Genomic DNA, 72089 nt, shown 5'->3' on the forward strand with positions numbered 1-72089 from the left:
AAGGGAAGAAACTTAGTGGAGTTATGGACATCAATAATCTTATACTGTTGTCCAATGATGTGTTGTTCAGGAGGCACTAGGTTTTCAGTCACCAAAGTGAAACTGGCACCTGTGTCCCTGTAGGCCAAGGCCTCAACACCATTTATTGCAACTGTCTGCCTGTACTTATCCATTGTAAGGGGACAAGCAGCCAGTGTGGCAAGGCCAGTGCCACTAGGTGTGACAGAAACTGTCTTGGGACTGATTACATCAGTTTCCACTATGGACCCATAAGTGAACCCAACTACACCCTTTGCTTGACTGTTGCCAGCAGTCCCACCACTAGTACCACTACTGCTAGGGGCACTAGAGCTTGATGTATTAGTGGTGGTAGGCTCAGGGGGTTTACCTGGACAGGACTTATCCCCTGGCCTATGCCCTCTATTTTTACACACAAAGCACCAAGGCTTTTTAATGTGTGCAGGTTGGGAAGAAGAGGAAGAATTTGTTTTATCCCCACCCTCTGAAGAGTGTTTAAGATTTGAAGTGGGATCTTTGGTTTTACCCTTATCCCCATGCTTATCTTGAGATTTTTCACCATCTTTCTTCTTATTGCCGTCTTTGTCACCCCCTGTATGAACTTTTCTGTTCACCCTTGTTCTGACCCATTTGTCTGCCTTCTTTCCCAATTCTTGGGGAGAGGTCAGATCAGAGTCTACCAGGTACTGGTGCAACAAATCAGACACACAATTATTAAGTATATGCTCTCTCAGGATTGTGTTATACAGGCTTTCATAATCAGTAACTTTACTGCCATGTAACCACCCCTCCAAGGCCTTCACTGAATGGTCAATGAAATCAACCCAGTCTTGTGAAGACTCCTTTTTGGTCTCTCTGAACTTTATCCTGTACTGTTCAGTGGTTAAGCCATAACCATCCAGGAGTGCATTCTTAAGAACTGTAAAATTATTGGCATCATTTTCTTTCACTGTAAGGAGCCTATCCCTACCTTTTCCACTAAATGATAGCCATAGGATAGCAGCCCACTGCTTTTGAGGGACATCCTGTACAGCACAGGCCCTCTCAAGTGCAGCAAACCACTTGTTAATGTCATCCCCCTCCTTATAAGGGGGAACTATCTTGTGCAGATTCCTGGAATCATGCTCTTTTGCAGGATGACTATGGGGAATACTGCTGCTGCCACCATGGGTATCTAAACCCAACTTCTGTCTTTCCCTCTCTATTTCTAAAGACTGTCTATCCAAATCCAGCTGTTGCTTCTTGAGCTTCAGTCTGGTTTGTTCCACTCTCAATCTAATGAGCTCCCTTTCTAACAATCTGTCATCAGGGTGGGTGGGAGGGACATTTCTAGATACAGAGGTATGATGGGAATGAACAGAAGGAGACCTGTCCCTTACCAAGGGCACCCTAACAGCTTGGCTACCAGCATAATGTGAGAGCACATCATCAGTATGATGTGATTCAACCTCTGTACCAACTATGCTAGACTGTCTAGTAATGGGCAGGCTAGGAAGTTTCTTTCCTGAATCTTTTCCTGGGGGAGTCCCTGAATCAGATTGAGAACTATTAGGTACTTTTTCAACAGATGGGGCACCTATGGCCTTATCCTGTTCTCTAAGCATGTTAACTAACAGTTCCAAGGAAGTATTCTTCCCTACACTCAAACCTCTCTCTATACAGAGACTCCTTGCTCTTTTCCAGCTAAGGTTGTCATATGCAAGTTTGGACAGATCAACACTTTGGCCTGTGCCAGACATTTTTTAGAGAGAGTTAAAGTGATAGAAAAAGAGAAAAAAGTTTTCAGAACTTTTTTGGAAAGACAGAAAAAAACTTTTTAAACTTTTAAGAACTTTTTGAAAGTTTAGAGGTACTTTTCAGCACTTAGAAAAGAGTGAAAAGAGGAAATGCAAAACTTTTTGGCTATGTGTATATACACTGACCTTGTTTTGTATATTTTTCTCTTCTGAAAAGTACAATGACAAGAGTGGTAAGTAGTCTCAAGCACTTATCCCACCACTGCACAACCAATGTAGGAGGCTGGACTGGCTTGTAGTGAGTACCAAGGGGTACTTGCACCTTGCACCAGGCCCAGTTATCCCTTATTAGTGTATAGGGTGTCTAGCAGCTTAGGCTGATAGATAATGGTAGCTTAGCAGAGCAGCTCAGGCTGAACTAGGAGACGTGTGAAGCTACTACAGTACCACTTAGTGTCATATGCACAATATCATAAGAAAACACAATACACAGTTATACTAAAAATAAAGGTACTTTATTTTTATGACAATATGCCAAAGTATCTTAGAGTGTACCCTCAGTGAGAGGATAGGAAATATACACAAGATATATATACACAATAGCAAAAATATGCAGTATAGTCTTAGAAAACAGTGCAAACAATGTATAGTTACAATAGGATGCAATGGGGAAACATAGGGATAGGGGCAACCCAAACCATATACTCCAAAAGTGGAATGCGAACCACGAATGGACCCCAAACCTATGTGACCTTGTAGAGGGTCGCTGGGACTATTAGAAAATAGTGAGAGTTAGAAAAATAACCCTCCCCAAGACCCTGAAAAGTGAGTGCAAAGTGCACTAAAGTTCCCCTAAGGACAAAGTAGTCGTGTTAGAGGAATAATGCAGGAAAGACAAAAACCAGCAATGCAACAACTGTGGATTTCCAATCTAGGGTACCTGTGGAACAAGGGGACCAAGTCCAAAAGTCACAAGCAAGTCGGAGATGGGCAGATGCCCAGGAAATGCCAGCTGCGGGTGCAAAGAAGCTTCAACTGGACAGAAGAAGCTGAGGTTTCTGCAGGAACGAAAAGGGCTAGAGACTTCCCCTTTCGTGGACAAATCTTTCTCCCCTTGGAAAGTCGTGCAGAAGTGTTTTCCCGCCAGAAGGACGCCAACAAGCCTTGCTAGACGCAAATCGTGCTTTTGGCGTTTTTGGACGCTGTTGGGGCCCAGGAGGGACCAGGAGGTCGCAAATTGGACCTGAAGAGAGAGGGGACGTCGAGCAAGACAAAGAGCCCTCACTGAAGCAGGTAGCACCCGGAGAAGTGCCAGAAACAGGCACTACAAAGATGCGTGAAACGGTGCTCACCGAAGTTGCACAAAGGAGTCCCACGTCGCCGGAGACCAACTTAGAAAGTCGTGCAATGCAGGTTAGAGTGCCGTGGACCCAGGCTTGGCTGTGCACAAAGGATTTCTGCCGGAAGTGCACAGGGGCCGGAGTAGCTGCAAAGTCGCGGTTCCCAGCAATGCAGCCCAGCGAGGTGAGGCAAGGACTTACCTCCACCAAACTTGGGCTGAAGAGTCACTGGACTGTGGGGGTCACTTGGACAGAGTCGCTGGATTCGAGGGACCTCGCTCGTCGTGCTGAGAGGAGACCCAAGGGACCAGTGATGCAGCTTTTTGGTGCCTGCGGTTGCAGGGGGAAGATTCCGTCGACCCACGGGAGATTTCTTCTGAGCTTCTGGTGCAGAGAGGAGGCAGGCTACCCCCACAGCATGCACAAGCAGGAAAACAGTCGAGAAGGCGGCAGGATCAACGTTACAGAGTTGCAGTAGTCGTCTTTGCTACTATGTTGCAGGTTTGCAGGCTTCCAGCGCGGTCAGCGGTCGTTTCCTTATCAGAAGGTGAAGAGGGAGATGCAGAGGAACTCGGATGAGCTCTTGCATTCGTTATCTAAAGTTTCCCCAGAGACAGAGACCCTAAATAGCCAGAAAAGAGGGTTTGGCTACCTAGGAGAGAGTATAGGCTACTAACACCTGAAGGAGCCTATCAGCAGGAGTCTCTGACGTCACCTGGTGGCACTGGCCACTCAGAGCAGTCCAGTGTGCCAGCAGCACCTCTGTTTCCAAGATGGCAGAGGTCTGGAGCACACTGGAGGAGCTCTGGACACCTCCCAAGGGAGGTGCAGGTCAGGGGAGTGGTCACTCCCCTTTCCTTTGTCCAGTTTCACGCCAGAGCAGGGGCTAAGGGGTCCCTGAACCGGTGTAGACTGGCTTATGCAGAATTGGGCACCTCTGTGCCCAACAAAGCATTTCCAGAGGCTGGGGGAGGCTACTCCTCCCCTGCCTTCACACCATTTTCCAAAGGGAGAGGGTGTCACACCCTCTCTCAGAGGAAGTTCTTTGTTCTGCCATCCTGGGCCAGGCCTGGCTGGACCCCAGGAGGGCAGCTGCCTGTCTGAGGGGTTGGCAGCAGCTGCAGTGAAACCCCAGGAAGGGCAGTTTGGCAGTACCAGGGTCTGTGCTACAGACCACTGGGATCATGGGATTGTGCCAACTATGCCAGGATGGTATAGAGGGGGCAATTCCATGATCATAGACATGTTACATGGCCATATTCGGAGTTACCATGGTGAAGCTACATATAGGTAGTGACCTATATGTAGTGCACGCGTCTAATGGTGTCCCCGCACTCACAAAGTTCAGGGAATTGGCTCTGAACAATGTGGGGGCACCTTGGCTAGTGCCAGGGTGCCCTCACACTAAGTAACTTTGCACCTAACCTTTACCAGGTAAAGGTTAGACATATAGGTGACTTATAAGTTACTTAAGGGCAGTGTAAAATGGCTGTGAAATAACGTGGACGTTATTTCACTCAGGCTGCAGTGGCAGGCCTGTGTAAGAATTGTCAGAGCTCCTTATTGGTGGCAAAAGAAATGCTGCAGCCCATAGGGATCTCCTGGAACCCCAATACCCTGGGTACCTCAGTACCATATACTAGGGAATTATAAGGGTGTTCCAGTAAGCCAATGTAAATTGGTAAAAATGGTCACTAGCCTGTCAGTGACAATTTGGAAAGAAATGAGAGAGCATAACCACTGAGGTTCTAATTAGCAGAGCCTCAGTGAGACAGTTAGTCACTACACAGGTAACACATTCAGGCACACTTATGAGCACTGGGGCCCTGGGTTACCAGGGTCCCAGTGACACATACAACTAAAACAACATATATACAGTGAAAAATGGGGGTAACATGCCAGGCAAGATGGTACATTCCTACACCAGGTAAGCGCCTCAGCCACTGAGTCCATGGGCCCAGTAGTCTCCACTCCCACTCATGGTGGGAAAAGATCCAGGGCACTTGTCCAGAGGTTGAAGGAGTCTGCACCAGGCAGCCACAAGGAAAAGGTGCCTTCCCCAGCTGCAGGCCACAAGACCAAGGAGCCAGCACATGCTGTGGCCAGGAGGGGCAAGGAGTCAGCCCCAGCTGCTGCCAGGAAGGGCAAGGAGCCAGCCCCAGCTGCTGCCAGGAAGGGTAACGAGCCAGCACCAGCAGGCAGGAAGGACAAGGGGCCTGGTGCAGGGACTCAGACGGAGACCCCACGACCAACCATGGTTGTGCAGCTGTCTGAGCTTCCCCCTACCACCACCAGCAGCATGGGCTGGAGCTTCCCCCCACCAGCAGCAGCACCACCAGTGGGAAGCCATCCGAGGCTGCAGGGGATGGGCTGGAGCTTCCCCCCACCACCACCAGCAGCACCATTACCACCACTGAGCAGCCGTTACCTCCGACGGACGGTATAAAGTCCTGCGTCCATGGGCTGCTGTACAGCCTGCCCCCTGCAAATCCAGTGGGTATGACACCCACATAAGAGACTGACCTTCCACTCCCCAGGATCAAGAGCACAGGGCACAATGCCCCCTCCAGAACCAGTGGGTAAGACACACACCTACCCCAGCCTCCCCTGGATCAAGAGCCCAGGGCATGATGCCCCCTACAGAACCAGTGGGCAAGTCACCCAACTGAGAGACTGTGGCCATGCACTCCCCAGGACAGAGCACAAGGAATGTTGCCCCCTCCAGAGCCAGTGGGCAAGTCACCCACTTGAGAGACTGTGGCCTTGCACTCCCCAGGACAGAGCACAGGGAATGTTGCCCCCTTCAGAGCCAGTGGTCTTCCGTCATATACCGGCTGAGGTGCCCCCCGTTCCCCCTGAGGTGCCTGCCTATTTTCCAACTGATGCCCCTGCAATGTTCTCTCTATGTTGCTGCAGGTGACAGGTGGGGCCTTGGACTTTGGCATGTGGCCCACGCACAATGAGGACTGGCCAGTGTCCCTTGAACTGTACATATGTATATACTAGTTGCATTGCATTTTCGTATTTCTACTGTATTTATATTATTACACACACTTTATCACATTCCTGTTGTCCTTGCATTATTCCTCAGGGGTATGGGGTAAATATGTTTTATTACTGCATCTGATTGTGTGTATGATGTTGGGGGTGGGGTGTGTGTGTGTGTCTCTCTCTCCCCCCCCTCCGTGTGCTAGACGGCTGTTCTCACTGTGGTTGTCTTCACCGTCGTTGGTGTTTGTGGTGGAGCAGGACATACAAGATCATTGGAAATATTTGCACCTCGGGCTCCATGGCAGCGTGGTTCTTCCCTGTCTCTCCAAAGGTGAGTCCTTTCCCTTCTGAGGTCTGTTTCTGCCAGGCTTTTGATGCCGTTGGTACCACCCCGGAAAAGGTGGCGGATTGGCATGTCATTATATGGTGGGCGGACATTGACTTCTGCCTGGCTGTAGGCGGCTACAGCAATGGTGCCTGTTGTTTCCGCTCTTGTGGTCGGTGTGGTAAAGTGGCTGTATATCTGGATTCTCACCGCCATGGTCATAATTCGGCGGTACTTACCACCAGCCTGTTAGTGGTATTACCGCCACTTTATCACTGACTGCCAGGGTTGTAATGAGGGCCATAGTCTGTGTGCGAAGCTCACTGACACTGCATGCAATACATGTACATCACCTCTACAGCAAGTCTTCAGCCCTAAGGCAGGGTGCATTATATTACATGTGTGGAGATATCTGCAGGCATAGATATGCCCCTGCTATGTTCTTGCCAATTCTTGGACATAGAAAGTGACCTGGGAAGCCATTTTTAAATATATGAGCGGCACACTATTCAAAACAAGTTCCCCAGCTACATGATGGCTTCACTGAAATCAAGGATGTTTGGTATCAAACATCTTGTATTAATAAACCCACACTGATTGCAGTGATTGCATTATTAATACATGCACCCAGTGGGTACCTTAGAGGTACCCCTGAAAAACTTACAACTGCTAGTGTGCTCACTGACTGGTTCTAAACAGCCTGCCACCATAGACAAGTTTCTGACCCCCAGAGGTGAGAGCCCATGCTCTTGGGCAGTCAGGAACAAAGCCTGTTACGGCAAAGGGTATCAAGCACCCCTTCCACATGATGACCCCCAAATTAGCATTCAAAGCAAGGAGCTTCCAAGAGCTGACTGCTTTTGGTATGTGAATCTGGTTTCCCTCAGAGGTGAGGGGACACCAACCCTGCTGACCAGGGCCCATTTGGGGCCTGGACAAGAGGGAAAATTAGTTGTCAGAGAGGAGTGTCCACCTTCAGGATAGTTCCACCCCTAAGGTGGGCTACCTGATATGGACATGAAATGTAAAAATCTGTCATCTTGGTGATGGCATAACTAGGAACTCTGGGACAGGGTTATGCCCAAGTTCCACATGAAGTGGTCTTATAGGGGGAGTAGTGATCCCAGTTGTAAGTAGCCCATTGACTACTACCCTACACTCCTCTAATGCCCCCAAATCTAATATTGTGGGGACCGTTGGCACCAGAAAATCAGAACCTGCCAACCTGAAGGAAGAAGGCAGACACTGAAGAGTTGCAAAAGCAAGAACCAGCAACTGACTCGGAGACAACCCAACCAGCCTGTTATTATCCCCAACAATTGTACCTTAGAAGACCCATCCTGAGGCTGCCTGCACCTCCAAGATCCTGAAAGGACTGCCAGTCTTCACTTCAGACCCAGGACTCCTGTGGAGTAGCAGTGCTGCTCCCCTGCATCCTGCAGGCACCCCAGAAGAACTGCATTGACTCCAGACTGCCAAAAACCCAACACCAGAAAGCACCCTAGCTCGAGTTGAAGTGAGCCAATTGTATCAATGTGGTCCTCAAAGCCTCCGGAGTTGAAGTCCACCTAGGGTTTGCCAACTGTGGAATTCTCAATGCCACATACAGCCCCCCTACCATGAAAGACCCAGTGACAAAGACCCACCACCACTGGACATCTCAGAACGGCACTAGATATCTCTGCACCTGGCTGCCCTGTCCTGAGGAGAAGAAGACCAAAGGTGTCCCTACATTCCTGAGCCTCGTGAGACCTGAGCCACTTGTTGGTTGAGCCGGACTGGATTCTCAGTCCTCACCTCTTTATACAGGTCCCCTCTACCTCGAGTGCCCCAGTGACAGAATTCAGATGGCTCAGGACACCTCTGCACCTGGCTGCCTAGGCCCAAGGAGAAGAGGATCAAAGGTGTTCCCCCGTCCCCAAGCATCATGAGACCTGACCCTCATCGTTGGTTCAGCCAGACTGCCCCCATCCCAGCTTGTAGCCTCTTTCTAACGTACAGACCCCCATTTAACCCCCAGAGCACCTGATGCTGAATTGCAACTCTGCACCCGGCTGCCCCAGTGCTGCCCGAAGTAACCTGTTGTTTTTGCTTGGAATCCTGCCCCGTAGTCACATTAAGTCTGGAGAATTGGTCCTGTAAGTCTCTGTAAAGTATCTGTATGCAGTATATGCTTTTTATCCATAGGATAACATTACCGCTTCAGAAACTGTGTTGACTTTTTAAACCTGTAAGAATTTGTAATTCAAATTGTACTTACATGATCATAATGAATTTGGTGGCTAAAATCTCATAAAATTAAGTGTTATTTTTATAAATTGGTGTGGATCTTGAAGGAGGCTGGCCTGGTTTGTAGTGGGTACCAGAGGTACTTACACCTTGTGCCAGGTCCAGTTATCCCTTATTAGTGTAGAAGAAGTGTTTTTAGCAGCTTAGGCTGATAGAAGGTAGCTATTGCAGAGCAGCTTAGGCTGAACTAGGAGACATGCAAAGCTCCTACTATACCACTGGTGTCATATGCACAATATCATAAGAAAACACAATACACAGAGTTACTAAAAATAAAGGTACTTTATTTTTATGACAATATGCCAAAATGATCTCAGTGAGTACCCTCAGTATGAGGATGCCAAATATACACAAGATATTTGTACACAATACCAAAAATATGCAGTAATAGCAAAAGGAAGTAATGCAAGCAGTGTAAAGTTACAATAGATTGCAATAGGAGCACATAGGTATAGGGGCAACACAAACCATATACTCCAAAAGTGGAATGCGAACCACGATTGTGCCCCAAACCTATGTGAGATTGTAGAGGGTTGCGGGGACTGTAAGAAAACAGTGAGGGTTTGAAAAATAGCCCACCCCAAGACCCTGTAAGGTAGCTATAAAGTGCACCTACATCCCCCTACAACACCCAGAGAGCACAGAAGTCGTGATAGGGGGATTCTGCCAAGAAGACCAACACCAGCAATGCAACAACAGTGGATTTCCGGACCTGAGTACCTGTAAGACAAGGGGACCAAGTCCAAGAGTCGCGACAGTGTCGAGAGTGGGCAGATGCCCAGGAAATACCAGCTGAGGATGCAAGGAAGCTGCCACCGGGTGGAAGAAGCTTGGTGTTCTGCAAGAACGAAGAGGACTAGGAACTTCCCCTTTGGAGGATGGATGGCCCAAATCGTGAAGAAGCTTGCAGAGGTGTTCCCACGCAAAAAGACCGCAAACAAGCCTTGCTAGCTGCAAGGGTCGTGGTTAGGGTTTTTGGATGCTGCTGTGGCCCAGGAGGGACCAGGGTGTCGCCACTTGGATGAGAAGGAAGAGGGGACACCCAGCAAGTCAGGGAGCCCTCACAGAAGCAGGCAGCACCTGCAGAAGTACCGGAACAGGCACTTAGAAGAGGAGTGAACCGGAGTCCACCCGAAGTCAGAAAAGGGAGTCCCACCACGCTGACAACTCAGAAGGTTGTGCACTGCAGGTTAGAGTGTCCGGGACCCAGGCTTGGCTGTGCACGAAGTGGAGTGAACCGGAGCTCACCCGAAGTTGCACAAGAGGGTCCCACGAAGCTGGAGGACAACTCAGGAGGTCATGCAATGCAGGTTAGAGTGTCCGGGACCCAGGCTTGGCTGTGCACGAAGGAAATCCTGGAAGAGTGCACAGGAGCCGGAGCAGCTGCAAATCACGTGGTACCCAGCAATGCAGTCTAGCGTGGGGAGGCAAGGACTTACCTCCACCAAACTTGGACTGAAGAGTCACTGGACTGTGGGAGTCACTTGGACAGAGTTGCTGAGTTCCAGGGACCACGCTCGTCGTGCTGAGAGGGGACCCAGAGGACCGGTGATGCAGTCTTTTGTTGCCTGCGGTTGCAGGGGGAAGATTCCGTCGACCCACAGGAGATTTCTTCAGAGCTCCTGGTGCAAGAAGGAGGCAGGCTACCCCCAGAGCATGCACCACCAGGAAACAGGCGAGAAAGCCGGCAGGATGAAGCGATACAAGGTTGCTAGTGTAGGAAAGTACCATCTTGCCTGGCATGTTACCCCCATATTTCACTGTATATATGTTGTTTTAGTTGTATGTGTCAGTGGGACCCTGCCAGCCAGGGCCCCAGTGCTCATAAGTGTGCCCTGTATGTGTTACCTGTGTTATGACTAACTGTCTCACTGAGGCTCTGCTATCCAGAACCTCAGTGGTTATGCTCTCTCATTCTCTTTCCAAATTGTCACTATCAGGCTAGTGACCAATTTCACCAATTTACATTGGCATACTGGAACACCCTTATAATTCCCTAGTATATGGTACTGAGGTACCCAGGGTATAGGGGTTCCAGAAGAATCCCTATGGGCTGCAGCATTTCTTGTGCCACCCATAGGGAGATCTGACAATTCTTACACAGGCCTGCCAGTGCAGCCTGAGTGAAATAACGTCCACGTTATTTCACAGCCATTTACCACTACACTTAAGTAACTTATAAGTCACCTATATGTCTACCCTTTACCTGGTAAAGGTTGGGTGCTAAGTTACTTAGTGTGTGGGCACCCTGGCACTAGCCAAGGTGCTCCCACATTGTTCAGGGCAAATTCCCTGGACTTTGTGAGTGCGGGTAGACCATTACACGCGTGCACTATACATATGTCACGACATATGTATAGTATCACAATGGTAACTCCGAACATGGCCATGTAACATGTCTAAGATCATGGAATTGCCACCCCAATGCCATCCTGGCATTGGGGAGACAATTCAATGATCCCCTGAGTCTCTAGCTCAGACCCAGGTACTGCCAAACTGCCTTTCCCGGGGTTTCACTGCAGCTGCTGCTGCTGCCAACCCCTCAAACAGGTTTCTGCCCTCCTGGGGTCCAGCCAGGCCTGGCCCAGGAAGGCAGAACAAAGGACTTCCTCAGAGAGAGGGTGTTACACCCTCTCCCTTTGGAAAAAGGTGTCAGGGCTGGGGAGGAGTAGCCTCCCCCAGCCTCTGGAAATGCTTTGATGGGCACAGATGGTGCCCATCTCTGCATAAGCCAGTCTGCACCGGTTCAGGGATCCCTCAGCCCTGCTCTGGCGTGAAACTGGACAAAGAAAAGGGGAGTGACCACTTCCCTGACCTGCACCTCCCCTGGGAGGTGCCCAGAGATCCTCCAGTGTGCTGCAGACCTCTGCCATCTTGGAAACAGTGGTGCTGCTGGCACACTGGACTGCTCTGAGTGGCCAGTGCCAGCAGATGACGTCAGAGACTCCTTCTGATAGGCTCCTTCAGGTGTTGCTAGCCTATCCTCTCTCCTAGGTAGCCAAACCTCCTATTTAGGGTCTCTGCTTTGGGGAATTCCTTAGATAACAAATGCAAGAGCTCATCAGAGTTCCTCTGCATCTCTCTCTTCACCTTCTGCCAAGGAATCGACTGCTGACCGCCTGCAAAACTGCAACAAAGTAGCAAAGACGACTACTGCGACCTTGTAACGCTGATCCTGCCGCCTTCTCGACTGTTTTCCTGGTGGTGCATGCTGTGGGGGTAGTCTGCCTCCTCTCTGCACTAGAAGCTCCAAAGAAATCTCCCTTGAGTCGACAGAATCTTCCCCCTGCAATCGCAGGCACCAAAGAACTGCATCACCGGTCCTCTGGGTCTCCTCTCAGCATGACGAGCGAGGTCCCTTGAACTCAGCAACTCTGTCCACTTGACTCCCACAGGCCAGTGACTCTTAAGTCCAAGTTTGGTGGAGGTAAGTCCTTGCCTCCCCACGCTAGACTGCATTGCTGGGAACCACATGTTTTGCAGCTACTCCGGCTCCTGTGCACTCTTCCAGGATTTCCTTTGTGCACAGCCAAGCCTGTGTCCCCGGCACTCTAACCTGCATTGCACGATCTCCTGAGTTGTCCTCCGGCTTTGTGGGACCCTCTTGTGCAACTTCAGGTGAGCTCTGGTTCACTCCACTTTGTAGTGCCTGTTCCGGCACTTCTGTGGGTGCTGCTTGCTTCTGAGTGTGCTCTTTGTCTTGCTGGATGCCCCCTCTGTCTCCTCATGCAATTGGCGACATCCTGGTCCCTCCTGGGCCACAGCAGCATCCAAAAACCCTAACCGCGACCCTTGCAGGTAGCAAGGCTTTTTTGCTGTCTTTCTGCACGAAAATACTTCTGCACGACTCTTCACGACATGTGACTTACATCCTCCAAAGGGGAAGTTTCTAGCCCTTGTCATTCTTGCAGAATCCATAGCTTCTACCATCCGGTGGCAGCTTCTTTGCACCCACAGCTGGCATTTCCTGGGCATCTGCCCACTCCCGACTTGATCATGACTTTTGGACTTGGTCCCCTTATTCCACATGTACTCTCGTCTGGAAATCCATTGTTGTTTCATTGCTGGTGTTGGTCTTTCCTGCAGAATTCCCCTATCACAACTTCTGTGCTCTTTTGGGAACTTAGGTGCCCTTTTCACCCACTTTTCAGGGTCTTGGGGCGGGCTATTTTTCTAACCCTCACTGTTTCTTTACAGTCCCAGCGACCCTCTACAAGGTCACATAGGTTTGGGGTCCATTCATGGTTCGCATTCCACTTCTAGAGTATATGGTTTGTGTTGCCCCTATCCCTATGTGCCCCCATTGCATTCTATTGTGACTATATATTGTTTGCACTGTTTTCTATTGCTATTACTGCATATTTTGGTATTGTGTACATATATCTTGTGTATATTTGCTATCCTCATACTGAGGGTACTCACTGAGATACTTTGGCATATTGTCATAAAAATAAAGTACCTTTATTTTTAGTATATCTGTGTATTGTGTTTTCTTATGATATTGTGCATATGACACTAGTGGTACTGTAGGAGCTTCACTCGTCTCCTAGTTCAGCCTAAGCTGCTCTGCTAAGCTACCTTTTCTATCAGCCTAAGCTGCTAGACACCCCTCTACACTAATAAGGAATAACTGGGCCTGGTGCAAGGTGTAAGTACCCCTTGGTACTCACTACAAGCCAGTCCAGCCTCCTACAGCTAGTAGTCGTCTGGCTACTTTGTTGCGGTTCTGCAGGCGTCCTGAGCAGTCAGCGGTCGATCCTTTGGCAGAAGGTGAAGAGGGAGATGCAGAGGAACTCTGGTGAGCTCTTGCATTTGTTATCTGAAGAATTCCCCAAAGCACAGATCCTAAATAGCCAGAAAAGGAGGTTTGGCTACCTAGGAAGGAGGATAGGCTAGTAAGAAAGGTAAGAGCCTATCAGAAGGAGACTCTGACGTCACCTGCTGGCCCTGGCCACTCAGAGCAGTTCAGTGTGCCAGCACACCTCTGAGTCCAAGATGCCAGAGGTCTGGGTCACGCTGGAGGAGCTCTGGCACCTCCCCTGGGAGGTGAAGGTCAGGGGAGTGGTCACTCCCCTTTCCTTTGTCCAGTTGCGTGCCAGAGCACGGCTTGGGGATCCCTGGAACCGGTGTAGACTGGCTTATGCAGAGATGGCCACCATCTGTGCCCATCAAAGCATTTCCAGAGGCTGGGGGAGGTTACTCCTCCCCAGCCCTGACACCTATTTCCAAAGGGAGAGGGTGTAACACCCTCTGTCTGAGGAAGTCCTTTGTTCTTCCTTCCTGGGCCAGGCCTGGCTGGACCCCAGGAGGGCAGAAACCTGTCTGAGGGGTTGGCAGCAGCAGCAGCTGCAGTGAAAACCCCGGAAAGGCAGTTTGGCAGTACCCGGGTTCTGTGCTAGAGACCTGGGGGATCATGGAATTGTCCCCCCAATGCCAGAATGGCACTGGGGTGACAGTTCCATGATCCTAGACATATTACATGGCCATGTTCGGAGTTACCATTGTGACGCTGTACATAGGTAGTGACCTATGTACAGTGCACACGTGTAATGGTGTCCCCGCACTCACAAAGTCCAGGGAATTTGCCCTGAACAATGTGGGGGCACCTTGGCTAGTGCCAGGGTGCCCACACACTAAGTAACTTTGCACCCAACCTTCACCAGGTGAAGGTTAGACATATAGGTGACTTTTAAGTTACTTATGTGCAGTGGTAAATAATAACGTGGACGTTATTTCACTCAGGCTGTACTGGCAGGCCTGTGTAAGAATTGTCAGATCTCCCTATGGGTGGCAAAAGAAATGCTGCAGCCCATAGGGATCTCCTGGAACCCCAATACCCTGGGTACCTCAGTACCATATACTAGGGAATTATAAGGGTGTTCCAGTATGCCAATGTGAATTGGTGAAATTGGTCACTAGCCTGTTAGTGACAATTTATAAAGCAGAGAGAGCATAACCACTGAGGTTCTGGTTAGCAGAGCCTCAGTGAGACAGTTAGTTATCACACAGGGAACACATACAGGGCACATACTTATGAGCAGTGGGGCCCTGCCTGGCAGGGTCCCAGTGACACATAGACTAAAACAACATATATACAGTGAAATATGGGCGTAACATGCCAGGCAAGATGGTACTTTCCTTCAGATCTCCTTATTGAGTCATATGTGTCAATTAATGACTGTGTGCATGCAGCAGATTTTTAACATTTCTCTCTGATAGCCTAAGGCTTCTCAACCACACTACTCCCAAGAGGGCACCTTTAGATTGCCAAAGAAAGCCCCTGCCCACTAATAAGTGATTCCTAGACTCTATGCAAAATATACCTCTTGTTGCTATACTATATAATGAGCCAGCTTCTTATATCCACCAATAAACTTTGACACCCATATTTAAAAACACTTGCACACATAGGTTTGCAGCAAAATGGTGTGCCTGCCTGAGGCTAGTGTGACAGGGAAAATATCTTTATTTTCTATTTGCTATGTGTCAAGGGATAATTTTTGTCCAGGAAGGTATCCTGACCACAATGCAAGCACTCTTTTGCCATAAACTGAAGGTGCCTGCTTCGGGGCCAGTCATCTGTAAGTGCACTTACACTAGAAGGAGAATAACTTTGCCATATCTTTGAAAATATGAAGTAATGTGGACACCACTGATGAAAGGGTTCACAGAGTATTCCAAGAAGGCCAGAGATTGGAGCTTGCATGAGACCCTGTTTGCAAATAAATTGCTTTAAGAATTAGACATATTTCAAATGCAGCCAAAGTTAAAACTGGAACACGTAGAAAAATGCTAAAAAAGAAGAATGTATTTTAACAGCAATCTTCTGGACACATCACAATCCAGATTCCACACCAACCACAGCAACAAAAACCACCCTGATTGCAGTCACAGATGACATCAGGTACCTACTCAACCATGAAAAAACTGTGGCTTTGATCCTCCTCTACCTCTTAGCAGTGTTCTACACAGTATCACACCACATTCTGATCAAAAGGCTCCACAACATTTGAATCCACTGAGACACTGTGAGAAGGTAGCCTCCTTCTAGCCTTGTTACCCCCACTTTTGGCCTGTTTGTGAGTGTATGTCAGGGTGTTTGTCACTGTTTTCACTGTCTCACTGGGATCCTGATAGCCAGGCCTCAGTGCTCATAGTGAAGACACCATGTTTTCAGTATGGTTGTTATGTGTCACTGGGATCCTGCTAGTCAGGACCCCAGTGCTCATAGGTTTGTGGCCTATATGTATGTGTCACTAGGACCCTGTCACACAGGGCCCCAGTGCTCATAGGTGTGCATGTATATGTTCCCTGTGTGGTGCCTAACTGTCTCACTGAGGCTCTGCTAACCAGAACCTCAGTGGTTATGCTCTCTCATTACTTTCAAATTGTCACTAACAGGCTAGTGACCAATTTTACCAATTTACATTGGCTTACTGGAACACCCTTATAATTCCCTAGTATATGGTACTGAAGTACCCAGGGTATTGGGGTTCCAGGAGATCCCTATGGGCTGCAGCATTTCTTTTGCCACCCATAGGGAGCTCTGACAATTCTTACACAGGCCTGCCACTGCAGCCTGAGTGAAATAACGTCCACGTTATTTCACAGCCATTTTACACTGCACTTAAGTAACTTATAAGTCACCTATATGTCTAACCTTTACCTGGTAAAGGTTAGGTGCAAAGTTACTTAGTGTGAGGGCACCCTGGCACTAGCCAAGGTGACCCCACATTGTTCAGAGCCAATTCACTGAACTTTGTGAGTGCGGGGACACCATTACACGCGTGCACTACATATAGGTCACTACCTATATGTAGCTTCACCATGGTAACTCCGAATATGGCCATGTAACATGTCTATGATCATGGAATTGCCCCCTCTATGCCATCCTGGCATTGTTGGTACAATTCCATGATCCCAGTGGTCTGTAGCACAGACCCTGGTACTGCCAGACTGCCCTTCCTGGGGTTTCACTGCAGCTGCTGCTGCTGCCAACCCCTCAGACAGGCAGCTGCCCTCCTGGGGTCCAGCCAGGCCTGGCCCAGGATGGCAGAACAAAGAACTTCCTCTGAGAGAGGGTGTGACACCCTCTCCCTTTGGAAAATGGTGTGAAGGCAGGGGAGGAGTAGCCTCCCCCAGCCTCTGGAAATGCTTTGTTGGGCACAGATGTGCCCAATTCTGCATAAGCCAGTCTACACCGGTTCAGGGACCCCTTAGCCCCTGCTCTGGCGCGAAACTGGACAAAGGAAAGGGGAGTGACCACTCCCCTGACCTGCACCTCCCCTGGGAGGTGTCCAGAGCTCCTCCAGTGTGCTCCAGACCTCTGCCATCTTGGAAACAGAGGTGCTGCTGGCACACTGGACTGCTCTGAGTGGCCAGTGCCACTAGGTGACGTCAGAGACTCCTTGTGATAGGCTCCTTCAGGTGTTAGTAGCCTTTCCTCTCTCCTAGGTAGCCAAACCCTCTTTTCTGGCTATTTAGGGTCTCTGTCTCTGGGGAAACTTCAGATAACGAATGCATGAGCTCAGCCGAGTTCCTCTGCATCTCCCTCTTCACCTTCTGATAAGGAATCGACCGCTGACCGCGCTGGAAGCCTGCAAACCTGCAACATAGTAGCAAAGACGACTACTGCAACTCTGTAACGCTGATCCTGCCGCCTTCTCGACTGTTTTCCTGCTTGTGCATGCTGTGGGGGTAGTCTGCCTCCTCTCTGCACCAGAAGCTCCGAAGAAATCTCCCGTGGGTCGACGGAATCTTCCCCCTGCAACCGCAGGCACCAAAAAGCTGCATTACCGGTCCCTTGGGTCTCCTCTCAGCACGACGAGCGAGGTCCCTCGAATCCAGCGACACCGTCCAAGTGACCTCCACAGTCCAGTGACTCTTCAGCCCAAGTTTGGTGGAGGTAAGTCCTTGCCTCACCTCGCTGGGCTGCATTGCTGGGAACCGCGACTTTGCAAGCTACTCCGGCCCCTGTGCACTTCCGGCGGAAATCCTTCGTGCACAGCCAAGCCTGGGTCCACGGCACTCTAACCTGCATTGCACGACTTTCTAAGTTGGTCTCCGGCGACGTGGGACTCCTTTGTGCAACTTCGGCGAGCACTGTTTCACGCATCCTTGTAGTGCCTGTTTCTGGCACTTCTCCGGGTGCTACCTGCTTCAGTGAGGGCTCCTTTTCTTGCTCGACGTCCCCTCTCTCTGAAGGTCCAATTTGCGACCTCCTGGTCCCTCCTGGGCCCCAGCAGCATCCAAAAACGCCAAACGCACGATTTGCGTGTAGGAAGGCTTGTTGGCGTCCATCCGGCGGGAAATCACTTCTGCACAACTCTCCAAGGCGTGGGGGATCCATCCTCCAAAGGGGAAGTCTCTAGCCCTTGTCGTTCCTGCAGTATTCACAGTTCTTCAGCCTAGTAAGAGCTTCTTTGCACCAACCGCTGGCATTTCTTGGGCATCTGCCCATCTCCGAGTTGCTTGTGACTTATGGACTTGGTCCCCTTGTTCCACAGGTACCCTCAGTCAGGAATCCATCGTTGTTGCATTGCTGATTTGTGTTTTCCTTGCATTTTCCCTCTAACACGACTATTTTGTCCTTAGGGGAACTTTAGTGCACTTTGCACTCACTTTCCAGGGTCTTGGGGAGGGTTATTTTGCTAACTCTCACTATTTTCTAATAGTCCCAGCGACCCTCTACAAGGTCACATAGGTTTGGGGTCCATTCGTGGTTCGCATTCCACTTCTGGAGTATATGGTTTGTGTTGCCCCGATCCCTATGTTTCCCCATTGCATCCTATTGTAACTATACATTGTTTGCACTGTTTTCTAAGACTATACTGCATATTTTTGCTATTGTGTATATATATCTTGTGTATATTTCCTATCCTCTCACTGAGGGTACACTCTAAGATACTTTGGCATATTGTCATAAAAATAAAGTACCTTTATTTTTAGTATAACTGTGTATTGTGTTTTCTTATGATATTGTGCATATGACACTAAGTGATACTGTAGTAGCTTCACACGTCTCCTAGTTCAGCCTGAGCTGCTTTGCTAAGCTACCATTATCTATCAGCCTAAGCTGCTAGACACCCTATACACTAATAAGGGATAACTGGGCCTGGTGCAAGGTGCAAGTACCCCTTGGTACTCACTACAAGCCAGTCCAGCCTCCTACAGACACCCTCAAAACCCCAGAGAATCCACCTCCCCCACCTACCTCCGAACCCAAAAACACCATCTGCGGCATCTCTCAAGGTTTGTCCCTCAGCCCTACCATGTTGAACACCTACATGACCTCCTTGGACAATATCATCAGATCACAAGGACTAAACATCATACCCTATGCCGATGACACCTAGCTCATCCTCAAGCTATCAGGAACCCCTTCACCACGCTGACCTCCTTCCACAGGTGCCTGACAAGCACTGCCGACTGGATGAGAGACAGCTGCCTAAAACAACACAGACAAGAGAGAAGTCTTGATCTTTGGGAACAACAACTCATCATTGAACAACGCTTAGTGGTTCCCTTAATTAGGACCCTCACCCACTTTCACTGACTAAACCGACAACCTTGGCACCATACTGAACAGTAAGCTCACCATTAAAAGACAGATCAACTCCGTTTTGTCTATATGCTTCCTCACCCTTTGCATGATCCGCAAGATCTTCAAGTTGCTCCCCATTGACACCAGACGGACCATCACACAAGTTCTTGTCACCAGCTGACTGGACTACAGCAATGCACTCTACATAGGTATCACATCACACCTCCTCAGGAGACAGCAAACTATGCAGAGTTTACCAGCCAAACTCATCCTATACCTCCCTAGATGGAACCACATCAGCCTCCACCTAAAGAAGCTCCATTGGCTTTTCATTTAAAAGAGATACCAGTTTAGGATTTTGATCCTCACTTTCAAAGTCCCTCGCAACCTGGGACCAGCTTACATCATTCACCGACTGAACTTTCCCCTTCCCTACAGACACCTCCTCTGTGCCTCCCTCTGCTTCGCCCACACCCCCTTCATCCACTGCAGCAATAGCCGTGGACTATCTTTCTCTTATCTTGCTGTGAAGTCCTGAAATAACCTCCTACCTCACCTACAGACCTCATTCTCTCTGCTGGAATTCAGAAAAGGACTCAAGACCTGGCTGTTCAGTTGCCGTGGGCAAATATATTTTGCTGCATCGGAATCAATAGCAATGTTTTATTAATTTGCGCTATGTCCAAGAAAATACTTTACCCTTAAAATGGAGGGCCTCACTTACACAGCCAGGTTGAGTCAAATCTCCTTAATCCAGCAGAACATGTTTTAGGTCAGTTGTTCTTATTCGGAAGGATGTGAGATTTACTGTTCATTCAAAGAAGAAAATCGATTCCAGTTGTGCATATTTTTTTTAATGAAGATAATGGCAAATGATTATGTTACTGAAAGGCACATATTGCCATTGAATAAGAAAAGGGATATGAAAACCCACTAAAGGAGGTTTGTTGTCTGTAGTTTGCGTAGAAGATTTTCATTCAGTCCAGGGCCAACCTCTTCCCATTTCTGAAGTCATGTGACTGGAATCTTGCGATACAATGTGTCAAGGTGTATTGTCGGAATTTGCCCTGCTTTGTGATACCATTCACTGCTTTGCGTGTCTTTAACCAAGAGTATCATCCCAATAACCAGAAATTACCTTGGTAAAATAAGAAATGCTATTTCATATAGTTCTACAGATGATATGTACTTGCTTGTTTCTGTGTTCTTTGAGTGTTTTCTCAGTGCTCAATACTACCACTCTTGCTGCATTATGTTTAAAATAGGTATATGAACAATTGCTAACACTTCACAACACTGTACATGTTTAACATCTTCATACACAAGCTCTGGAGTTGAATTACTGCTCTATGCCAAAGAGAAGCCAATTCATTGTTGAGTGGTGAGGGTATGTTTAGTGAGTCCAAATAATTAGAAGGAACATTCAGTTACATGCATCAGCACATATCTTTATTTATCCCTGCTGGCACTGTCTTTTTTTAGAAAGACACAACAAAACCATCTGACTATATATTGCTGAGTCCTTAATGCTCATTTTAATGATTCTTAATGTGTTTTTTTCATTATTTTCTTTGGACAGGCAGGTTCCACTCATAGATGCTTTTTCAGCATTTTTTCTATGTCCCAGTGGGAGTCTGATTTGAATCAGTAGCTTCTGAGGAGTAGTACAGGTGGGAAGATTAGTTCTTCAATCAATAGAAGGATTAAGATGTCCTGGTGGAGATAAACAAGGAAGAAAAAAACACATTATTTGCAAAGAGTCTCTTCCACTTTCTCATGTCTCAAACTCCTTACCTGAGTAATCCAATAAGTCTTTTACAAACAGGTGGAAAATGCCCGTTGTTTGTAAAATCTCTGTGATGTTCTGGCTGACAGTACAGTGGTACAGTGGTGATGACCATATTGCACGTTCCTGGGAGGCACCTGCTTCTTCAAGCACCTGCTTTTGGTATAAATAGGGACCCAGGAATGGACCTTTTCACAGACCTTTGATTGTTCAGCAGTTCTGAAAAAGGCTCAAAGACCAGTCCTACAGCAAACATGAAGTTAACTATTTCCCTCCTCTTCATGGCTCTCAGTGGCTGCTTGGGTAAGTAAGAGCTAATTGAAATAAGGGCCCATATGGCATAATCAGTCATATTTTGAGAGAGGGACTTTTGTGTTTGGGAATGTGCACTGTGCATTTTTATTATGTTTCATTTTCCAAATCATTGCAGTAAATACCATTTTCATTAGAATGCAGTTGATTGAATATAATAGACTGGACCAATGCCTGCTTCTGTTTGTCTTTGCATGTGTGAGATGAATGTAACTGAGAGAAAAGGTTGAGCCAACAGTTGTCACACTGTGTAGAAATGGACTCAGTTCTCCACAAGCTGGTGAGGCTGCCTCCCAAATCCAGCAATCTCATTGGTACAATGAGAGATAACATGACATGGAGCCACCAGCGTTTGGTCAGACACTGAATTATGGATCTCCCTGAGTATCTGTGTCTCACTACGTGCTAAAGGCACCCCATTACTATATAGAGTGATGTTCGTGGCATTGGGGATTTCCTCCTCAGTTAGGTAGGTAGCACTTATTTTAGACTGAAGGTTGTTCAAGTTTGAACCTTAAAATGATGGTGTCCTTATCTCTGAACCAGTACATTTGACATAGCAATCTCACAACGGGTGGTAATTGCAGTACATTTGAGGCCATTCAACTTACTAATCATTTATTAAATAATGGCCATACAGCCCCGGGTGGTGCTGTTACATTTGTGGTTGAGCTCATACAGCTTATAGAACTGATATTGTTTATTATTGGGTCCATTTTCAAGCAGTTGATGGGAACACTAATACATTTCATCATTCTACACATGCAAATGCATCTGTACAATGCAGACAATATACACACATAGAGATACCTCTATCTTTTCAAGACCACCAGAACTGGCTTGATGGTGACTTACCCCATACATCTTTACATGTTAGGCTAGGTCCGCTGAGTAATGATGGTCCTAACTGGCTTCAATCGGCCACATACACACCACATCCAGAAGCAGACCACTGAGGGGCAGCTGAGGTTCACTGCTTATATCTTGAACTTGTAGCAATATATAGATTCAGTACAATTTGTAATGCAAACATTAAATACAAATCTAGCACATGCTGCTCCAGCACTACCATCTGCAGTCACACCAGTCGTTAACCCTGCAATGGTGCATTCTATCATGGAAAAAGTATCTGCCAAACACGAAGAAATGCCGTTTTGTTTAGCTCAAAAAAATAAACGCACTGGAAGCAGTGTTTCCCCATCTGGAATGCCAAGATAAACACAAAATTCTCATGATGTGCTCGCCATTTTGAATGGTTCCCGTAGTGGATAACGGCAACACTTGGAGCATGGTATTTGCTACCCTGTACACTGCAGAGCAGGGTACAACAACACTTGCCAATCCTCCCGAGGTGCTAAATCAAATTCAAGATGAATATGGGGCTGCCCTGGCCCTAGACTTGAGGATGCAATTAATGGTCAAGTTTGCTACAGTGCTCTCTAAAATTCTCAGCACCAACCCAGAAACTGGAACACAAATATCTAAAGAGCCAATCAAATGAATTGAATACATTTCCCATGATGATAAACCAGCTGGTAATACAAAACATTTCCAGTTATTTTCTTGGGTGATCTTTTATTTGAGGATATATCACTCGGTCTTGAAGAGATCTACTAGTAATTAATGAGTTTTTTTGACAGTCTCACATAAACAATCAATGAACTGTCAGGTACTTCTGCTCTAGTCATTTGAACACACTTCCGAGGGTCGTGTGGGTAAAAAAGCAGGGACTGAAACTGAGGACTTTCATCTCAGGCTTGTTTTCAATAAATGATTGTGAATGGTAAGCAAATGGATCGGATATTTTTTGTCTGTTAAGGTATTCATTCCATGTGTTTTTTTCTGCGTGACTGGCCTCTCTATTCTTATTCCTCTCGGCATTTCTCCCTGGCTCAATATTTCTTTACATAAGGAGTACATAGCATGTTCCATGGTGGATTATGATTGTTGCTTGTACTGTAAAGACGCCGTCACTAAACAAAACCTTTGAAAATAATCTGCATTTGTTTCCTGGAATATCAGAGTTAAAATCAAAACGGCAGGCTAAATGTTTGTGACTTTTCATTCAGCTAATTTTTCCTTTGATGATTTAAACAGTGATGTCAGTAACACCCTTAGATTAAGCTTTTTAATTATTTAAACAATATTTCAAATTACTAAATGGTTCGATCCAGAAAGTGCCAGGATCAGAGATGCAAATGTGTAGCGATTTTTGTTGATAAGAATAGAGAATTAACCTTCTGCATTTTCCATAATCGTGAAAAAGTATCCCACGGAGACTGTTTATATTTTAACTTGTGTTCATAAATCCAGCACTGTGTTGCTTTTTGACCAAATGCAGTGGTGGTGCTCTATTTTTGACTTCAGGAAACATGTTCTGTGAAAGATGTGAAAGAACCCTGGTTTCGTTCAGGTCGCAGTTTTAACATATCTATCTTTCACAGCAATCTCTTCTGACTACAGCCTGCAGCAGCAATCATCTAGCATGAAGGTATGTAGATGTTTGCAAAGAGGTTCTGTGTCAATAGGCTATAACAGCTAGCTATGAAGATCTTAAGGTCATCAGCTGTCTGCACTCCTGATACCTTAGCAATAAGCACCTGCAAGAGTTGAGGTAGCTCCATGCCCATGGCTACACATCTAAGGGAAATATATACATAACTTTTTTGCTTAAAATGTAAACACCCCAAGCTAGAGATTCTATTAATTCATAGTCATTAAATGAGTCATTGAGCTTTGAACTATAGTGAAACATCTTATTCCATGTTTATCCTTGTGCAAATGACATTTAGCACAAGCAATTATATTTATTGTGGAAAATATCGCTTTCTACAGAAACGCAACATAAATAATTCACTAGTTTGCAAGATGATTACATTCTGAAGCCCTTCCTTCTATCGCATATCGAGCACTGGGTCAGATTAGAATCTTTTTACATTCCTTTTATTTTTTTTAACTAATTGGCTCCTTTCTGTGATTGTCTTTCAGCAAGAAGATGCCTATTACTTCACACGATGCGTAAAGAGCAACGTGAAGAATTACCAGAGGATCATGGTAAAACTACACTTCTCATTTCTTATCTTTGCCGAACGTCAGGGTGAAAAGGGCAGTTCTCTTGAGGAGCCAGTCAAGCAGGAGGGCCTTTGCAGCACCGGCACGGGTGGTCGGCATGCCCACGAAGTGAATTTGTGCATTACTGCCTTGGTCTTGATGAGTCCAACAGCGTCTTTTATTATTCAAAGGTAGAATTAGAGCGCAGGTCACTAAAGTTATACTGGCACGTTTGTGAGAGATTATATTTATTGTCAGAATTGCACAGGCACATGATTCAACTCTGAGGCTAGGTATCCACTTAAAGCGCTTTCAGTATTAGTCCACAATGGTGTAGTGTGTGTGAAATGTGTGAGCACACTCAAGGGGTGAAAGCTGAGCGATCCAGGGCCAGATTTCACTGGCAAAGTTAAGAACTTAAAATGTGTAAGTAGTCCTACGCTCTCTTCGGATCCCTTGCAATAAAGTATATGCTCAAAGATTTATTCCACACAAGGGCAATATTAACGGCCATATGTACAAACCATTTGTACTGGAGCAAACACTCATATTCAGTGTTGGCAAATATAAAAAGTTTTAAAATGGGATGGCGTCCCCATATCAATTTGGTATTTGGAAGGGGCATGTTGTAGGTGTCCCTTCCAATTGCTGTCGTCTCACAATTTAAGATTCAAATTGTAGCTCATAGGGTGTGCCAACGGCGAACACCAGGAGAGGTGTAGTCCTGATATGGACTTTGCTGCTACCTGACTGGAAGTGTCACTTTTTCTGGTTAGGTAAATTTGCATGACTAGACTGAAACACTATTTTAAGAATAACAGACAAGCGTTGCCATTTCAAAGCGTTCTTTAAAGAATGAATAGGCAGATTACAATAAACATGCTATTAAAGAGTTTAGAAGCAACGCACACGAATCATATTTACAAATAACTCTGTGCAGTTCTAAGTGAATTTCAGCATAGATTCACCTTCTAAACGTGGGAAAGGGAGATCTTCTGATTAAAGAAATCCAGTTATTGGGATTTAGGCAAGGATTTTCATACACTCTGTGGGAATACATGAATCTCAGGATTTGCACCAATAGGGAGTAAGCTAAAAGAAACATTTTACTATGGAATACATTTGAAGATTCTCTCATAACTGCAAGACATTGAGATGTAGTCATTCTCATAGTCTTAGCTGAACAGATGAACAGAGACCTTTTGTTAGCATGACCCTGGGACAGTTGAAAATGTCCTTGGTTCAGTACATTGAACAAATACTTTTGAGAACACTCTCTACTTAGTCTTGTGGACACTAGTGAAACTTTATTTAAAATAGAAAAAAGCAATAGTCACCACGTGGTATATTGTGACATTGAGGCAAGATGGAGGACAATGTAAGCACAATCTAACGTTGGCATAAGATCAGTCTGTAATTCTCTTTATTGACAGAAAATCAACTTTCACACTGCTGAATTGGTATGGTATGTATCAATGTTGAGAGACTAAAATCTGGATGCAAAACCATTAAAAAAATACTGACTCCCATGTTGGGTGGTAATTCACCTGCAAAAAGCAAAGGTTTCCCTTTGTGAAATAAACACAAGTGTTTAGTGCATAGTAGGTAACAGTCTAGGGAACTACTGGTAACTATCAAACATTTTTCTAATACAAAAAAATATTCTTTTTTATACACAGACCCAGGTCCTTTAAGGAAAGAGGACCAAAGACGTGGTTGTCCCTCTGTGATGGTCACCATTCAAAGTGAGCTGCAATTTACAACCTACTTTATTAATATCCTCAGGTTAGGTCAGCTGGTGACCCACTCCAAATCAAGATGTATCTAACTGACCTTTAACAGTTCATTACATTTGTTATTGGATGCAAATATACTGGTCACAATTTGTGACCTTCTTTTTCCAACCAGTAATTAGTATATCAGACCTAATCCCATTGAAAGAGATAAAAGGTAAGGGGTGAAATCTAATGATTGGTAGGAATGTATTGAAAGGATTATATTCACTGACAAAACTGTGTCCCACCAGGAGGAAAAAAAGCTGCCTTTTCATAAAGAGAATGCAATTTCACTATGTACAATTGTACAACACTTAAAGTTGTGTATGTGAGAATGCCTCTGCACTGGAAAGCTAGGATAACATAAATGGTTCCCAGGAACAAACTGGTGAAGTCTGACATTGGTGCAGATTTTAATGAGTACTGCTAGACACTTTTGTGTTTTTCAGATAGTTGTAACCAATACCAATTTGATGATCTAGGCTCGGGGGAGCAGAATCACAAATCTCTTTGTGAACTGAAGATTACAACCCACAGATCACAAATCCATTGCCCAAGCTATAAATCATTGTGATACACTTCTTTCATAATATGTCCAATGAAACACATTCCCTGAAGTTCTACTAGATGTCGTACATGTGACATTTTTTAAGAAGCTTGTGGTTCTGTTCATGACTCCACATTTTTTTACATACTAAATCAATCACCTATGTTCTCTATCTCCCCACTATGGTTTGTATGCACACCAAACATGAAACTGCACTCCACAGACCACCAACCAAACAATATGAAAAGTCATCCAGGGTCTGCACACAATCAGCCAGCCTCAATGGTGAATCAGTGGACTGGGGAAACACATTTCATTGTGACGACTTACGTCCTGCTTTACCCTGGAGTCTGCAAAACGAGTGCCGTGGATCCTGTTCTTGAATGTTCGGCCTTGGCCCAAGTAGGGGTGACTCTTTCTGGTAGCCACTGTGCTGCAGGCAATGGGTACGCCAAGAGCAGGCCGTGTCCCTCAGAGGTAGTGCCAGAGGGAAAAAAAATCCTGAAAGGAGAAAAAACCTCCAAAAAGATAGGTTCCTGCAACAGGAACAAAAAGAATAGGTAACAGCAGGAGCAAAATACAGAAAAATACACTGGAACCGACGAGAACCAGCACAGGAATACAAGGAAGCAGGAGCGAAGACACCATCCAAACAGAAAGTGTTGCAGCGCAAGGAAAGAAAGAATCACAGCTCTTAAATTCCAACAAACAGAAAACGACCAACAGGAAGTAAAAGGACACCATCTTAGATAGGGAAAAGCACATAGAACAGACTGGACTAGGAGCCATAGAGAGTAGGGAACAAGGAATGCTGGGAAGAGAAGGGTAATATGGGAAAGGGAGAAAAAACATATAGGAAGGCACAACCAGATGTCCAGAAAAAAAAGATAAGAAAAGAACAGGTGAGTGGGGGGTCAGACCTGCCTAGAAGCACGGTGCGCTAAAAAAGAACGAGGCCCCATGCCCAATTTGGGGCCTCGTAAGGTACAGAGCAGGCTGGGGACGCGGCACGTCTTTAGACTGCGTGCTGCGGCCCAACATTCATAACTTGTAGGCAATGTCAATGACAAGAAGACCTGGGATGGAGGAAACTTTCAGAGGGAACATATGCCTAATGGGGAGAACTCTACAAGAAAGTCCCAAGGCGCATCCTACATGCCCCAGCAGGTCTCATCAGGGCCTGACAGAATAAGTTCACATCACCCCATACTGAAAGAACTCCACTGGCTCCTCTTCCAAGACTGCACCACTTGTAATACCAGCTGAACCATTTACAAAGCCATCACAACCAGCATCCCCACTTATCTAGAAGGCTAGCTCACAACCTGAGATGGTCCTCAGCAGACTTACTGCCAGGACAATATCAGACTGCAGACATAGAAGTATAACAAACAAAACAGACAGTTGTTGTTTTCCATTTCGGCACCCACAAACTCGAACAACATCACCATACCCATTAGGAGCAACCCAACACTGCTCCAATTTAGGTATGAACTGAAGACTCACCTCTTTGAAGAATACTACACCACAGTACATTAACTATCCACAACACAGTTTCCTCTCCTATTACCTACAGATTATAAGCTTGCCATTGACCATGTACATTGCTCCACTGCCTTTTGGCTAGGATAGCACTATAGAAATGACATATACATACATAAAAACATATTTACATACATACATACATGCACCCATACATACATACATAAACATAAAAAACTAACTCAGATCCTGAGTATCATCTGCAGGTGATTGCTGTTTACAGTCTGCTTTTCAGTACATACATCTCCTTTTCCCATTACATTGGTCAGGAGTGAATGGCATTTATTGAGGTGCAGAACTCTGAAATTTAGACTCACACATGAGAGTCTGAGTCTGAGTTCTAAAAATACTTCACTTCCAAACCTGGAGAATATAGTTGGTCAGAATTTCAATTCATATTCCTACAACTGTACAGTGTAACCTGGAAAGCAATGACATATTTTTACCAGTGCAAGTCACCCAATGTTAGCAATAATCTGTCCCTAACTCTTTACAGTGAGACAAGTAGTACAGTGACAGCTCCTTTCTTCAAAGTCTCTCAGTTAGAACAAAAGTAGTTCTGTAATGTTCTATTCTGCTTGCTGGCATTCTCGAGACTGGAATGTAGTGAGATCAGGGTGGAGGATGTTGTCATTTGAGAATGAAGGATCATTAGAAGTAGTTGGAGAGGATGCAAGTGCTGTACAGACCTGTTGTATCTTTGTGGCAGCTCCTTATACCTATGTACTGCAAATGAACAGGGTTTACTAAAACGTGTCCGGATCCTTCTTCCAATGATTTTCCTCGTTACCACACCTTTCTTGGCAACTAGTTCAGAGGAGCTGCCCCTGTGCTCAGGATCAGCTGTACCCAAGACTCTGCAAACTTGCAGATGAATCCCAATTGACCTCCAAGACAGACAGACAGTGAAGGTGGCACTGCAACTCGTTGAAGCAAACCAATCTGTTTCCTTATATTGTTGGGCTTCAGTGGAGGTGTGCAGCTTTACAACTGTACACATGCATTCCCCTGGCCTCTTGAGGGCTTCTGGAAAGTGTCAACAGTGATGAGAATGTCCACATTAGTAGCACGTTTAGATCATTGGGCCCTAATGTTGAGCACCCTCTAGTGGACCAAAGGTCAGTTGCATCCACAGTGTTTTCAGCTGTTGAAACACAACTCTTCTGTAGGCATATCAGGTACTATGACCATGTTTTGCTTGTTTAATCCTTCCATATAGTGCATATTGAGGAAGCACATCCGTCTACTGTGACGTTCACACCTTAAAGATTTAATTAGAGTGTCACCAACACAAAAGGAGTAACAGGCAGTGACACACACACCTCTTTCTAATTTGCACTCAGCTGTTGCTGGGACTTGGTGCTCAATTCAGAGGGGACTCCACCTATAGCAACATACACTGATGATGACGCGCACAGCATGTTAAAAACTGTAACAATATGTCACAACTAAGGATCATTCACTAACATATTATTCATACAATCTCCTATATATCTCAGGTGAAAAATCTCCAACGGTGATACTAATACCAGCTTTACTATACTTACAGTGTGTCACGCCTCAAAATAGCCTTTTTACTGGTATTCACATCTAGGATCCACATTTTGTAGACTAATACTACCTGCAGTAATGTATAAACTCTGAGTAACCTACCTTTTCTTTTTAGATATAGTACATTACATTGTTCAAAGGGGGTTCCTTCCAAGTGTAATTGCACATAGTGGGTCAGTCGCGTACACCTAGACATTTTGATATTCTGATACTTTACATTGTAGTGCCTAGTGTTCACTATGCAGTCCATAAATCCAACTTCATTTTTGGAGGTAGCTAATGAGCTGCCTATAAGGTGCAACTCTTGGTTTGATGTGTTCTTCAAGTATTATCTGGGTGCTATTAGGGCATCCAGGTTTAGACCAGAAAGAGAGAAATGTTTACTGCTGCATGCTCCAGGGCTTGAAAGTCTTACTGTTTTTAAGCACCTTACCGAAGCTCAAGTGAATGAGGGAGAGGTGATGTATAAGCATAAGGAGGCAGTGAAGAAACTCCCGAAAATAATTTGATGTATAGCATAGTTTAGTTGTGCTATGTCACCAATTTTTCTTGAGAAAACAGCTACCTGGTAAGACGTAGATTATTTTGTGTCCACATTAACGAGGTTGGTGCCTGAGTGGCAATTGGAAAATGTTACCCATCAGTTTGCGTGTGATCAGTTCACTGAACATTGTTCAGATGGGCCTACCCAGCAGAATTTGTTGTTTTGTGGTAATCCATCTTGAAAGGACACTCTGCAGATTTCCAAGAGCATTGAAACTTTCCAACTTTCAATAAAGGAAGTAGATAATCGCATAGAAGGGATAAATGTTGTCCAACATATGGAAGCAAAAACTACCAGAGAAAGTAAGAGGGGTCCAAACAGATTAGAAGTTTTTTTAGTAAATCCCATATCGGTTTCAGATACAGAAACTTTCCACATTCCAAGGGGGTAAGGACATATCTAAGAATGTGTCTTGCAAGAATTGTGGGAAAATGGTCAATTTCATCAAAGTGTGTCAAGGGCAGAAAAGAAAGAATTACAAAGTTGCTAATGTAGTCACTGATAGGTCAGATAAACAGACTAAGAAATATCTCAGCAGCATAGAGAATGATCTCAGGGATATGGCTTTGGTTGGCAGGGTCAGTGACGTGACCACAGGAAATTCCGCTAGCAGTGTTGATCCCTCTGTCAACATTACAGTTGGGTGTAAGGTTGTAAAGCTTCTTGTGGATTCTGGTGCAAGAATAACTATGATCACTCAGGAGTTTTTGCCAGGTAGGGGGTTAGAGCTCCCAGACTGTGCTCCAGTGTTTTAGGAGGGAAGGTTGTTTGGTGGTAGGGAGATCTTTGGCCAAATTTATATAGCGAACAAGGGTCTTTGTATTTTGGAGTGGTTTCACCAGGAGCTTTTCAAGATTATATTGAGACCAGGGACTTAGGAACATGTGTCTGCTGTGAGCAAAAACATTGCTAAAGTGCTCAGGAACAAGTTCCTTTCTGTCTTCATGGGTAATCTGGGTACCTTCAAGGGGTTCCAGCACATATTAAAATTAAAGAAGGAGCTATTCCCATCCCATGAAGAATAAATGGTGTGATGAGCCTTTTTTGGTCAGGGATAATTAGGAAAAAAACCTGAAGCCTTTATGTGAGAAAGGTATAATTGAGCCTATAGATCCATGTAGCTGTCACCATTGGTTCATGCCTGAAGTGTGGATGTGTTTTAAGAGTCTGTGTTGACTTGAGAAATCTTAGAAAAGCCATTTGAGTGGATTCACTCCTCATACCCAAAATACCAAAGTTGTTGGGACAAATCAGTGGGGCTAAATTCTTTAGTAATTTGTATTTAGCTTCTGCTTACTGTCAAGTTGTGTTGGAACTTAGCTCCAGACACCTTACTACATTTGTTTCTACCATGGAAACTTTCTAATACTTCAGACTTGCTTCCGCCCCTTCGGTGTTTCAAAGGATCATGCACCAGATGTTTAATGTGATGAAGGGCACCGCAGCTTTTCAGGATGACGTTCTCCTCTTTCCATCCCCAAAAAGAATAACATAGGGGGTCATTATGACCCTGGAGGTGTTTTGACCACTACTGTTAATGGGGCAGTATTACCCCCAACAGGCTGGCGGTAATTACCGCCAAATTATGACCATGGCGGTGCCCCCTCCCATAGACAGCCAATGTACCACCCCAACCGCCAATGCGTTAACACCACTGACCACAGCGGTAGCCACCTACAGCCAGGTGGTACACAAGGATACGCCCACCATATTATGACATTGGATAGCGCCAGGATTTCCGTGGCATTAGCAATGCCACGAAAAGTCTGGCAGAAACACATCATATAAAAAATGAGACACTCACCTCCAGGGACACAGAGGAATCCGCGGCCGCCATGAAACCTAAACTGCAAGTCTTCCTGATGCTGTACCATGCCATGGCCGTCCTGGAGCACCAACACCGATGAAGATGATGACGGTCAGAACTGCCGCCTAGCACATAAGGGATGGAGGGAGGGAAGAGTGGCACACAAACTCACAACACACACCATACACACACACCACAAACCCAGAACCAACTGCAGAGTTAATCGACAGTAACAGAACCCAGGAACAAAGAAAGCCATGACTCTGTTCCAACCACTGTAATAAGGTGTCAATAGTGACCTCATAATAAAAATGCCAAGCTATATACATTGAAATGTACACAGTGGGCCATTGCCCAGTCCAAAGTTCAAAATGGGCACATGGCCACAGGGCAACATCCAAGGCCCAACTTGACTCCTGACATCTTCTGGACTCCACTGTTCAGGGGCATCATGTTGGAACTGGACAGGCACCTCAGAGGGAAGGAGGGTTGGGGTGTGGTGGTGCCCCACATCTGGATGGGTCTCTTTGCCTACTGGTTCTGGAGGGGGCTTCTTGCCCACTGGTTCTAGAGGGGGCTTCCCACCCACTGTATCTGGAGTGGGTTTTTTGCCCACTGTCTCTGAGGGGGCTTGCTGCCCACTGTCCCTGGAGAGGGGGCTTCCTTCGCACTGGTTCTGGAGGGGGCTTCTTGCCCACTGAATCTGGAGTGGGTTTCCTGCCCACTGGTTCTGGAGGGGGTTTCTTGGCCACTGAGGCACCTTGCCCTCTAATTATTGTGGGTGTTCGCTGTACTCTGGTGGTGGAGGGGCTCCTTGCCCTCTTGTGGTGGAGGGGGCTCCTTGGCCTCAGACTGAGGATGTGACTCCTTTGCCTTACTTTTGAGTTGGGCCTCCTTGGCCTTACCTTTGTGAGGGGTCTCCTTGGCCATTGTCCTGGGAGTGGTCTCGTTGCCCCTAGGTTTTGGACCTGCCTCCATGAAGATGGTTGTCTGTTTGGGAGGGGGCTGCGCTTTATCCCTCTGTTTTGGGGGTGGAGGAGTGTCCTTGGTGGAGAGGGGGGCAGCGTCCCACTCATGTTCCCCTTAGTGGCAGCAGAAGTCTTTGGGGGTGGAAGAGGGCTACTGTGGGTGCTTGCCGGCAGGACCGGTGGACGGGGAGAGAAGAGGTCAAGGTGGGAAAGGAAAAGCCAATGGGAGGGATGTGGGAGGAGGGATGGGAGTGGAGGTAGATTGAGTGGTTGTAGGAGGAGGTGGTGTGCTGGACGTGGGTGCAGGTGCATGGATAGTGTGTGTGTGAGGTGGATGGATGTTGGGGGTCTGAGGGCAAGCATTTATGTGTCTTTAGAGGGGGACAGAGGGTGGGGAAGGTCAAACAGGATGTGTGTATGAATGTTGTGGTGGTGTCTGCAAGTGAGGTGGGTGTGCTGCATGAGGTGGTGATGGCAGTGGTGATGACTGCACATGGGGTGTGTGGGGTGCATGTTTGTGTGTCTGCTGTTTTGGTGGCTGTGGGCAAGGCTGTGCAAGTGGCAGGTTCTGGGACTGCTGATGCAGTGCATGCAGGTGTGAGTACAGATGTGACTGTGAAAAAGAAGGAAGGGGATACAGTGGAGGCAGTGGATGATGTTGTGTGTGCATTTGTGTGCTGGCTGTGTGAGTGCTTGTGGACAGAAGTGTGCTGCCTCTGTTTGTCTGTGAGAGTCTTGTGTGATGTTTTGTGTGCATGCTTGTCTGAATGTGTGCGTGAGATGGGTTTGGGGTGAGGAGACTGCGACTGGGAAGTGGTAGTTGGATGGGGGATGGAAGAAACAGGGACACTGGCTGCCACAGTGAAGAGGCCAGAGCCTGAAGCTATCTCTGTAGGGCCACCAAGCCACTGTGAATGCCCCCCAGGAAGGCTTTGCATTGCTGTATCTGGGATGCCAGCCCCTGGATGGCATTCACTATGGTTGACTGCCCTACAGAAATGGATCTCAGGAGGTCAATAGCCTCCTCACTGAGGGCAGCAGGGCTGACTGGGGAGGGCTTGAGATGCCTGTGGCGAAGGAGATGCCACCCTCCTGGGTGAGTGGGAACGGGCAACTGGGTGGGGGTTACTGGGAGGGCAGTGCTGGTACAGGGTGGCATTAGAACCTGTGGCTGTGGTAGTCAGCAAGGAGCTCCCATCGGAGGAGGTATCAGAGTCAGTGGCATCAGCTCCTGGCCCCGCTGAGGTGCTCCCCTCGCCCTCCACCCACTGGTCCCCTCGGTATCAGTGTACTCTGCCTTCTAGGTCTCGTGGGATGCAGCTTCCTCACTCGCCTGGGCCCCAGCTCCGTCACCAGATAATGCTAATGCACACATGGACAGGATGACAAAAGGAGAGGGGGAGAAAGGGAGCACAGGGTCAATCACAGTACCATCACCACAGATGGCATAAACATCACTATCACACACAGACTGAGAATGACCAGTATGGACCACACTGGCATACCATTGGCTAAGTACCACAGCAGGTAGGAGCTGAACACTGCCATGTGCACACCAACTGGAACCAACTAAGCCCTGTCTGCCATGGAAAGCCAGCGACCTAGCTATCAAAAACAAGTAATTCACCCAATTAACCTAATCTGGACCATGCAGCAATGTCTACGCTGGCATATTGGGACATCCCCTGTCTAGTACCCTCCACCCAAATCCCATGCCAACCAACAGAGATGGGTGTCAAACACACTGTACTGACATTGTGGCTGCTGTGATGCCCTCAAGTGCCCATCCATCTCTGGGTAGGCAACCGCCAGTATGTGGGCCATTAGTGGGGTCAGGCTCCGACTGGCACCCCGCCCCCATTGGGAGGCCATCCGTAGCTGAGTCTCCCTTCTCTTCCGGGTCTAGTGTCTCAGATCCTCCCACTGTTTCCTTCAGTGGGTGCTCCGCCGGCTATACACCCCCAGGGTCTGCACATCCTTGGCGATGGCATGCCCCAACTCCTTCTTTTGATGGGCGCTGACCTTCAGAGGAAACACAAACAGAGGGACACAATGAACCAGACAATCCAGCCTGTCACACGTATGACCTACAAACTGCATTTGCCCATTATCAGGCACACACATGACGTACCTCTGCATTAACACTGCCGCGAGCCATACCCCCACAAATGACACACTGCCAGGACACACACACATTTCCATGCAGCCATGTTGCATGCTATGTACCCATGGTGTACTCACCTGTTGGTCTGGAGACCCATACAGTTGCTCCTACAGGGGTAGGACCCCATCCACTAGGCGCTCCAACACGTCCGAAGTTAAGGCTGGGGTCCTTTCACCTGTTGCACGGGCCCTGGCAGGTTCCATACAAATGTCACAGCACCACACGCAGTGGAGGTGTTGTCCTGTGGAAACTCAGGAATCAAGTGAAGTCATAGTCAGAAAATGGCAGTCACATCCGCGGTGGCGCACACCATCACTGCCGACAGTGATCCTCATTGGTTACTGTACTCCATAGAGCCCCTAATAAGCCAATGAGGAATTGTACGGCAGTGCAGACCCCCTTCTGCCATGACGCCTAACACCAGTGGAGTGAGATCGCTTCCACCTGTCCCTGCATACAGGACAGGCATTGTCATTTTATACTGCTGGTACACATTTACTGAATAAAAACTGTGTCATTGGTGTTGAATATGTCCACCTAAGCATTTCCAGTGTCCAACATACAAACATCCTCTGTGTACACTGATGTGGTGTGTCCATATTTCCTGTTTTCACTCCCTTCTTACTTTTCGGTCCCTTAGGTACCAACCACTGCGGAGAAATAGGAGGAGGAGGCAAGCTCCTGTGTACAGACCCCTTGTGGACTTGGCTGCACTGGAGGACAATGCAAAATGAGTACACTGTCCCTATAGAAGAAAATAGAAAAATGAGCACAGGTTTGCAAAGACAATTCTTAAGTTAGAAGCATGAGCCCTCACACATCCAATGGATGTCATGCTTCATCGTAGGGCCAGCTCCTTGTCAGGCCGGTGCTTCATGCCTGACGGGCACCACAAGGGGGCACTTTACCGGAGATTTTACTCAGGAGTGTGTGCTAGGGTCGGAATGAATTTGAACCTACCCTCAGGAAAGGGCAGGAGAAAAATAAAAGATAAAATTGGCTCTGGGGCCTCTGAACAACTTTTTTAATTGATGTGGAGGCTGTAGGTCAAAATTAAAAACATACAGGAGTGGAGAAGAAATAAAGTTCTGCCACTCTGCTTGCAATACCAAACTAAAAAGAACAGTCTCCCTTCACCTGATTTTTACGGTCATCATGTTTTGCACCCTAAATGCCTCTTGTTAGAAATGGGGTCTTTGGTTGACAGTCAGGTTACCCCCTGTTCAAGCAAGGACCCTCACTCTAGTCAGGGTAAAAGAGAATCACCCTCAGCTAACCCCTGCTTACCCCCTTGGTAGCTTGGCAGAGCAGTAGGCTTAATTTCAGAGCGCTAGGTGTAAAGTATTTGTACCAACACACACACAGTAACTTAAGGAAAACACTACAAAATGACACAACACCAGTTTAGAAAAATAGGAAATATTTATCTTAACAGAACAAGACCAAAACGACAAAAATCCGACATACACAAGTCAAGTTATGAATTTTTAAAGATTAAACTAAAAAATAGCGCTTAGAAAGAAAAATGCGTCGATGAGATGTTAACACAGTGTTGTGACGGAGTCGTTCCCAACAAGCCGACACCAGCGGCGCCGGACACGGAGTCGTGTAGACCCCCAAGTACAGTACCTTTGGTGAAGAGTGAAAACAAGCCGATGTGCGAAGTCGAGGATCGTGGCGTCTGTGCAAAACGTTGAATCCGTGCACTTCGAGCGGCGTCGGTCACGACGTGGTGCGGCGACTTCCACGGAGTCGTGGACTTCAGTGGGGCTGCAGCGGCCTCGGGTCTGTGAAGTGCGTCGCGTTCCGGCGAAGGTCACGGCGTCAGGTGCAGGCGGTGTTACCGGATTCAGCAGCGGTGTCGGTCCGAAGTCGTCCGAAGTCGATTTCCTTGGATTCCACCAGCTTTCCTTTCAAGGGCCCAGGGACTGGATAGGGCACCACTTGTCAGGGCAGGAGTCTCTCCAGAGACTCCAGATGCTGGCAGAGAGAAGTCTTTGCTGTCCCTGAGACTTCAAACAACAGGAGGCAATCTCTAACTCAAGCCCTTGGAGATTTCTTCACAAGATGGGAGGCACACAAAGTCCAGTCTTTGCCCTCTTACTCTGGCAGAAGCAGCACTGCAGGAAAGCTCCACAAAGCACAGTCACAGGCAGGGCAGCACTTCTTCCTCAGCTATCAGCTCTTCTCCAGGCAGAGGTTCCTCTTGGTTCCAGAAGTGTTTCTCTAAAGTCTGTAGATTTGGGTGCCCTTCTTATATCCATTTTAGTCTTTGAAGTCACCTTTCTTCAAAGGGGACTCACACCTACTTGTGATATCCTGCCTTGCCCAGGCAAGGCCTCAGACACACACCAGGGGGTTGGAGACGGCATTGTCAGAGGCAGGCACAGTCCTTTCAGATGAGAGTGACCACTCCACCCCTCCCTCCTAGCAGAGATGGCTAATCAGGAAATGCAGGTTACACCCCAGCCCCCTTTGTGTCACTGTCTAGTGCGAGGTGAAAAACAACCCAACTGTTAAATTGACCCAGACAGGGAATCCACAAACACGGCAGAGTCACAGAATGGTTTAAGCAAGAAAATGCTCACTTTCTAAAAGTGGCATTTTCAAACGCACAATCTTAAAATCAACTTTACTAAAAGATGTATTTTTTAATTGTGAGTTCAGGGACCCCAAACTCCATATGTCCATCTACTCTCTAGGGGAATCTACACTTTAATCATATTTAAAGGTAGCCCCCATATTATCCTATGAGAGAGACAGGCCTTGCAACAGTGAAAAACGAAGTTGGCAGTATTTCACTGTCAGGACATATAAACCACATTACTATATGTCCTACCTTATCCATACACTGCACCCTGCCCTTGGGACTACCTAGGGCCTACCTCAGTGGTGCCTTACATGTAAGAAAAGGGAAGGTTTAGGCCTGGCAAGTGGGTACACTTGTCAAGTCGAATTTACAGCGTAAAAATACACTTACAGACGCTGCAGTGGCAGGTCTGAGACATGATTACGGGGTTACTTGTGTGGGTGGCACAACCAGTGCTGCAGGCCCACTAGTAACATTTGATTTACAGGCCCTGGGCACCTCTAGTGCACCTTACTAGGGACTTACTAGTAAATCAAATATGCCAATCATGGATAAACCAATCAACCATACAATTTACACAGAGAGCATATGCACTTTAGCACTGGTTAGCAGTGGTAAAGTGCTCAGAGTTCAAAAGCCAACAGCAACAGGTCAGAAGAGATAGGAGGCAGGAGGCAAAAAGATTGGGGATGACCCTGCATAAGCAGAAAAGTCCAACACCTCTACAGATCGTGCAGTGCTTCATCAGGACCCAAAGATAACTCCTAAGCTACAGTATGCACCCTAATAAGGTTTGGAGAAAGAATTACTCATATAGCACGCTACACTACTTCCAGCCTAAGTAGGTGAACCTGTGCAGGAAAAATAAACAATGTAGTTGAACACAATATAATGTAACAACATTTATTAAAAACACCCAATAGTGTAGTGACACTCTGTTTATGTTGTGCTGCCATGCAAAAGACGTGAGATAAATCAACATACAAAATGCTCCTTACCCTCCCATATTAGGGATCAGGTTCCTCGAGACAAAGCAGACCTTTGGACTAATGACACTCTATATAGGTCACAAAGACATCACAAGTTTGTACATAAACAGATCTACACATATGTATATACAATTAATCTCCCTTTTGAATCAGAAGACAATGATTAAAAGACACTTTTTGACAACTTGAGGTCACAAAAATTGACAGCCTCACTAACAAGGGAGTGGCTTGTAGATATAGCTAGTACTAACACTACCCTGTATCATGTTTGCCCGATATTAATATGCATTGCCCAGTTGATAAAGACAAATGGAAATGTATGTTTGGACTCAAATGCCAAAAACGAGTCCTGCCACACATTTAGGCAGTCCCTTGAATATCCAAATGAGCCAAGGCTGGAAAGCATCATGATTATAAGACGCTGTGGGTATCGGCCGCCCGTATCACTGCAATGTATGCCGGGGCAGCACTCATAAAATGATTAAGTATAGCGGTGTAAACACCATGGATCTAGTCAAAATGGTCTATTTAAAATGATTAAATATAACGGTGTAAACGCCGCGATTTAAATCAAACTAACAAAGCGCTAACATATTTAGTGAGGTCCCTCATCAAAGACCTTCCCGACGGCTGCAGTCTCGAATGAAGAAAGGGAACGGCAGCAATGTCAGATGAGGGTCCGTGCGTGCAGAGGGACCAATCAACTAGATGTATGTTGATTAGGGCAAAGAAAGTACTAATGAAACAATTAAATAGGCGGTGTAAAAGACCACCGAACAAGTCAGAATGAATGTATTCAAACCACTTGAGTATAGCGGTGTGAACCCTGCAAGTCAGGTCTACTAAAAAAATGAAATTACATGTTAAGTGTGGTCCCTCGCCGAAGCCCTACCCAACGGCCGCCGTACCGGAAGTGGAGTGGGAATGGCGGCAGCAGCAGATAAAGGTCCTTGTGTGCGAAAGGTCCAATCAGATAACTGTATAGTAATTGAGGCAAGGAAAGGGAAGAAAGGAGCTTAGAATGAGCCTCGCCCATCTGGGAAAGAGGAGCACCTGGCTTGTGCATCTTGAGGACAGGCACATCATACTCACCTATTGACTGGACAGGGCCACAATCACAGAGTTGTGTGCACAATTGGAGCCTGATCTGGTACCTGCTGTCCGTTGCACCACAGTAATCCCCCTCTTGTGCAGGTACTATCTGTGCTCCATTTCCTGGCAGCAGGCTCTTTCTAAGTGACAGTGGGCTTGGCTGCAGGAATGTCACAGCCAATGTTCTCTATTGTGCTGGCAAGGGTTTTGGCAGCCTTGCTCAAACACATGTGCAGCTACATCGCATTCCCCCAAGTAGATGATTTGCCCACTGTGAAGGGTGGATTCTAAGCAATGGGGCATATGCCACATGTTATTTGGGCCATTGATGGTCCCCATATTGCCTTAATTCTCCCCCCGGGACAATGAACAGGTGTACAGGAATAGGAAGAGTTTCCACTCACTCAGTGTCCAGATGGTTTGCCTTGCTGACAAGTACATCTCCCATGTCACTGCCAAGTATCCTGGGTCAGTGCATGACACCTTTGTCCTGAGGAATAGCAGTGTCCCACAGCTGATGGCACAACTACAGAGGCCCAGAGTGTGGATTATCGGTGAGCCTGAGTCCCCACCCAATGTATGTCAGTGTATGCCTTCAGGAGTCATATCCCTGCGATTGTGCGGGGCTAATGTCTGCACCTCACTTCTTCCAGGTAACCCCAGCTACTGAAACCTTTCCTGGCTCTTGACCCCTGTTAGGAATCTGAGTACAGGGGCACAGAATAAGTACAATGATGCTCATGGGCATACCAGGAGGAATGTTGAAAGGACCTTCGGTCTCCTGAAGGCCAGGTTCAAGTGCCTCCATTTGACAGGTGGATCCCTATGCTACTCCCCTGAGAAGGTCTGCTAGAATGTTATTGTGTGCTGCATGTTGCACAACTTGGCCCTCAGATGACATGTGCCCTATCTGCAGGAGGAGAGAGGTGACAATGCACCCATGGCAGTAGTGGACACTGAGGACAGTGAGGAAGAGGAAGAGAAGGAGGATGTGGACAACAGGACACTAATGATACATCAGTACTTCCAATGAGACTCAGGTACGAATGTGTGAAATAACCTGTGCTGTGTGGCTGCAAAATGATGTCAGTCACTACCTTAGCATCCTAACTAACTGTCACCTATTCCTTCCCATTTTGCAGATGTTGGTGTGGTCACAACTGTGTACTGATGTGATGACTACATACGGCTTAAAATCATTTGTTGGATGGATTCACACATTACAAGACATTTGCACAGGATGTTACAGTTACAATACATTGCACATTTTTGTCTCATAAAGCGCTATTACTCCAATTGTGTTCAAGGGTTTTTATTGAAGTGACAAAAATGAAGGGATAGTGCAATGAAGTGGGGTGATGGTTGAGAAAAGTCCAGTGTAGTGGGCCAGTCTGTTTGTTGCACAGGTCCAATGTACAAGGGGCCACAGGAAGGAGAGCAGTGGCAGTTCAAAGTGGACAAGGTGATGCAGTGGAACACAATGGGGACATCCTGGAGGGGCTCATTTCCTGGTGGTGGTCTTGGCAAGTGTCTCTGGTGCCTGTCAGGGTCACAGGGAAAGTTTGCAGGGAGGTTCACCTTCTGCAGGAGGAGGGGTGCTGGTGGCCTGTGGGTCCTGTGACAGGGCCTCCTGTTCACTAGCTGCAGCTGATGTTGATGGCTGCTGGGTGGAGTGGCTAGTGGAAGTGGCCCTCTGATTTGCTCTGACCAACTGCAATGTGTTGCCCATGTCACCTAGCACCCCTACAATGGAGGCCATGTTGGCATTTAGGTCCTGCAACTGCTGCATGACCTCCTGGTGGTGCACCTTGTGCAGCCACTGGTTCTCCTGCGTGATGTTGATCACCTGGGCCATCATGTTCTGGGATTGTTGGTAAGACCCAAGGACATTTGTGAGTGCCTCCTGGGCAGTTGGTTCCCTGGGCATGTCTTCCCCTGGCACACAGCTGTTATCCGTGTGTTCCCAGCCCCCTTTCCTGTGTCTCCTGAATGGTGTGCCCACTCACACTGACCCCAGGATCCTCATTGTCTTGCCTGTGCAGTGTGAACTCGGGTCCCTGTACAGGTGGACACACTAGTGATTGACGTGTCCTGGGGACAGAGGTCTGGGGGTGTTGGCTGGCTGCTGTGGTGTTGAATTCTGAGTGGGGGGGCTCTGTGGTGGCCTGGCTGTGGGATCACATAGCCAACTGACCAGTGGTCCCAGGTGGCCCAGGGAGTTGATCCAGATCCAGAGCTCAAGAGTTACTGTCATCACTGGGGGCATCTTCGTGGGGGCTGGGTAGCCGTGGCACCTCCTCGCCTCTGACATTGGCTGGAGCACCTGTGGGGATGTAAGTGTTGAATTATGATACATGTCTGTGACATATTCCACATTACTATCTTTCCCAATGTTATTGGTGTTGTCCTGCCACCTTTGGTTGTGTGTGGAGATGGATTGTGGGACTGTTAGTTCTCCCTTCTGTTGCTGTGCATGCATTGGTGGTGGGTGTGCATGCAGGGCTGGAAGGGATGTACATGTATTGGGTATGACATGCAGGGGTTGCCATTTTGGTGTGGTAATTGGGGTGGTGCACTGTGTGAGATGGTATGGGGTGAGGGTAAGGGGTAGTGGTGGCATGTAGGTATGGGGGTGACAGGTAGGAAATGTTGACTCACCAGTGTCAAGTCCTCCCGCTACTCCAGTGGGTCTGTCAGGATGCAGTATTGCCAAGACTTGGTCCTTCCATGCTGTCAGTTGTGGGGGAGGAGATGGGGCGTCCACCTCCAGTCCTGCGGATGGCCATCTGGTGACCTGCTGCAATGGAACACACCTTCCTCCGTAGGTTGATCCACCTCTTTTGAATGTCATCCCCTGTGTGTGGATATGGTCCCACGACGTTCACGCTGTCCACGATCCTCCACCATAGCGCCATCTTCCTGGCAATGGATATCTGCAGCACCTGTGCACCAAACAGCTTTCTCTCTACCCTGACAATTTCCTCCACCTTGACCTGCAACTCCTCATCAGTGAACCTGGAGAGGCTTTGTGGGGACATGGGTGTTGAGTAGCGTGTGCTGTGTAGAGGGTGATGTGTGAAGTGTTGGGGGGGTGTTGTGTGATGCGTGAGGCATGTGTAGGTAGATGTGGTGTGTATGGGCAGTTCTGTGTATGAGTGGCATGGCAAAGTGAATCGGTCTTTGGGTGTTTGCAAAGGATTGTGGGTGATGTGGGTGTGTGTTTTGTAGTGCTGTTGGTGGGCGTGTGTGGTGTGTGTATTAGTGTCAGGTGTGGGTTTTTGGTACTGCCCAATGTTGTGATGTTTTGTATTTGAGTGGCCATTTCTGCAGCAGGGATGTGCACCGCCAATGATTTACCTCTGTTGAATGTCCGCTGTGGTGATTCGTGGGTCATAATTTGGAGGGCGTTGTTTGGTTAGCTTAACAGTATGGGTGTTAGTACCAACAGTTTATCATCTTTCTTTGGTCTGTCAGATTTGTGGTTGTGGCAGTAATCTGTCGGTTTTGTGCGTGTGTGTCATTATCTGGCAGACAGATGTTCACCTCCGCAGCGGTATGTTGGTGGCAGTCACTGTGGCGGTAAGCGGTATTTAGCGCCAATGTCATAATGACCCCCATAATACCATATTTGAGTGGATGTTCATTATAGTACAAGAAAGGGGTGTGGCTCTTAAAATTGACAAATGTGAGTTTTTCAAAATCAAAGTAGAGTATCTGGGCCACTTGGTTTTGGGTGATGGCATGGAAACTAGGTTGGGGTTGTTGGAGGCCATTATTGATGCTCCAGCGCCCAGGGATAAAGTGGTCCTGAAATCTTTCACGGGATTGTGTGAATTGTATTCATGCTTCATAATAGACTTTGCTTCACATATTCAGACTCTCACTGCATTGCTGAAGAAAGACATAACTTTTGTTTGCAATGTCCTCTGTCAAGGATCTATTGAGTGGGTAAAAAAAGCAGCTGGTGGCTTCAGAAATATTGAAACTTTTCAACCTTAGTTTGTCATGTCAATGCCAGCATTGGGGTCTAGGTGCTGTCCACACTCAAAAGGGTGGCAGTGTTGAGCACACTATCAGTTATACATCAAGAGCTCTCAGGGGTTCTGAAGTAAATTTTTTACGTATTGTTGGCATGTTGGTGGGCAAATTCAATCTTCGGTATGGGGGAACTAAGTTCATGGTCAAATCAATCACAAGCCATTAATGTCATGTCTGAGTGAGGAGAGAATTAATTATCATATTCCCCTCGTTGTCAAGCTTTCTACCAAGTTTTTCCAATTTCATTGTGAGTGGTGCACATACAGGGTGCAAAAAATGTCAGAGCTTACTGTCTGCCCAGATTTCCCATTAGTTCTGTGACTGGTGATGAGAGTGATGAGTCGAGAGATGAAAGTTGCTTGATCGCTCCTGTGGACATAAAAGAAATGAGTGCTGTCTCTGAGGATGAGTGGATGGGGAGTTGTTTCTTGATGAAACTCTCAAACAAGTTATGTGGTACATGAAGAATGACTGGCTGATAGAAAAAGGTGTTGTGTTTTTATGTCAGCCATTTTTTAACCTTATCGATCAGTTGTCAGTGGAGGATGGATTGTTGATGAGAGGAGAGACAGTCCCACTTGCTGGGGTAAGGCACAGGATCATCAGGACTGTCCATGAAGTGGCATTTGGGGTGCACAGTTGTCAAATTACAGATAAGAAAAACATTCTGATGGTCTGTTATGGACATATACATGGACATAGAGGTTGACCAGTTTGTTGGAGAGTGTGTGATCTGTTAGTCATCAGAAAAAAAAACGTGATTTCTAGCCCATTGAGTGTACGAGAAAGGCTTGGGGAAAAAGTAGGTATTGATTTGATGGGGCCTTTTAATATTTTACCTGCATGCTCACATTTTGCACTGGTTTCAATAGACTATTATTCTAAATCGACAGATATTAAGTTTATACCTGAAGCCTAGGCCAAGCCATTTACTGAATTCCTGAAGGATGTCTGTCTTTGTGAAGGATTTCCCCAGTGTCCTGTATCTGACATTGGGGTTCAGTTTGTGAATGAGGAAGTCAAGACATTTCTGAGATCTGGGAATAATAAACACTTTAAAACTTCCTTATATCACCCCCAGGCCAATGGGCAGGTTGAACACATGATTCATGTTTTGCTACAGTGTGTACGATAGGCAGTTGTGAACAGGTGCACTGTGAGCAAGTCAATATGCAGCATTCTGTGGTTCTATCGTACCAGCCCTCATTCCTCAACCCAGAAGTCTCCAATGGTTCTCTTAAGGGGGAGGATCCCTTCAATGGAGGTCTGCCCTGGTTTGGTGGGTAGGTCGGTCATGCAGGATGTGTCATTGAGAGAGATGGATATAGTGGTGAGGGCTAAAGAAACTGAAGCTACAGATAAACAGAAGGATGATTATACAAACACAACTGTGTACATCATCAGGACTTTAAGGTGGGTGTTGTGATTTTTAATAAAAATGTGGCTTCGTCCGGAAAGGGGTGAAGCAGTTTTGTGATCTGGTAGTCTTTGGCAAGGGTAATGGTAATGCCATCCATGTCAGTGGGAGTCATTGGTGAAATGATGAAAGCATGGTGAGGTGCAAGGAGGAGCCAGGCTCAGACTAAGGTTCTGAGTAAAAGTTCACATCCGGCACCAGGTCTGCTGGTACCAGTGTGAGCACAAGTCAAATGGAAGGTAATGCAGGTGTTTCCCAGCACACACACAGAAATGATCACCCCAGACATTCATTTCAGATAAACGTAAAGAATCGTCCCTCTACAAATATGATTTTGTTTATGTTCACATCACTATTTTAGATTGAATATGTCACTCAGTTATTAAGAAAAATGTTTCTCAAAGCAAATAAAACAAAATATTGGTGTTAGTAGGCCTACAGCGTAACTGGAGCCATAAAGGAAAAATGTATCTTGTTAGACTCCATTGATGACTGGAAACGCTTAGTTTCTCTGAAATTAGCACTTTCACCACAGCTTTCTCTTTCTTTTTCAGCAAAGTACATCAAAGGACAGGGAATTTAAAATCAAATGCAGCCTGCACAACCTTCTCACTGTTTTGGTAAAATAGATACTTTATCATGTTTTTTAATGTTTTGAATACCTGTGAATATAAAAGATTATTTGTTTGACTCAGTAGACCAGTTTAATATGTGATCTGTCTGTCAGTGAATAAATGTATCTTGCTGTCTCTCCAAAGGTATGCATGTCTCTCTTTGGTTTAATACATAATATATATACTCCCTGCTTGTGCCATTCTATATTTGTTACTGTGTGTGAAGAGTTAAATGTATTTACAAAAAATAGTGCAAGGGTGGCATTCTCATGAAGAATTCACATATTCACACCTTCCGTTGCAGACATAAACTTTATATATAACCCTGCTGCAAACACTGGTATAGAGGAGGAGTGAAGAGCTGATTTCTGATGATTAATAGCACTGTAGACTTCTAAAGATCAATTCGTGGATGAGATGCATTTGGGTAATTTACTGAAACATGACTGAGCTGAATTTACGCAATTAGATATGACACATTCTTCAAAAAAGGTCAAATAATTAGGAACATATACTCATTTGCATATTTTGCATTACTTTTCTCACTAAAATATTTATAAATTAGATGTTGTGAACCTTTGTTCTTTAGGAAGAACTGTCTGATGACTTGGGATGTTCTGTTGAAGATGTGATGCGGCAGATGGTATGATAACCATTCACATTTATTTACTGATCAGTAAGTAATGTAAATGTTAGTTGCAGAGTGTGCAACCTACTGCCCTTTATCTCAGTGAGTCTTTCAGCTACTGTTAATTTAGGAGATTTACATCATAACAGTAGTCATTGTACTTTACACCTGTCTGTTGAATTCTCTGCAAAATTGTCCCAAAATAAAAAACATGTTGGAGAGTGCATTTTATCCATGATTCCAGGGCTTCATCTGTGGCCAGATCTAATATGTGGCAATTATAATCCTGCTGTATTTAAGACATTATTTTAGAGACAGGGTTATATGTTCATGTTTCACAGCTCTCTAATTACACGATCTCAGGATTCTGGTGCAAAAACACTATATCACTGTCCATTTTCTACACAGCTTTAATGTACTAGCACTCACTTCTCATGACATCATCACAGATTGACCTTTTGGGTAAGCAAGAAACAGAGCAGAGATGATTTCCCTCCTGATTCCAGTTGAGATAGTACCCATGAAGTACTGATGCCTGTAGGAGTTTTTCAAGGTTCTCAGTTTTCTACAGGGTCCTCAAACCCTTAAACCTCCTTAGCAGAATAGTTGGTGCTTCCTAAATTCATTTCACATTTCACAGTGAGGTATGTTGTTGTTATTCATTTAGGAAGCACCTTCACTTTTTACTTCTTTCAATTTATGTATTTGAACAAATTGTTCATTTGTTCCTAAAGCAGCTTAAAATACCTCCGTTGTCCCACAGTCATTGATGATGTCAAATCTCTACTTTAGCTTCTGCTGAACTTGTAAAAATGGGTGAAGTTGTGTCCTGTGATGGATTTACCGTATAGAAGTATGGTCAATTAATATTATAATGTCAATTAAGAATATAATGGACAACAAGCAAAACTGACAACGAAGAAAATCTTTTAACATCATAAAACATGCTTATGTTGTTCACCCTGTCCCATAATCAGTCCACCATGTCCTTTAAGAAATGCATTACTTCTCCTTGACCTACATACCTACTCACGGCATCTTGTAGTACCTCCACCCTATCATAATGTTTTTGTACTTGCAAATAAACTCTCTCTCACTGCAATTATAGCATATCACAGTACTGTTGGCAGACATTCATTGTTACTTTCATTCTCACCCTTTATAATGTGTCAAGTAACAATAGGTATAACAATGTGACAAGATTCAAAATAATTAAAGCTGCGTTAAATTATATTGTAGGTCTGATAGATTCCAAAGACAAATGACAAAACTGCCCTGTTGCAATGATGCAATCTGCAAACATCTCAACCTTAAAGATTGCTGAGCTGTGGCATGCTTCCTGTTCTGTGTAATTTTCACTACGTTATGACCTAGCTATGGGGGTGGATTGTCAAATGGGTCACCCAGAGCATGTGTGGAACCCTTTCACAACAGGAAATGAAGAGCTGTTGGCTGTGCCTTTCTAGCTCCTAATAGCCCTTAATTTGTAACTGCCAATATATTGTTCTCTTTTCAATGATATGCTCTGTTCAGCCTAATATTGCTACTCTCAGCCACTAACACTTACTTATTTTGCTACTCCCTTCCAATAGTTCTACATTTCAAAAAGCCTCTTATTTTGCATCTCCACTTCTATGTTATCCAAGTGGTTAGTTTAGATAACAAACATAAGTCCATGTTTTGTACAGCTGCACATATCACCACCATATATGTCGTATTACTGTGTCCTTATGTTTCACACTGTGAGGTCAGCCGTGAACAAATCACAATAAACATGTCAATAAAATAAAAAGTATGGCAAACACTAAAATGGCATTTAACACTATACTTACAATATACATTAAAATAGAACTTGGAAAATAGTTAAGAAACCTAGATGTCTGTGATGTATTTAGAGTGAGTCTCATCTCAAGAGATAGCTGACAAGATCGCTAGAGAGTCAAGTGCCCTTTTACGTGACTCTTGGGCTGAATATTGTATTAGTGGAAATCTAAGCAGTCAAGGCACCATTGTTTCATGCAAAAGATACAACACACTGTGAGTTAGCATTTTGTCGTCTTCTCTGTTTTCATTCCATAAAAAGAGCACCTCATCCTTACTTTTTAAACTCCTTTCCAGGGTTATTCCCAGATGCAGATCCAAGAAATGCGGGCAATAATACAGGTAAAGCAAAAACATGACCTGAAAATTCCTCAAATCATCTGTCAGTTATATTCTCAACAATGGATGGACTAACTGCATTTTAAATGAATTGCAATTTTACAAATAAAATTCCCACTGTCATTCCTTTGCCTCCAAAATATCATCAGTATGAAACTATACAACCTCTTGACTTGTAATAGTATAAAATCATGCCTTTTTATCTTTCTTTGTGGTTTGATGGTTTTGTTGATCCAGATGGCTATTTTCTGGTTACTCTACAGAATTTTACAGACAAACAACTTTCTAGGGGAACCTAACTTAGATCAGAAAGACTACCAGCTTTACCCTACTGTGTTGCAATATGACTGCTTACAGCTTGGATCACTCTTCTGAGGAGTATTTCCTTCTCTGCAATATAACTAATCAAAAATACTCAAACTTTCCACCTTGTTACTTAAACATAGTTTTTGGGATACTGTTGTATCCTAGATGCACTCCTCTTATAGACACACTTTCAAGTAATCACTATAAAAAACATGCTACATGATTCTGCCTCAAATTTCGAATTTGGCAGATTAAGGTGATCCACACAAAACCGGCAAATTTCCTGTCTTCTGTTTCCTTTGTTCAGTTCCCATATTTTACCAAACTCTAAATCCCACCATTTTGTGTGTTGCTGCACCCAAATAAAGAACACAGATTGCATACCTTTTTACTTTAACGCTATCATTGTATTCATAGCTACTGGCACAGGATGTTTATGTACATGGTTTATCATAGAAAGCATTAACTCTTATTTAAACATTAGCAGTCCTAGTGCTGCCACTCCTAAACATCTCCAGGTCTAAATTTGCCACACTTAAAAAATGCAACGATACAATTATAATATTCCTGGACTCCAAAGAACAATGCCAATTGAAGAATCATGCACGACCATAGGACTATGCTCTGGAAAACAAACATGAGACCTTAAATGGATTCTAACATTTTCTCCTTTCTTTTAGGGTTCTGGGTCTGTTGAAAACATTGATCCCAAGAAATGTGAAAATCTTCTTGACAACATGTTGACTGGAGTCCTCGGACTAGTGGTGAAACACCCTCTCTGATTTACATTTTATGGTGGTGATATGTAATATTGTTTAGCAATGCATATTTCGCATTATTGCATGGCTGTGGGTTTTTCTTCATGAATAAACTGTTCTGATCATATGTTGTCAATATTAACAAAGATGAAAATTACGGTATTAACTGATTTCTCATTTTTATATGTGTTCATTGATCTCGTTTACATGCAGAAAAATCTTCTAGGACCTCTTCTTGGCACATTATCCGGAGTGCTGGTAAATATTATTTTTTTCCTTTTCGAAATTACTCTAAAGCTAAGACGTGACCAGAAACAAACACAGGTAGACAAATTAAATAGTCATCGGCAACATTCTGATTAGACAACATTTGCGTTGCTTATAGATAGGATTAATCACACCTCGATTTGGAAAATATGATTATCAAGAAAAGCAGTTAATTAAGAAAGAGCAGGAAGTACTTTTTAACTAAGGAAAGTGAAACTTACAAGTTGTGATATGTAAAAAAAAAAAAAGTACTTTAAACAATTACCATATGATAAACGTTTAAATACGCTTTCAAAATGTTATTCTGACAAGTCCTCCAAATTCAATTGCTCATTAAGGGTGGAGTTACGCTTTAAATGAAAATTCATCTTCGCTAATACATTTAGGGCCAGATGTAGCAAAGACTTTGCGACTCGCAAACGGCGAAAATCGCCGTTTGCGACTCGCAAATGCGTCTTTGCTATGTAGAAATGCATTTTGCGAGTCGGCACCGACTCGCAAAATGCATTTCCGAGTCGCAAATAGGAAGGGGTGTTCCCTTCCTATTTGCGAGTCGCAATGGTATGCAATTCCATTTGCGATCGCGAAAGCGGTCGCAAATGGACTCGCAGTTACCATCCACTTCAAGTGGATGGTAACCCAGTCGCAAACGGGAAGGGGTCCCCATGGGACCCCTTCCCCTTTGTGACTGGACCAAAAAATATTTTTTTCAGGGCAGGGAGTGGTCCAAGGGACCACTCCCTGCCCTGAAAAAAACCGAAACTAAAGGTTTCGTTTTTTTTGAAGTGCAGCTCGTTTTCCTGTGAGGAAAACGGGCTACACTTAAAAAAAAAAAAACTGCTTTATTTAAAAGCAGGTCGCTAACATGGAGGCCTGCTGACGTCAGCAGGCCTCCATGTTAGGAGTGCCTATACTCGCAATGGGGCCGCAATTTGCGACCCACCTCATGAATATTCATGAGGTGGGTCATTGCGACCCCATTGCGAGTTGCAGTCAGTGTCTGAGACACCGTACTGCATAGCAATTTGCGACTTGCAAATTGCGAGTCGCAGGGACTCGCAATTTGCAAGTCGCAAATTGCCTTTTTCCTACATCTGGCCCTTAGATCGGTGTCAGTAATTAAACGTAAATACAACATTTTTGTACTTGACAGCTACTTAGGGTCTCATGTATGTTCTCTCAGTGAACATCCTCCTTTTCCACCAAATCTGCAGTTTTTCTGTCTCATTTAGAGGTAGGAGAACCGCTGGATTGGCAGAGACTCAGCTGGTTCCATTGTCAGTAACCCCTGACCCAGTGTTCCATACATCAGAGGCCTGGCAGGTCATCGTAGCTGTCACTCCACCATATTGAGCGGGGACTTCTATTAGTTTTATCCCACTCATATCCGCCTTGCAAAGCAGAGTGCACTTGTGCAGAAAAAGTGTAAAATGGCCTTGATTGGCAGGAAGGTATGTTCCCACGCATTGGGGCTATTTGTTTTTGTTTAGCGAAATCAATCTCCTGCTTACTAACAAAATACAAATCTTCGTGAAGAATTTCAACAATAAAATCGAATGTTTTATCAAGAATGTTTTTTCAACTAATTACGCTTTATTGTAATGTTTCATAGAAATATTAAGTGTGAGCTAAATAGGAAAAATGTTGCATAGCAAAACTAACAATTATTTTCAATATAATCTCAAATGTACGGAATATTCTAAAATAAGTTAAAGCCTTGGAACCAACCATTCAAATACTGACTAAATGTATAGCAAACTGGGTTAAATAATACCCACTAATTACAAACTCCTAAATAGATTTCCTTACTGTTATACTAATTTGTAAAACATTTTTAAAACGGTTAGACAGCACATAAAATGTTGGAAAGTTTTTACTTCCCAGCACATCTGACAATTCAGATTCTTTAATATGTGCAAGTAGTGTGTGCAATGAAACGTGAACCATTGGAATACTGAATTGTGTCAAATTTTCTTTACTTATATGATAATGTGCATGGAATGCATAAAAAAACAGCCAAGCGTTGTTTTATGGATTCACCTGCAGTATGGGCCAAAAAGGACGTTTAAACTTGAACGTGACCTCACATATGTGTGCAACGATCTTCGGACAAGTGAGATTGTTATTATTTTCAGAAGCAAACACACAGTGAGGAGGCAGATGATAAAATCTATTTTCAAAGTGAGAATTTAGCAGAAAAGGTAAAGCGACTTTCAGAAAAATCCAATTCAGAAAGGCAACTTTTCATTTCCCCGCACCAGCAGTACCAGGACAGAGTAGTGTAGTACTAATATGCATCCTATATTTAGAGCCTACAGCAGTCTTACAGTGTGTGCACGATAGGCTGGGCTATGAAAAAAGAAAGGGGACGAGACAAGCTATTAATCGCCCTTGTCTGTTTGCTAACGTTACAAATCATCTCTGAAGAATAATACTGTTCGCTCTCTGCACACTTTCCATGTCATCAGCATATGCCTTTGACTTGCAATCTGTTTCATTCACTACTTTCAGTACCTTATCGGAATGTTCTTTTAGATTGATATTATAACTTTACATTCTAATTCTTTTAGCCTGTATTGATGTCATCATATCACCGAGGAAATATTTAAATGTAAAATCTTAAAAGTGAAATAGCATTGCTGATTATTAATAACAAGTTCTTATGGCCAGGGCATGATTTTGGGGCCAAATGGGCTTGTTGGGGGTCTTCTTGGAGGCAACGGTGGGCTGCTTGAAGGCCTACTTGGTGGAGGAGAAAACGGTGGACTTCTTAATGGTCTCCTTGGAGGAGAAAAGGGTGGAGTTGGTGGTCTCCTGGGACGTTAATTAAGGTAAAAATGCCTGTTTTGGAATGCTTGGCAATTTCACTCCCGATCCAAGAAAATTGTTGCGATAATTACAGGCATATTCAGTATCAAGTGTATGACATGAATGAACATATGTTAAACACAAATATTTATCTCTTGCAATGAGTTGTGAACAGTATTTTAACAGAAATGTTGTAGGTTAGTACAGATGCCACCTCTTTTTCTGGTACTATGTACCGTCAAAAGCGCACAAGTTTCTTCCATATAATAGTGTAGGCCAGCACATTGTTTCCGAACATTCCGAACATGTACTCTGTGCAATTGTGTTTTTCAAAAAGATACTTTGTGAACTAAATGGCATTTTCTCAGAAATTCCCTTGTTTGGGATCAGTGCCTGAGCTTGGCTCAATCTGAAATGTGGTGCTTTGCATTTAGACTCGATGTTTTCCCCACAAGTTTGGCAGTCTGCTCGTCTGACCGCCAAACTTCTAATGAGGTCCTTAATCTCTTCAATTTGTGTTTGAGTGGAATAATTTGCGTGGCAATTATTTGAAAACAAATCTACATGTGGCCTGGATGTAAAATGATCCTTTAAACTGGTACTTTTATTGAATACTTTATTTTTGGATAATAAGGGTAGTTTTAAGATCAACAAATGTGTATGGTCACTGCCTGAGTAGAATAACTACTTCTTCATTCAGTCTTTATATGGAAAGGAGCTCCTTAGGAGTGATTGAGTGGACTGATTTTTATGGCAAGGTGTTGAGTGGAATGATGTCGATGGTTGTTATCGAGTGGAGCCATGTCTTTGGTATTCTAGTGAGAAAAATTATATTTTTGGGAAATTAACTTTCTGTTGGTTGATTTCTGATTTCATTTCAAGCATAAGTGGTTTATAATATGTTATGTTCTTCTCTTTCAAAGGATGTAGCATTCTAGTCTTTTTAGTACTAGATGCACCACACAGAGGACTGCTGCCAGCTAATGGGATTATCTTCTTTTCTGCCTTTCCATGCAAGAGATTTCCTTCAATCCAGATTCTCTACAAGATTTTTCATGATTATGATTGTACTTTATGTGACTTCCTAATAAAGTAGCAAAGCATCTCAAAGCATGTCTCATTTTTATTTATAAAGAACACAGAGGACTGTATTATGAATGTTTAACTATAATGTTTAGACCCTTATATTAAAGAAGATAAAATCAAATTCACTTCCTTTCAGATTTTTTCTGTAATATCCATGCAGCAACAGTTTTGTCTGGAAGAAATTAACATTATGAAAGCACAGGATAGAAATACAAATGGCAGACAATTGTCATCTGATCAGCAATATAATTGATCATAAAAAATAGTTAATTTAACAGTTGCACCTTGGGTAACAGAAGTTATACCCAAAAACGGGAGCTTGGCGGGAAAAACTAGCCAAAACAAACTGTGAACTTTGAGACTGAAATAGAGTTTGGCAGGTGGGTACTACTATGTTACAAATGCGGCTGATAGCCTTTTAGCATTATTTCCTAGTGCACTGGTAATCAGGAGGAGAGGATAGGTGGTCAAGACATCCATAAAGTTTGTGAGAGAGTAACCATCCACCAAGCTCTGCATTAGGCCTTTTCTCTGGAAAGTGAGTCCACATGTTAGAAATCATGAGCATAAACAAAACTGTGGGGTAGGATGAATGAATGAAAGCAAATCAATAGGAAAAAAGATGTCACTGGGATGGGGAACATCAAATCAGCTATGCCTTTGTGCATCTACAATAGGCCCTTATATTTCATATAACAAAGTTTTGAGACAAAATATTGTAGAAAAAATATTGTGTCAAGAATATCAAGGAAAATAATACCTTGAAGATAACTTTCTAGAGGTAAGCAAAGTTTTACTGTACAGAACTCCACATATCTGTACCAAGACAATATCTATATATCATTAAGGCACATAGATGTGAAGTTACCTAGTTGAACTTATCTTCTCGATATTTTGGTCCCTGATATTTATGATGTAATATTCTGTCGACCTGGTATTTCTGTTTCTGATATTCTGTCAGTGATCCCAAACTGGTAGGGTCAAGGATAAATCTGATATACTGTAGTTCATTAAATCATGATCTGAACAAAGTTAAGGATTCACTATTATTGTGCTCATTGCATGTTGGCCAGTAACTGGAGGTGGAAAAACTAGGCCCAATTTACTGATTCCAGTCAATATCCCCTACGTTGTTCTGGGCCATTAATGATTGTGATCCAAATTTGGGTAAAAGGTGTGTGACACTGGATTGGCGAGTTTATTACCATATGCAGTTGCCAGACTCTGACCTCTTTTCCACTTACTTATGCATGGGGTTTTGCCAGGAGGGTTACCCTGTGACGATACCCCTCTGTATGACTAGTAAAATAATCTAACTCAATATCGCTTTTCACTCTGTGTGGTAGCTACTACCTGGGCAGTGAGATCTTGCTCATTGCCTGACTGAAGCATAAGAATCCACACATGGCTGGGAATTGGTGGTTTAAGTCAAACAGCGTTTCTAAGTATTCAGTGTAAAACATTAGAATCCAGTTAGTGGCAGGCAAAATGAGAAAAGTGCACTCAGCAAGAAATACTCCAATTAAAAGCCATTGATTATTGATCAAGTAAACAGATAGTAAGCATCAGTGCTAAACTGGGGAAGCAAAATCAGCTCTGGCAAAAATACTTAAATCTACACAAGTGCTTTTCTCTACTCCCACTGTCTCTCTCTTTCCATTCAACTATTCTCTCATTCCCCTTCTCTCCTATCTTTCTTCTTCCACTCTGATCTCTGGCTGTCTCTCCATCTCTTTCTCCCCCTCTTTATTTCTCTCTCTCTTGAGCCCCCTGAGCCTGCTGCAACTAATCTCGAGGAGCTGGAGACAGTGACAGCTGTGCCAGCACCAGCCCGAGGCTTTCAAAACAGACCTCCAAAGGCTGCAGCCCACCCATAAAGTACCCTGAGGCAAAAAAGGCCATTACAACTCTGGCAAGCATAAAACAAGAATTTGAAATGCAACGGGTCTTGCATTTCATCGAGTTAGAGCTATTAGCGTTGTAAACTCCTAACCGGACTTTTCTTGATCGCGCTGCGAAATAAAGAGAAAAAGTAGTCCAGAAACCATATGGAAAACATGGAGCCTCGTATGTTTCCAGTAGTTGGTCGGTGTGCTCAAGGAGGGCTAAACACCAGAAAAGGCTTGACGTGTGCATGCCTTTCACTAATGAAAGCAAGAAAATTTTAAAAGGCAAGTCCCGAACCAATGTAAAGGATTGACGTGACAGGGGAGTTGTTAGAATCCCAAAGAGAGATTGCAGCAGTGGAGGGAGCGCTTTGCGCTTACCCCTAATGACGGTCTTTACATTCCAGGTTCAAGGTGCTTTAAAAGTAGGCACTGATGGGAAAGATGGGAAATACGGCCCATTCAAACAGGGCCAGACAGAGAACTAAATCAGTCCTGGCACATTCTGTCAAATGTACTGCCATACTACGTGAATAAACCAATCGCGGCAAGCAAGTCCACCCAGGACAAGAAGGGTTAACATTTCTTGGGAGGGTCTCTTTGAAAGACATCTTTTGACACAATGGAAAAAAATATCACATTTTTAAACGCATAGTAAATGATAACGAGTCATGGTGGAAAAAGCAAGGAGTTCTCCACTTGTCACCCCTTGCTCTCTTATTCACACTCTCTACTGTATTGCTTAACACGTATTTGGCTCTTGCTGCTTTTCTTCATCACAGTAAATTTCTTTGCTTTCTATTCTATGTTAATTCCTCATTATATGTTTTTTTTCGAATAATTGTCTCATTACATTAGATTATCAACTACTCGACTATCTTTCAATGCCTAACTTTTCTTCTCTTCTGTATCTCCATTGTCTGTCATAAACTGTCCTTTCGATGGCTCTCTTTTTTGTCGCTCTTCAATAGCGCACACATTCCCACGTTCTTTCAATTATTGCTATACCTTATTTGAAATGATTTCACTATTTCATGACATCGTAAGCACAATGAAAATAAATGCAATGCACAGAGCTCAGCATGAATTAATTTACTGCAGTTTTTGTGCCAGCCTGAGAATTTGTGAGCTATGGGCGAAGCAAAACTTGAGAATGAAAGTCAAGTGATCGTTAAATGACAAGGATAGCCAGCAAAGGCGCGAGTCTTTTTATATTTGCAGGAGATGAGGCAGGTGAGATGTTGTCTGCCTGCTGCTGTGTGTTGCATTGAGGGCATGCGCTCCTGTGCAAGCCCCCGGCTTTAAAACCCTGTGTTTCCAATTGTTTTTAAAGCGTTTGACAGACAGTTGCCACCCCAGGACCAAAACCGGCCTACACCGGCACCAACAGCAGGCCTAAGCCTTCCATAATCCAAGGGAAACGAACAGTGCCTTTTGGGTCACTCCAGTCCTGAAAATAAGTTCATTCTTTTAGTAGACAAACATCCTTGCTGGCCTGCAGACGACTCAAAATGTCGAATTTGCCGTATGCCTCAGCCTTGGATTGTGTGATAAACAGAGATGCTCCTGGTTCTTACCACCTACTACAAACCCATGTCTCTATAGCAGTTCACATGTTGGGGGTATAAAAACCACCAACCATCTTTTAGTCAAAGATTTTGATATCTATTCAATTGTGTCACTTGAAGGAAAGTGATCTGTACCCTAAGCTTCTTTAAGAAGCTATCCTTCTCCTTTTTAAAATACCATGAATGTTTCAGACCAGCTTACCAAAATTGTCCTTCATGGCTATCTCATAACAGGCATTACTTTATAAATTCTCCATGTTATGTCTGTTAACCCGCAAACCAAAGGGGGACTTATACCGCAGCCATTCCATAACCTGCACATAATAGGGCCTTTATAATTCAGTGTTCAACCACTTACCGACTGGGCATCGACTATAACTCCTTCTTTGACACATTCTGGAACACCTTCTGTTAGGAAACTACCTATCCCATAGTGGACTAGACTTCCCATTCTCAGTCAAAAACCCAAAACAAACGGAATGAGTAAGTCAGTTTCACATATTAATAAATAGAATGTGTATAGTATAGGCTTCCCTCCAGTACCAGGCTCAGTCTAAGGGTAGAAGTGTAGCAATGGTGTGATGGGCAAGTGAGGAAAGTAGATCCATGGTTAGTAAAAAACAGGAATAATTGAGGTTAAGGGAGCCCCTCCGGCCTCTTGGCCCTGGTGCCACTGCACCATTGATAGCTACACCTCTTACAAAGGGTTCAGGATGAGGAGAGCAGTGCACTATTATGGGGCAGTGCACCATCACAGGACAGCACAAACCCTGGTTCAGCTGAGTACTATGGTCCTGATTTATACTTTTTGATGCAAACCTGCTTTAGCTAAGGCCCGGTTAGCATTAACTATGCGGGTGGGGGAGGCCCAGGGAAAACTGGAGGTTGTGCATAAAAGAACAGCGCTAGTCAGGTAAGAGTCAAAATAATTACTCCAACCTGACTAGCGCCATTGTAAGATGCACAGCCTCCACAGACATGAGTCCTGTCTAAGTAAACACAGGACTCATGCCAACCACCCCAATGGCCATGCCCAAGGGACCAAGTTAAGCCCCCCATGGCACTTTAAAAAATACATATTTTACTTACCTGTACTTACCCATACTTACCTGGGATCGGGTCCCCATCCTCCGCTGTCCCTCTGGTGTGGGTATCCCTGGGGCCTGGGGAGGGCACCTGTGGGCATGGTGTTCCACCATGGAAATAGGCCCACAGGTCCCCTAACGCCTGCCCTGACCCAGGTGTTAAATAATGGGGCAAAGCAAGCTTTGCCCCATTATTTGACCCCTCCTCCCCGTGCATGATTTTAGGAATGGGGAATAACTATGGCGCTAAGGCCATAGAGTGATTTTTGCACAGGAACCCCTACCTTGCATCTCATTGATGCAAGGTAGGTTTCCACATCCAAAAAATGACTTAAACTCAATAACTTTGGCACTACATGGGACTAGTGCCAAAGTATAAATATGGAGCTAGTTTTGCAACGAATTTGCATTAGAAAATGATGCAAATTTGGGGCAAAGCAAGTATAACTATGCCCCTATGTGTCTATAAAGTAGGTCCTAGTTGCACACTTGTCTGAGAGCAATTCACAGAACTTCATTCAACATTTGCTAAAATGAACGATATATGTCAAGTCTCAGGTGCATTGTGTAGTAAGGGGAGTCCTCGCTTTTCATTATCTTTCATCATTTATCCATCTTTACGTCGAACCTACCCACTATAAATCCCTGTGCTTAATTTAAGCTGGTGGTTTCCTGTGCTCGGCACCAGCATTTAATTATCAACACCGACACCTGTTACAGTTCACCACATGATAGTACTGTTTGTCTAATTTCGAAATTAGCAAACCAGGAGTTGTTTTATAATTTATTATACATTAAAAATGAGTACTACCTGCCACCAAAGCCTTTCCAACAACTCATAGAGTTTGATGGTTAATGTTAGAAACTGGGACTCTTATGCACCATGTCCAAGAATTGGCCACAATCCAAGTTCAGTTAAGTCAGTTACACACCATAAATTAACCAGTTCTCACCCTCTGGTAGCGTGGCACAAAGCAAACAGGCTTAACTTAGAAGGCAATGCATAAAGTGTTTATGCAACACTTAAAAATGAAAAACTGAGAATACCACAAAAAAATTATCTAAACTGGGTTAGATAAATAGAGCTTAATTTTATGAACAACACAAGACGACAACAACAAAACCCCAATAAGTAGAAAATGAGAAGTGTATTTTAAAATATATCTGCAAATATAGACCTTAAAAACATAAACTGCCAACCAAAGCTATTTGGTCATTCAGACTGAGGAATAAGTCAGACCCACTGACATGGAGAGTGGGTCGGATACAGGGACCAACCTTGTCTTGCTGGATAAGTACCTTTGAAAGGAGGATGAATCGACATACAAGACTTGATACGAGGAGCAGATAAGGCAATGCATCAGCGTCCAACTTTTTGGGTGCAGGCGATGCATTGGCTCCAACCAGCATAGCCTGAGATGCATCATCGACAAACCTTTGGCAGGGAAGGTGATACATTATTATCGAGACACGCAGCAAGCAATGCAAAATACTCAGTGATGCGTCTTTTCAAAGCTGCACAGTCAGGGTTGCAATATCCTCATTCTTATAGACAGCGTCAATGAGCCAGCATCAGGGAGAGATGCATCAGTTCTGATTGGTGCAATTGACAATGCACAGTTTCTGGCAGTTGCAGCACTTTGATCCAACTTCCAAGGGATCAGGACTGGATTGACACCACTTGGTAGGGCAAGACGTGCAGCAAGGAAAGTCCAGGTGATGTTGCAAGATGAAGTAATGTCTTTGATGTCCCCGAAAGTTCAAAACCAGAGAAAAGCTAGCAAGCCCTTGGAGTCACATTGGTACTGGGGATGTAGAGATGCAGGGACAGTCCCTCTCACTCCCAGACAAGAAAAGCAGCATGCAGCAGGGCAGGCACAACAGGGCAGAAGTCCAGCAAAGTCCAGCAAAGTCCAGAAGAGTTCAACAGAGCCCAGCAGAGTGACAGTCCCCACCCCAGCACAACAGTCTATCTTTCTGGCAGAATGTCCTAAGGTCCAGAAGTGTACTAATTTAGTGGGGCCAGAAGTCCTGTTCTTATACCCAGTTGGGTATTTGAAGTGGGGAGACTTCAAGGAGAGGCCTTTGAAGTGCAAAGAGTCACTGCTCTTCCTGTCCTGGCTCTAGACACAGAACAGGGGGTTGTGCATCCTTTTGTGTGGGCTCCTAGCATACCTGAATTCCCTTTGTGTGTGGCTGTCTGGAGGAAATGCACAAGAGTCTAGCTGTCACCCACCTAGATGTGTATTCAGAGACAGGCAGAGGGCACTGGATGATTTGAAGTAAACAAATGCCAACTTTCTAAAAGTGGCATTTTCAGAATTACAATTTACAATTTGACTTCATCATAAGCAGTGATTTTAAATTGTGATTCCAGACACTTGGGGGTCCCATCTCTTCCCAATTGGAAATTACATTTATAAAATGTAATAAGGTAATCCCAATGTTAACCTAAGAGAGAGATAGGCTTTGCAGTAGTCAAACAAATTTAAGAACTTTTCATTAATTGGACATGTAAAACTAAAAAAGTGCATTTCCAACTTCTTAAATACACTGCACCCTGCCCTTGTCCAGGACCTACCTTAAGGGTCACATATGTTTTAAAAATAAAGATTTGGGCCCTGCAAGAGGGTTAACTTGCAGGTTGACATGACAGTTTAAAACTGACTGCACACACAGGCTCTGCAATGGCAGGACTGAGACATGTTTGAAGGGCTACTACAGTAGGTGGCACAATCAATGCTGCAAACCCACTAGTGACATTTAATTTACAGGACCTGGGCAAAGGGAGTGCAATTTACTAGGGACTTTTAAGTAAAATAAAAATTGGCAGTTGTGGATATGCCAATGCTATTATGTTTTCAGGAAAGAGCACATGCACTTTACCACTAGTCAGTAGTGGTAACGTGCCCAGAGTCCTGAAACCATCAACAATGAAGTCAGCTAAACAGGAGATCAGACGGCAAAAAGTCAAGGGAGATCATAGACAGATACCAGGTCTGACACGTGTTCACCCCCAGCTGACAGTGGGGCGAGCTACCCAACCCCTTGAGAGTTCCCTTCGCTGAGATGGAAGAACCCAGAGAGACCATCAGCATTGGCGGGATCAATTCTAGGACAGTGTTCCACTGCAAAGTCCATTCCCTATAGTGAGATGGACCACCTAAACACCTTGGGATTCTCACACCTCATTTGCATTAGCCATCTGAGGGACCTTTGCTCTATCTGAATGTAGAAGTGAGAGCCAAACAGGTATGGCCCTAGCTTTTTTAGTGCCCAGACCACAGGAAAGGCTCCACCTCTGTTCCCTAGAGATCAGCATCCAACTAATGAAGGCTGCAGGTTGACCAAGGCCCTCTACATTGCGCTTTAAAAGCACAACCCCTATACCATGCCCTCAGGCGTATGCAGAATAATAATTGCTTGGAAGAAGTCAGGGGACTTGAGCACGGGTGCTGTGCATATGGCCTTATAAGGGTGTCAAATCACTGACATGGCTGGTACCTGGAAGTCAGCTCTGTCAAGTGGACAACAATGGTGTCATACCCCATGATGAAACTGAAGAGGCTGAAGAAGGCCCTCATTTCTGTCTGGGTCTCAGGTGTTCCCAACCCAGGATAGTTTCAATTTTGGCCTGGAGGGACTGCACTTTGTCACCTCCCACTTGGTGACCCAAATAGACCACAGAATCCTGCTTATCTTGTATTTACTGGACTTCATAGTGAAGCCTGCACTCTGCAGGGCCTGAAGCACTACCCTGAGGTGGCACATGTCCTCCCAGCTAGAACTGAAGACTGAAATGTCATCTACATTGGCGCACCAAAGTTCTCCAACCCGGCCAGGACCTAGTTGACCAACCTCTGGAAGGCTGAAGGGCTGTTCTTCAACCCAAAGGGCATGACCTGGAACTGGGAAGTGTTCTTCTGGCATAGAGAACGCAGACCTCTCTTTTGCCCCCTCAGCCAAGGCAATCTGCTTGTGTGAAGCTGTTAAGTCAAACATGCTGAGGAACTTGGCAGCTCCAAGAATTTCTATAAGCTCATCAGCTCTGGGGATGGGGTGACTGCGTTGAGCTCTCAGTAGTCCACACAGAACCTATGTTCAGGGGTGACAATTGGAGGGGCAGTCCTTGGGACCAACACCACTGGGCTGGACCAATGGATGTTTGAGGGCAGAATAAACACTATCAACATCTTTAAGATCACCTCCTTAATGCTGGCTTTCACTTTATCAGACAAACTGTAAAATGCGTTCTTCATAGGTTTACTGTCCCTAGTATCAATATAAGGGGTACAAGATGTAGCAAGCCCTGGGGTAAGGGAGAACAAAGAGGCAAACTGCCCAAGCACCTGGCAGCAGTCTCTCTGCTGGTCTAGGGTCGGAATAGGAGAGAGGAGGACACCCTCTACTGACTAATCCTGCTCCTATTTTTTTCTTTATTTTCAGTTCAGGTATCGGTATACAAAAATAAAACAGAAACTATACCCAAGTAACATTAAGCAATAATGATCTTTTTTCCCCCTTCGTCTGGTGAAATCGCAAAGTCCTCCTCTAATCCCTTCGTATTGGTGAACTGATCATATTTGTCCGTAATATTTGCCACTTTCTCCTTAAGTTATACAATCAGCAAAGGTTTCAAAAACCCCATCCTTTAATTACTTCCTGATGTTTAAACACATCCAAGTTTCAATCATTTTGTTTAATGTTAACATATTATGAACAAACAGTTCTTTACTACGCCTCCAGACTTCCCTTTTACTTGGCTTACTATTCCACTAAATGCTTCCATATAGCTGTAAACCTTTTTATACTCCTGACGCGTTTTGAGTATGCGTCCTCATATTTCTTGGTTCTTAACATTTTATTCCACCAGCTCTGCATTGTAGGAATCATTTGTGTCTGGCAAAAACTGGAGTATTAATAATCGAGCTACTGTGAAAACTATCACTATAAAATATTGTTGATATTTAGATAGCTGGCACATTTTCTCAAGTACTCCAAACACAGTTAGATTCGGTTCTAGCTCAATCCTTGTGTTAGATCTGTGATTTATTACCTTGTTTATTGCCTACCAAAAATAGTTAATTTGGGACAGTCTAGAAAAATATGGCACCGGTTCCCCAGCCCCTCCTGATGGCAGCAAAAGCATTGATCAGGAATTGATGGGAACATTTTGTGTACCATCTCAGGAGTGTAATAAGCCATCCATCTGGAAAGAAAAAACATTCTCCTATAGTTAGCTTCCCCCAATGAAGTGTACCCGACTTCTGAAATAATTATCTATTCTTCGTTAGATATTTCACATTGTGTTGTTCTAATGATTTTATCTCTAAAGTCTATAATTATTTCAGGGGCGAATTGATCAGCTAGCAATCTGTACCAGTTCTCTGTACAGCATATTTTATTCCTGATTAGAGCCCTCCATATCAGGTGTTCTTGGGTACATGCCCTGGGTAAATTAGCACTAAGAAAGTGGGAGATCTGAAAAAAAACTCCAAAAGAGTCTAGTTGCCATGTTCTCCAGCTTAGTTTCAACCTTGTCCCATGTGATATTATATACCTCTCTTTAAACCCTCTGCTATTCCATTGAGTTATTGCCATTTCTGGAAGGTATAGACTAAAGTATTTACACTCCTGTAATTGTAGATAAATATAGCATGATGGTATTTGATGTGTTTTACTTAAAATCTCTGCTCTTTTACTAAGATCGCAAATATATTTGTATCAGGTATTTTTTTGAAGTTTAGTGGTTTTGATGAATGCTTGGAGACGTATTGCTGATTCTACGATCATCCTATTCACCAAAAATATTTCCAGGGTTTCTCTGTTGTCCAAGAATCATGCCAACATATCCTGCAATGCAGCCTGGTAATAAACTTGAAAATTAGGGAGTGCCAGGCCCTCTTGGGTTTTATTGTGCTGTATGACTGAGAGCCTCACCCTTGGGGCTTTTTTCCTCCAAATAAAACTTCATATCATGGAGTCCAGTTTGTGAAAATAAGAGCTATTTATTCTTATTAGTACATTATTAAAGAAAAAAAGAAAAAGCGGAACAACTGACATCTTAATTAGGGAGACTCTCCCTATCAGAGTCAACGGGAGAATCATCCATCTGGCCAAAAGTGTTTTCTACTTTTGCAAGCATTCTAGCATAGTTGAGATTAAACAAATGCCCATAATGCTTTGTGAAATAGATTCCCAAATACCTGATGGGTTCGGATGAGTTAGCTTGCTGTTGCAAGACAAGGAAGATTCTCTCTTTCTGCGTTAAATAGGAGGACCTCTGTTTTGATTGCTTTAATTTTGTAGCTCCCTTTTTTTGTAAACTCGTTAATTCTATTGAGCACTCTTAGCACGTTGTCAATCTCTGGTTTTAAATATAAAATGATGTTTGTCAATGAAGAGATTCATTTTCGGCATAGCTGCTAAAGGTGGCATGATTTTGTTAGAGCTACGTATTATATGGGCCAAAGGTTCAATAAAAAAGGCAAAGAGAATAGGAGAGAGAGGACACCCCTGTCTGGTGTCTCGTTTAATCTGAATTGTGCCCGCGACCTTTGAGTTAATAACAATTCTTTCATAGGCACCCTGAAACAGCTGTGTTATCATTGATGTAAATTGCGTGGGGAAACCAAATTTGGTCAGACTATATAACAAGGCTTTCCAGTTTACTAGATCAAAAGCTTTCTCTGTGTCTAGCAACATCATTACCGCAGGAATTATATTGACTAAAAAAGTACTCAACTGCCTGTATTAGGAACGTTGTGTTGGAACACATCAGTCTGCTGGCTACAAAACCGTTTTGGTCTTTATGTTACTGGTGTGATCCTGATGGCCCAGAGCTTTGTTAAGATTTTATAATCTGCATTCAGCAGAATGAATGGGCGGTATGCATTTGGTTTCAGTGGATTTTTATATTTTTTCAGAAAACTGACTACTGTTGACTTTTTAACAGTTGGAGGTATGTCTACACCTTTGAGTGTTGCATTGTATAATTTAGTTAGAAACGGTACTAGCTCTTCACCAAAGGTTTTGTAGAATTCTATTGGGAATCCATCCCCACCCCAAGCTTTTACACTTGGCATTTTCTGGATAGCTCCCTTAATCTCAGAGGGTGTAATCTTCGGCGCTATATCATCTTGAACATTTAACGGCATTTTTGGTGGCGTAATTTGCTTATAATACTGGTCTAACTCTGTATGTGAAACTGAATAATCAAACTCATAAATTCTACAGTAATGACATAAATACCCGCACAATATCCTTCTCATGAGTAAAGATTGTACTTGTCTCACGATCCTGAATTTGATGTATTGTCTGCTTTTTGTATTTTATTCAAGTAGCCCAAGCCAAGTATTTACCTATTTGCTGACTTTCTTCATAAACCTGCTGCTGGTAGGCCTATGAGCTAGTTACTCCTCAAGAATAAACAAATCTTTTAACTTTGCTTTTGTTTGATTAAGTCTGCACCTTGACGCTTCCTGCCCCCCTGCTTTCATACAATGGTCTGTCGCCTTGTCTATTGTAATCTGAAGTTTTTTTATTTCAATCTCTCACTGTCCAGTCTGCTACTCTTTAAAAGAGATAATTTGACCCCTGGCTGTAGCTTTAAATGCCTCCCAGACATTGAACATAGATGCCAAATTCAGGTTGCGCTGAAAGAAATCCTGTATGAATTTTCTCATATCTAAGACCCACTGCTGATCACTGAGTAAAGATCTATTGAATTGCCATCTGGGTCTCTCTTTGCTAGCCTCATATAGTTCTATTGTCGCCATGACCACTGAATGGTCAGAAAAAGCATTAGCCCATATATTGGAACCAGCCCCCTTAAGTATATAGAAAAAAGTCTATCCGTCAGGCAGGTTTATAACAGTGTGAAAAGCAAGTATATTGAGGGGCGCATGGCTTTTGTCTTACCAAGGGTCCACTACCTGAAAATCACTTTTTATTGTATTCAAGATTCTCTTAGTTTTAGGTTTTAGTTGTCTTTTCGTCCGATTAGAGGTATCTAATCTAATCTCTTGAACAAAATTTAAATCGCCTCCAATAATAAAGGGATCCGTGACACTCCTTGCCATATATTGGAGTTGCATTAGTGGCTCTACCTCATCCATGATTGGCCCATAGTAATTGACGAAATTGATTTGAACTCCTAACTTTATCTAACTTTGAGTCTCCTAAATTTGTCTAACTTTGAGCCTGATCCTCCTCTCCTTGGGCTCTCTAATTACCTCTTTTATAGTCCAATCAACTCTGATACTTAAGTATATTGCCACCCCTCTCACTGCCAACCCAGATGAAGCGAATAAAGCTACAGAGTACTGTTTTGGGATATATATTTTGAGGCTATTAATTTTTAGATGGGATTCCTGAAAATACATAACTTTGGGATTTAATTATATCAACCATTTTTATATCTGCCTGTTTAAAATACCATTTTCATTGCAGGAAATAATCATAAGTTTCACCATTTCTTTCAATTAGCTTGACAGTAGCCTTTTTCTCCCAGACATACCTAGTGACTGCTACTTTGTGGGAAAACCTGAATTTTCTCAACCTTTTAGTCCCCCCCACATGCAGCCCCTCACTCCAACCCTAGACCCATCCTCATCGCTCTCCTCCCTCCCTTAGTGATCTGAACTTGAGGCCCTTCCTCCTAGAGACTCTCAGAACTCTCCTCTTCCCTAGTTCAATCCAGTGATCCTGCCTACCCCATTACCTATTCTGCGGTGCCTTGACATAGCACCGTTAAAGCCAAAGCGTCCTGAAGGCATCATGGTCTTTTCCCTTTTTTCCGGACGCTACCAGACTCTAAGTATTGTTTATCTACTGGTGCCCCTCCATCAATACATTACTACTCATGAAAAAAAAAAAAAACCTTGTGTGCTTATCCCCCTTTTGCTTCCCTCTTACCATCTCAAATGAGCGAACAGATAACGATAAATTTTTAAATCTTAGTACAAAGTTTTCTTTTCTTTTTTTTCTTTCCCTTCCCTTCTTCTTCCCCTTCTTTACTTTCTCCCTTTTTACAAGCCCGTCCCATCGGCGCTCCGTATCAAATTCAGAAAGGTTTTTGCCTCCTCCACTGTCTGGAATATATTAGCATGTCCCTTATGTACAATTTTCAATTTCGATTGCTGTACCAGACCGGCTGGTGCCCGGATACTCTGAAAAACTGGAATCAGCTCTTTGAATTCTTGGCGTCTGCGTGCTGCAAGTGCAGACATATCAGAGAAGATTTTAAATGAGTAGTCTCCGGGAGTTGAAAAGGGCCTTTCTTTAATGGCCAGTGAGAGAATTCTTTCTGATGCAATAGTCTCCAAAGTTGACCACTATCGTGTGTGGATATTTTGCACCAGGAGGGTGGATGGCCAGGACTCGATGGGCATGTGTAATGGTAAGGTTCGTCTTACTAATCCTGCTCCTTGACAAACAGGACGTCGGGGAGAGATTCACTGTCCTCTTCAACCCCATCATCTGTAACCAAGAGCATGGTAATCCCTGACCTCTCAAGATGGGGTTTGAGGTGATTAACATGCAGGACCCTCAAAGGGTTCATAGGAGTCTTGAGGTCCATCAGGTAGGAGATCTTGCTCTTGCACTCCTATACCTCGTACAGCCCAGACTAGCAGTCTTGTAGAGCTCCATCACCCACACTTATTGGCCAGGCTGAAACTCGACTAGAGTGGCATACTGGTCATACCAGCACATCATGTTCTCCTGGCTAGCTTCCAGATTCTCCTGGACAAGCTTTCAGAAGCTGCCGGTTTGGTTGAGAAGGGTCATCATGCAGTTGACCACATTCTGAGGGGCTCTCCTGGGAGCTTACTCCGGTCCTCCTTCACAAAACTGAAAGGCCCTCCCACAGGCTACGCATGTATAAGTTCAAGGGGACTGATGACAACATCCTTCTGGGGTACCTCTAGTATGCAAACAAAATACATGGCAGGAAGACGTTCCACTCATGCCTCACAGGGTTCGGTAGGCCCATAATCATGCCTTTGAGGGGTCAGTTGAACCTTTCAACCAACCCATTGGTTTGGGGTGGAGTAGAGAACTTGTAGCCTTCATGTAATTAGATATAAAGTCAGTACTCCGGTCAGATACCACCTCCTTGGGGAGACTCACAGGGGTGAAAATTCCCACCAGAGCTCTGACCACAGCGGCACAGACACCGTCTTCAGGGATAGCTTCCAGGTACCAGGTAGCATGTTCTACCAAGACCTGAATGAATCTGTTGCACATGGCTGTTTTTGGGTCCAAAGGCTCAATAATATGGATGTCCACCCTCTCAAAGGGGTTGTCAAGGATAGAAAAGATTGTAAGGTGGTCTTGAAATTCCACTATCCTGGCAGGTAGGACAGGACCAACAGTAGGCATCTGAGGCCTTCCTTAGCCAATAAAAGTGGGTAACAAGCCTGTCAAAGCTCTTGTCTATTCCCAAATGACCAACCTGAGGCACATAATGAGCCAAACCCAGTAAGACGGCCCATTTAGCAATGAGGGACCACCAACACATGTATTGCTCCAGGCTCAGGAGTCTTCGACTCATTATACATGAGACTATTCTCTAAGTAAAAAAGGTGTATGCCAGAGGCATCACCAGCTTCCTGGGTCTCAGCCTACTGGTAAAGACCCAGAAGAGTAGGGCATTCCCTCTGCACCTTGTAGAATACCTCACTAGTGGGAACTTCTTCTTCAGCCAGTTGGACAGCTCAGGCAGGTTCCCCAGTTCAGACACCTCCTTCGCTGTAGGCACTGTACCATCCTCCTTAGGTTCAGCCTCCTCCCAAAGCATTGGAAGCTCCGGAGTGGGTTTCACATGCCCCGTGCCCTTCCTCTTCTTGGCAAGTATCTGGGACATTCTTACAGACTCCAGGTCCTCTTGACTACCACTCCGGGCTGCCATGGAACGTGTGGTCAAACACACCCACTCAGGAAGCTCTAACATCTCCAAGTGTGACCTGAGCTCCACCTCCTTCCATGCAGTATGCTCCAGGTTGTTTCCAAGCAGAAAATCCACAGGCATGCATGGACTCACAGCTTCCATGAGAGAACCTGAGACCCCCCATTCAAAAGGAACCTGATCCACTGGGTAGTGCCTCTCATGTTTGTCAGCAGCAACAACTTGGTGGAACACATTTGGAACTACCTGCTCAAAACATACCAGATGTAACCTGATGGTGGTCATGCCCTCTGCCCATTGATGGTGAACAACTGACTGTACTTCCTAGTATTGTTAGGCATGTGGGTTATCTGCACCATCTGTGTATCACCCAGGGACCATAGGGTAACCTCTATGATGTCCCCCAAACTAACTGGGGTAATTTCCTCCAAAAGACCTACACTAGCCAACCCCAGTGAAGGCCCACCAGTGGTAGGCTGGGCCCACTTGGGCCCAAATTTAAGTTAAAGTGGCGCAGCACTGTGCTGCACCAAAAATAGCAACGCCACACAACTTTAGAAATGCAGGGGTGTGCCATATTTAGAGGAATACGGCATACCCCTGCATTTCCCCCTGCACTGGCACTGAATTAAGCTGCCTAGCGCCGAAAAAGGCATCCTTGCACTAAGTGAAAGGGTGTCTGTGTTGAGGGGATAGATTGTTTATGTGCATGAAGGTGTCCCTTCCTGCATATAAACAATCGCCCATGGCATTTTGCTTCTTCTATGTTCGCTGCACAGTGCAGCACACATAGGAAAAGCAAAAAACGAGGAGGAACAAAAGCATTTCTCCTCATTTTGCCATGCTAAAGCCACTATTCGGCACTGCCTCAGGGTTATGACAACTCGTAGATCTGAGACAACGTCAAAAGCAATGGGTGTTGCAGTGAAACGCCCACAGCAACACCCACTGCACGCTGCAGAAAACTGCGTTGGACGGGGCCACACACCTCTTTGTAAATATAGAACAGTGCTGAGCGCCACCAGAGTGTACGAAAAGTGACGTTCCAGTGGCGCTAGGGGCTCCTAAATATGCCCTTTGGCATTTCTTTCAAACTTCTCTTTCTTCTGGCAATCAAAGCACTTCAGGAGTGCCTTCCCTGCATTCCTACTGATAGTGAGCCATTTCTTCTTCTACTAAGTTGGAGAACGAGAACCCTGACCCACAGAACTAGTTGGGGGCCCTTCAGAGACCTCCTTGCTGCTGTTTTTGTCCCCCTCCTTATGCTGGTGACGACCCTGCACACCCTTGTGGTGACAGCCCCACACACCTAATTGGAGTAACTGGTGCTGTCCCAGGGGTCCTCCTCCTTAACAAGCCCAGTGGGGTCAGTGAGTTTACTATCAACAATGTGTTGTCACAAATTCAGTAAACAAAGACTAAACAGGTGCTCTTGCGTGATCAAATCATACAGACCCCTGTAATCCTCTGCCTTACTGCCCTTCACCCAACCAACCAGTGCCTTGCAAAACAAAATCACACAATCCTCCCAGGTCTGTTGGGATAGCTTCTGTTTGTTCCTGAACGTCTGTCTGCACTTCCCTGGGGTAAGACAAAACTTCTAGATTAGGGCCTCTTTCATGAGGGAATACCCCATTGTGTCACCTCCCTCTAGGGCCAGTAGGGTGTCCCTCAACTCACTAGAGATGTGCCTCCACTTACTAGCCCCCCAATCCTCCTCATGGACCGTGTACATCTCTAAAGCAATCTCATAGGCCTCAAAACAGTTGTCTATGTCATCTCCCACCATAATGTCAGAAACCAAAGCCTTGGGTATGTGGACCCTCCTGTCAGAGGGCACTGAAGAATTGCTGCCACCATAGCCTTTATGTTCAGTTCCTTTAGGTTCCTCTTATGAGCCAACCTTTCTATGGACAGCCTCCGCTCCATGGTCAGTATCTTTTTCATCTTCTCCTCCTCCATGGCCACCCTTCTCTCCTCTAAGGCTCTCTCCTTCTCCAATCAGAGCTTAGTCATCTCAAATGTAAATTTTCTCTCCTCCTTCCTGTCCTCCATCTCCCTTGAGGACAGACCTCTAGCTGACCGCTGCCTCCTTGCCCACGGTGGAACCTCAACTTCATTGGTTCCCTGCGCACAGGCAGTTCCAGATTCTCCAGTGAATCCTGGTCCGAATCCACATCATCCTCTATTATCTCATCAGCCTTCTCTGGGGTCACAGGTGCGTCCCAGGCTTCTAACCAGGCCCTCAGTGCCTTTTGCAGCTTTACCTTCTTGGTGAAGCCTTTTTTAGAAAGCCAAACCCCCTTACAGAAATCCTTTAGCTGGGCCAGAATGTAACTCTCCAATTTGGCGATCTCACGGTCCATTTTTGCAAGTGCAGGTGCAGATGTGGGACCTCCACTCAGATACATGATTAAAAAAAAAAAATGCCAAGTCAGGGAGAATAGAAAAATTAAACATGTCACTCAGAGAGAGTAGGGAAAATGCAGCTGAGGATCAGAGACAATTGATTCAAATTGTTCTTATGTGTGGATGGCAATACCATATAACTGTAAGACACTGCACAAACACAAGTGCTATCCTCACTGCAGATCACCAA

At 44.8% G+C, this 72089-nt stretch overlaps 1 protein-coding gene across 1 annotated transcript; it reads left to right on the forward strand.

The window, feature by feature from the left end:
- The first annotated feature begins 21234 nt into the window (after positions 1-21234).
- On the forward strand, positions 21235-54060 carry LOC138247290 (uncharacterized). Its single transcript, XM_069202003.1, has 10 exons — positions 21235-21331; positions 23785-23831; positions 24329-24394; positions 45970-46035; positions 46619-46672; positions 48776-48820; positions 49804-49887; positions 50095-50139; positions 52819-52979; positions 53880-54060. Exons 1-9 carry the CDS (start codon positions 21283-21285, stop codon positions 52972-52974), a joined length of 612 nt encoding a protein of 203 aa, XP_069058104.1. The 5' UTR covers positions 21235-21282; the 3' UTR covers positions 52975-52979; positions 53880-54060.
- The last annotated feature ends 18029 nt before the right edge of the window (positions 54061-72089 follow it).

The sequence above is a fragment of the Pleurodeles waltl genome, chromosome 7, assembly GCF_031143425.1.
Source record: "Pleurodeles waltl isolate 20211129_DDA chromosome 7, aPleWal1.hap1.20221129, whole genome shotgun sequence".
Classification (NCBI taxonomy): Eukaryota; Metazoa; Chordata; class Amphibia; order Caudata; family Salamandridae; genus Pleurodeles; species Pleurodeles waltl.

Coding starts and splice junctions, on each gene's coding strand:
- LOC138247290 (XM_069202003.1), top strand. CDS start 21,283: ATGAAGTTAACTATTTCCCTCCTCTTCATGGCTCTCAGTGGCTGCTTG. Junction 23,832..24,328: donor AGCAATCATCTAGCATGAAG/GTATGTAGATGT, acceptor ATTGTCTTTCAG/CAAGAAGATGCCTATTACTT. Junction 48,821..49,803: donor AAATGCGGGCAATAATACAG/GTAAAGCAAAAA, acceptor CCTTTCTTTTAG/GGTTCTGGGTCTGTTGAAAA.